Here is a 72,089-nt window from a genome sequence, read left to right as displayed (position 1 = left end):
ACTAAAATTTGATGAAGCATAGATTCAAAAGGGACAAAAGATAGAAAGAGTCAACATTTGTATCATGAACACAGCATTGGATTATAGTAATGGTAGGGGACAAGAACAACAATTTAAGATACAATCCGAGAGGATTGGTGTGGCCTTAGTACCAAATGAAAGTCATGAAATCTTGAAATGGTTGTTTTCTCATACATGTATTCCTAATATTATAAAGTCTCAAAGTGAAGGAGAAATGTTAATAGTCAATGGTGTTGGTAGTTTTAAAGTTGAGTGGCATATGAGTACTGACTTGAAAACTATCAAATGTATACTTGGAGTAAGTAATGGGGCCAATGAAAAATATCCTTGTATTTATTGCATGGAGAGTTTGGGATCCAAAGAATGGAGTACTTTGCGGCTAGCAATAAGAGTCCCGACTAGGGACTCCATAGATTTGAGCAAGTTCAAAAATGTGAATGGCTTATGGGATCCTATTCTTTCAATCTCTTTAAGGAATGTTCATATTTGTACATTGAACGCAGAGATTAGAATAATTGATAAGTTGCTAAGGTTGCATCTTGACTATGCATATTCAATAAAACTAGTATCTTTGTCAGATGACTGCATTGATAAATGTGAGGCTTTGCTCTTAAAAATGGGTTTTCATGGAGTTCAAGTTCACATGAGAAAGGATCCAATAGCCTCAGGGAAAACAAGAGATGTCTTAGTAGACGTCTCTATGGGGGGTGCAAAAGCTAGATGATTTCTAGAAAATCATAGAGGTAAACAAATGAGTGCATTGTGGCAGTGGTGGAGAGAGTTGTATGAAATCACAACAAATGTGGCTAGTACACCACAACTGGCATTCCTACGAATGGAGGTTTGGAGACATCTTGACATATTTTTAAAAGTAATCTGGGAACAAAAGATAACATATAATTATTCGAAAAAGTACAAACGTTCAATTTGTAAATCTTGTTCAGGCAATCAAGGAAGCTTGGGGAGAAAAGGATATTACTTTCTACTTGGTAAGATAGACATAAATTTGAGTCTTGGTGCTTTGAAAACAAGGTTTAATGATTCAAACTGTTTTTTGCTTTTATGGGTTGTCACAACATATTCTTCTTGTTCACGAGCCTTATTTTGTGGAAGACCAAGGGCCCCTAGCAACTTACAATAGCCAAGGTATGGAGAAATCTCACTACCAAGCACGCATGTGTTTCTTTCAGAGCACTAGATGTGGAGGAGGAGTAATTAAAACCAATTCCCTTGAAGAGTTATTCAATTGGTTTTTTTGAAGACAACTTCAAATATTGAAGAACACAACAAATTGTGATGGAATCTAGAATACCCATACTATTTTCAAAATAATTAATACATGGCTAGCTTTCAAGAGCCTTTACATCCTCATCCTCCTCAGGCAATTTTCCTCTATAACGTAAAAACTTTCTTCTCTTGTATCTAGCAATGGACTTGATATCTTTTTTATTTGCTGCTAAAATATAAGATGAGAATGCTAGGAAGTATCTAGCCCTGGAGGCGGAGAAGCCAGACCATGACCAAATATTCAGATGGCTGCTGTCTTTTCTAGGAACATGACTTTATGCGCATTGTACTACAAATGAAAAAAGTAAAAATATGTATGTGGTTTCACAAAAACAAAAGAAAGTGTTACCGTTTGATTTTCATCACTCTCAAGTTTTCTTGGATTCCATAAACTAATTGATGTCTCCTTGATATCCTTGAGTTCCTTAACATATTCTGACTCCTCCCTTCCGAAATTGGAGATTCCAAGCTTCTCTTGAAATTGGTCAAACTCATTGTTAGCAGCTTGTAACTCTCTCTCAGCATCTCTTACCTTGCTTAAACATAAGGAAAATACATCTGATGCATCTATAAACTTATCACCTGACATTTGTGTATCTAATTTCAGTAAGTCCCCCTTGGATTCATTCTCAACATCCAATATGCCTTTTGCATGTGTAATGCCTTTGCAATAATTGCCAAGCAATAATCCTCCCTCAAATTGAAAAGGATTTGTAAATCAGGCAATAATATGTACTCTTTGTCTTTAATTGAGAAAGTTGGCAAGGATGGAATAATGAGGTTGGAAGAGGCATCGGATACTTCATCAACCTCTGCATTGCTCTCTTCAATTATTGTCTCTGCTTTAAGTTGAGCAACATCTAGATATTTTGCAATTGATGCTTCCATCTGTGGGTCTACTTGCTCCTCAGCATCCACATCATTTGCTAACTCTTTCAGAAGGCAACAACTGGACAATTTTGAGGTTTCCTTAATCTTTTCATTAGATTTGATGGGGTACTTCACAAGAGCAAATACAATAAATGCAATAGACTTAAGCATAAGCTTACATTTTTTTTGGGTGTAAAGAGCATAACTCAGATGCATAGAAACTACCAAGAGAATGATAAACACATTTCTTGGTGAAGGAAGACTTCTCAATGGCTGACCTCCCAATAGGAGTGTGAACATAATTCTTGGAATCCAATTGAACAATAGGATATGCCAACTCTTCAACCTCTGTTGAGACTTCCCTTGCAAAAGTCCTTTGACTAGTTCACAACCTGATCAAGATCCCACTCTGGATTGAAAATCTCCCTAGCTGTTGCAAAGAAGGACAAGTCAATATTGTTTTCAATAAGGAAATCCAAAAGTCTCTCTGAGGCTTTGACCTATGTAATCTGAGTGAGGCCTGGGGTCCTCATAGAAGATTTTCCCTTTTTTAAAGCCTTCTTTGTAGTCACAACACTTGTCACTGACACATGAGATGTAGCTAAAACTTCTGAGGCAACTGACTCCTTGGATAATGTGGATTTTAGCCTTTTTTTTCCTTTCCCAACTATGGAGGGTGACATGGGTGGGTTCTCACTTGAAATTTTGAACTAGCATAATTACGGAGCTGATACAATGCGAAGGGATTCTAGCAGGAGTTGGAATGTATTCCTATCATGCCGTTGTATCAGACCAACCTCGAAACGGTGCGATCGTCACATGTGAAAAAACATGGCACCATGATATCGCGCCGTATCAGAAGCTACCGCACATAAGCACAAAGGAGCACAAACATGTCAAAGGACATTGCTACTCTTGGAGAGGACCAGGTGGACAAGTAGAGGCGACAAGAGAAGACTATGATGGCAGGAAGATGACATGAACGAGAGGCGGATACGGCAACAAGGATGACAAGAGAAGATGGGAAGATAGGGAGTTGGATGACGATGGTAGAAAATCACGAAAAGAGTGCGAAGTGAGAGCTTGATTCATTATATAGGCCGCGTGGAATAACATGAACGAGAGGTGGATATGGCAACAAGGATGACAAGAGAAGACAGGAAGATAGGGAGTTGGACGACGATGGTAGAAAATCACAAAAAGAGCGCGAAGTGAGAGCTCGATTCATTATATAGGCCGCGTGGAATAGTCTCGAACCATTGGGAAGCCCTAACTAGAAAACGAATAGCAAAATGACATGTGTCAAAAACTCCTACGCATATATAAGGGTCCCCATCTTGCGTGAAGATCGTTTCACACTTTCCATCTTCCCCGCTGTACATCCAACACTCTTGCCAATTCCATATGTTGTTCGTGCCAGACATCCGACATGCTCACAATTTTTTACCTCTCTGACAGAGCTTATATAGCACGAATACTAGCCTTGCAAAATCCTCTAGTGCAACCACTCGCACCGTATCGGCTCAACAAGCTCACATACGACGCGATTGATGCACAATGGAGTTCTTCTCGTTCCCCCTATCACTTGATATAGGTAATTCTTCTGATATGGCGCGATTTTGGGATTTGTGCAGTATGAGGAGCATCATGTCATCGCATCGTATTAGCATACTTTTGATACGAAGAGATTATGCTATTTCTTCATCAACATCATGATCTTATCGCGCCGTTACGAGGCATGGGTTTCAATCCAAAAATTTCTTGTTCTTGCATTTTTCTAATACAATGCGATAGTTTTAGTTAGGGATTAGGGTTCTCATCTCATCGCGTCGTATTGTGAAATCTATGCAAGGTACTCTTGACCCTTGGCCTCCTGCACAAATGATGGCTAGGACAAAGCAAACTATAAGGAAGATTTACCTGAAGAAACCTTCAAGGGAAGGTGAAGAGGAAACAATCAATGAGACACATGAATATATTGATTGCCCTGCTACCCCTGTTGGTGTTGGAGGTGAAGGTGAATCCTCAGAGATCTCCAAGTCAACTAGTGAGGTTCAACCTTCAAGTTCCCTTCTTAATCTTGCCCAAGAAACCCCTTTAAAGAGAAAGAGAAAGTCTATATGGTTCTACATGCAAAGATGTTTTAGAGAGATCAGGAAAGCTCAAAAGACCACTGGCCATCTCATTCCTAAGGATCCTTTTTTCAGAGTGGTCAAGGAGATATCTGACAGGTTGACTTCAATTGCTTCTGTGGAGGGCCTCAATAAGAAATGGTAGTTGTCTACCCTACTCTGCTTACAGGAGGTAGTGGAAATTGATTTTTTAAACGATGCGTACATTGCAATTGCACATCGAATTACATTGATGAATAAGGACTTTAGTATGGTTAGTAGACTTAGGTATATGTTTGACAAAGTTTTTAAGCCTCTGCCAACTACTGATCAAAAGGCATTTGAAATCCTCAATATTCCACCCAAGGTGTCTAGAAAATGGAAGGATCCACCAGCGCCCAAGGTTGAGGATGTTACTCACTTATATCGTACAAGGGTTGCAAGTGAGCGGGAGGCTGTCTTGGAGGAGAAGAGGAAAGAGATAATAGAGAACAAAGATGTGATCTGGCAAAGAAAAATCATGAGTCTATTGGCCTTGTGAACTATGAGAGGATGGGCAAAGTGTACATCCAAATGGTAGTAAATGTTTTTATTAATCTTGAAAAAGAAGAGTACATCAGCAAATCTCCTGAAGATAAGGCCCTATTTGAGAAAAAGGATTGTCAACTAACAGATTCTGTAGTTTTATGTTGTTTGAGGTAAGGTCTTTTGCTTCTCTTTGTTTATATTGAAAAATTTCAAGGGTCCTTACATTGCATTCATTCTCTTATTTATTCTTTACTTTGTATATACAGGTCATATATTGCTTCTCGTAGCAATGATATTGTTAAGAGTATATATGTTGTTGATCCACTTCTTTCTGTGGGTTTGTTTTCAAAATCCAGTTCAAATATTACAATATTTTAAAAGCACTTTTATAGTGTCACAAACCATCATATATTTTTTCCATATGTTGAAAGGTACATCCCTTCAACGTTCTATCTCTTGATGATTTGTCTTTAGGGTTTTTGCTCAGTAGTGTTTTGGTTCCCAAAGAGCACTGAAGCCTAATCTATATTGACATTCTCGCAAGAAAGGTCATCTTTATGAATTCTCTTTCAGGAATTCATTGCCAATCAAAGATGTATTGTCAATTGACACTCTTTATTTTGACTTTTATTGGTTGAATTTTATACTATTTGCTAATAAGTTAATATTTACAGTGCTGTAAATTTGTTACTATCCACTTGTACACCAACTTTGAAAACATTGTTGATCCTCAAAGGCCTTTCAAGTTTCTCCTTTAAGAGGTCCCATTGTAGAATGACATATATAATTGTGGATGGAGAGTGATTTCAAATGCTTCGAGGAGAATAGATTCAAAGTTATTGAATGTAGAGGGGGTGAATGTAAGTCTCCTATGTCTTGTCTTTTTTATTTTGAAAGTCTCTTCTAATTCAAATAGCTTATATACTTTGTTGTAGTGCAGAGACTACCCTGATTCATATATGTGGTGGATAAGCGAGAGGTGTATCGAACTAATTTTGGATAGGGCAATTACTCCAGTGGACCCTGACTCCCCTCTCCCACCTAAAACTTCCAAGGAACAGACAATAATGAAGGGAAAAGGCAAGAAAAAGACAACCACCCAAAAGAAGAAGTCCTTGGGGTCGAAAAGGAAGGGGTCCAAAAAGAAGGGGATGCTTGAGCTTTCTCCATCAAAATTTAATCCATCTTCTCTAAAGCCCCAGGAGAAAAGAGTGCCCGAGAAAATCAAGTTCTTTGAGTAACCAAAGAAAACACCTACTAAGAAGAAACTAGTGATGATGAATGAAAGTGATGAAGATGGAGCAACTATTCCAAAGAAGGAGAAATTTCTTGAGGGTGGAGAAGTTGAAGATCATAGAGAAGCTCAGCCTAAGGGTGGAGAAGTTGTAGACCAAGAAGCCAAAGAACAGTCTAAGGGTGGAGAAGCTGAAGATCAAAGAGAAGCTAAAGAATAGCCCATTTTTATATTTGTACATCAGTAAATTCCCCTTGTATATTTGTAGTACAATATTCTAACTCATGATGTAATGAAATCTTGTTTTGGTCTTACCCATGTAAGATGATTTTTTTGTTCATAGAATCACAGAGAATTGTAAAGTTCATGCCAAGTATTTCTTGTAAAATTGTACTCCAATTTTGTAACCCATGATATAATGAAATCATTTTGTTCCACGACAGATGATTTTTTATTTATAGAATCACTGCAAAGTTTATACCAAGAGCTCCTTTATAATACTTATCAGTATGTATAATTCCATGTTTCTGGCAACAATAACTGTGAGAAAAAGAAAAATTCGAAATTATTTATACGTGCATATTCATGGTCCAAAAGTCACAATTCTAGGAGGCAAACAACTCATACATGATAAAGAGCACTCATCTCTTTTTCCAATTATAGCACCATTTACCTTGAACTTATATCCAGGAGTAACATTGTCTAGAAACTCCAAGGTATCTCTTACATCCTTAAGACTCCACTTTGAAGTAATGTTCATCTCCTTTACTTCTTGTGCAGTAACTTGCACTGTAAGTTTCAATGTCTTACAATCAATCTCTGAATCTAAAGGAACCCAGGCACCCATTCTAAGTTTGTATATTATGTAATCAAAACCTATGACAAGGGATTGTTGAGAGATATTATAGGATAAACCCAATGACTGAGAGCATACATTGCACCTTATAAAGTGACCTTTGTGGTTAGATTCCTTGGCTTTCCAAGATAGACTATTTTTTTTTCCAAATCTTCCTATATAAAGTTTGTGTTTAGCCATGAAGCCTTCATCCTTTGTAGACATGTTGTTTTGAAGCAAGCTACAAAAATATGCAAGGGTAAAAACCACGATATATGTACTCTTCTCGAGATCTTTCCAAGAGTTATAGCCTTTTGAATATCTTGAGAAATTTTGAGTTTAAACTCTCCATTGTTGCTTCATCAGGCATCTCCCAATCCAAAGACGAGAGACTTGGTAACTGCAAATCTTCAAGGTATCCATACACACCATTCTTGAGGGAACCACATATATTGCGCATAATACACAAAAATTCTACTTTCATTAAAAAAACTCGTGGTTTGATCAACATAAATAATATCTAAAAATTCTTTATGAATGACATGGAATGTTCTGCTGAGGCTCTCTATAGGTTGCCACTCAAAACTTGTCGATGGAAATATATCTACAACCAATAATCCACTATTTAGCATTTTCTTCAAACAAAACAATATATTCACATATATTTTGCAACTCAAGCTTACAATGTGCTTACTAAGAAAAACATTCCCGTGGAGCCAAGTACATATCTCTAGCCATGTAAACATGTTGCACCAAAGCAAACCAGCCTTGAGGTGTAGTTTTGAAAGAAATGATGCGTCCCTTCAAGTGATATTTGATATCCTCCCATTTCTTTCTTTTCACCTTATGAGAGCCCTTGCAAGATGGTAGCATTGTAACACAATCATTTATAGTAAATGTTTTGGGCTCCCATTCTCCATTCGTGGACGCCTTGTGGACGCCATGTAAAAGACAACGAGCATGTAGACAATGTGCAAAGTTTATAAAGTATTATTAATATTTAATATTTATTTTGATTTATTAATAACTTAATAATTTATTTTAAATTATTGAAAATTATTTTTTATTTTAAATGCCATGTAGTCTGTTAATACATCATGGATTTTATCCCAATTTATGATAAATGTTAACTCATTTTTCACTTTTTTACTTATATATATATATATATATATATATATATATATATATATATATATATATATATATATATATATATATATATATATATATATATATATATATGAAAAAAGAGGTATCTTATGGCTTAATGGGGGCCTCTGAGGGGGGCTGCACAAAGATGGTGCTCCCCCCTCAACACTTTCTTCCACGGGGTCTTATAAAGGCCCCCAAGAGTTGGGATCTATAGCCATAATTGCACTTGATGCATGTGAGCAATCATGGCCGCTACTCTTTCAAAAAGTAATTCTGGACCAAAAAGTAAATTTAGCCCGTGCTTTTTGATAAAGTAAACCTAGTCGAAAAAGTAAACCCAACCCACCAAAAAGTGATGACTGGAAAATTATTATCGAAAACTCACTTGCCAAAAGTAATTACTACAAAATACTTTAAATCTTGCAAAATTCATCATGTATACAATGGATAATGTAATGGTTGAAGGTTTGCCTCATTTAAGAGAGGTTATAAGTTCAAACCCTCCAAATTTTTTATATATTTAAGCTTCTCTCTTTGCTTGTTTTTTGTTTCTCCTTAGAACTTTTGTTACTCCCTAGAAGTTATTTTCTTAGAATTTCTCCTTATTGTACATTGTAGTGGACACCCATCACTATTGCTTCATTATTTATTCTTTCAATGACTTTTAAAGAAGGGAAGGCAAGTACTGCACTTGGTTCAATGAGAGTGAGAAATGAGAGGGAGTTGTGCCTCAACCCCTTTGCCCATAACAAATAGTCTCACACTACCCCCTGATAGTCAATCCTAAAACTTGACCCTAGGGATGGTCATATTGTCAGCACTTACCTAAATTTTTGGGAAAAGCCACCTGGCTAGCCATGTCCACCAAGCCATATGACGGTTTCATTGGGAAGACCATCCATCCCTTTTCTCAAAGCAGCATAGCTTAGTTATTTAAATAAGCATGCTACTCGTGTTGTGTAACACATAGAAACAACTTCATTATTTAATCCTTACACAAGGTTCATTGACAATTCCTTATATATAAACACCAAAGAAATTATTTGGAAAACAATTAATTTATTATTATATTTACAATTGCTTCAAAGAGGTAATCAATACCAAGAAATTGAGTTGCCAACCCACCCTGTTCATCCCATGCCTTCCAACACTAAAGCACATTGGGTTTGTATAGGTTTCTTTCCCTATCTTAGGACCAGAATCAATATTATAATCTCTTACTAGAGCCTTGATGGTTCTCGCTTGTTGTAGGGAGAATCTTCATATAGAAATGACCAAATATACCTAAGCGATGATTGGCTGCCTTCTTAGATAATCTATATACAACTCCTAGTGAAGAGTATTTGAGGTGGCCTTGGGGATGACATTACATCTCAATCTCATTTGGCTATTAGAAGCATGGACGTTATTATAATATTTTTTGACAAAAATTTATGTGACCACAATTATTCCTTTCGAAACAAGGATTAGGTCAACTCTCTTAAAATTTTAAAAAATCTAGAAATTGTTTAGTGGAACTTTTTTACAATTTTCATTCACTCAATAAGAATTTAACCCATAAATCCACATGTTCAAAGTTACCATAGATGGTGACGGCTAGGACCAAGTCCCTAAATGGCTACTAAACTACCCTTCCTATGATCAAGGGTTAGGTACATTTCACCACTGGCATGCTGCTTTGTCCTTTTGCCCAAGTAGCATTAAAGCTTTCAACTCAAGAATAGAATCTACTCCCTTGCTTTTGGCAAAAGATCACCATTCTCACTGCCGATCTTGCCCACCTTATGCTTTTGCCACCTTCTCCTATTTTCTCTTCACATGCCCCTCCTAGGTGCTTTTTAAAAGCTTTTTATTGATAACACTCTAATACTTGTTCTCATACAGACACAAACAACACATGCACATGTGCATAAATGTATGTTTATGCACTTATATCCCTTCATATTGCTATATCATTCACAAGTAATAGTCCTCCGATTCATGGACATACACATTTACCTTCACATAAATGTGTGTGTGTGTGCGTGTGCGTGTGTGCGTGTGCGTGTGCGTGTGCGTGTGCGTGTGTTGTGTGTGTGTGTGTTGTGTGTGTGTGTGTTACAAGCATCCTACCATTTTGCGCACGCACACACACACACACACACACACACACACACACACACACACACACACACACACACACACACACACACACACACACACACACACACACACACACACACACACACACACACACACACACACACACACACACACACACACACACACACACACACACACACACACACACACACACACACACACACACACACACACACACACACACACACACACACACACACACACACACACACACACACACACACACACACACACACACACACACACACACACACACACACACACACACACACACACACACACACACACACACACACACACACACACACACACACACACACACACACACACAACATGAGGCCATAATACATGCCAATATCTCTCCTTGCATCTTGTTTTTGTCATGTGGAAAGTAGCTTGATTGTCTCTTTATGGCCCATTGCTAAGGCACTTGCTTGAGACCCTCTGTGCATTTACAAGGAAGAGAATTCATGTAGTTGATGAACCATGTGTACTTGACCACATCATGCTTTGTAGAAAGTGCGTATTTGAGAGAATGTAGTGCATGTCAAGATACTCGATGCTTTCACATGGGATATGTATGCATAGGAGAGGTTGTGCCTATCTTATTCTATAGTGCCGAAGCACCATGAAAATGTACACAAATAAGTTCATTAATTGAGCTTAGGTCATTTAGACTTCAAGCATCATCTCGCAACAAAAAGAAAATAAATATGCTTGATTTCCCACACTTGCAATTCTTGATGAAAGAGTTGAGAATTTTATAAGAATCCTAACTTAAGTTTTTGTACTTCTTCACATCCCTTGACTCACCGACCTCCTTGGCCTCTTGCTCCAAAATACATAACTTGTGACATATATCCCAATGTGATGTGCAAAGAGAGGGTGCAATCACTTTTGATTATATAAATATGTTTGTTGAGTATAGCCTTAGTGGGCCTCATGCCATGTAATGCATGAAAAAGTACAAATTTGTGCATCAACCCAATGGTGTGGAAGTAGTCAATCAGTTGGAATATAAGAAGCCATGGTGTAACGCTTATTAGAAACAAGGTTTAGTGTCATGATTGTGACCCCCTTTTCCTAGTGATGTGCATGAGTTTAAGGTCCAAAAGAAACATACCTCCTCTCTTTGTTGCTTGACTGTTTGCCTTCAACTCCTTTTATCCACTATATAGACACTCAATCTCAACCACAAGAAAAATATATATATTAGGAAATTCAAAGCAAAAATAATGTTTGAACTCATAGCCTATTAGAAGCTCACGTCTTATTGATATCATCATAGTAAAAAAGAAACAACCACACAAATATACAAGGCCCATCACGTGGTTGCCTAATGTAAACTAGGGTTATTTTTTGTTTTATTCAGAATCTACCATACATTTAGCCTACCCTATACTCTACAAGCATTTATGCTTAGCAAAGGTTTTTATAATGAGATGCCATATACAGTTACCACTCCTCCTCTGCAGTCCATCTTTCTTGGTTTATATTATTTTCTTCCTTTTCTTCTTTTGCATCCTCTGAATTGATTGTCACTAGCCTAGAAATACATCTTCTAAGCTTTTTATATTGTCTGAAACTTCTTCTCCCAAACTCATGCTTGGACCAAAGTGATCTAATCTTTCTTTGACCTATTGGAACACTCTTTGGGTTCTTATGTCCATATTAATGGATCTATTTTAGTTATCATTTGCAGACAATATAGTAACTAGGAAACCTCAAGAGGTGCCTTAGTTTAAGTATAATGTCATAAGATCCTGTGTATTATCTAGAGATGTTAGGACTACTAGAGCCTTGACCTTAGATCTAATTCTATTCCATTTTTTGAAACCACATGCCCATGTAATCTTGTTCTATATTGACCTAGTTTGCATTTTTTTAGATTCAATTGATATCCACTTTCATCGATTGGTTCAATAACGTACCCAATTTTTCACAATAATCTTTCCTTGAATTGGACTTAGATGTCATCTATGAATCCCCCTACACACCTTCCTAAGTATGGATCTAGCACCTTATTTTCCCTTCTTTGGTATTGACATGGATCATTGTAAGTGAAAAAGGTAATACTTGGTAGTAGAAACAACCCCATGGTGTTACAGAGGTTATTTTCCATTGATCCTCCAAAGCTATTAGTAATTGAAAGTTTCAAGAATAGCCATTGCATATGCTATACCTTTCACATCCAACTATTGAATCCAAAGCTTCATCAATAAAAGGCTAGGGATAATGGTCTCTTTTTGTGGATGCATTTAAAGACTTTTAATTCACACAAATTTTCCATCCTTCTATCTTCTTAGGGACAATAATAATAGTACTCACCCACTTTGAGTGCTCTACTACATATATGAATTCAACTTGTAGAAGCCTTTCCACTTCCTCCTTAAGCACCATCATCTACTGGGTTGTAAGCAGTTTTAGCCTTTAAAAAATGGGCATTACATCCTCTTTCAATTCACTTTTCAACCCTCTCCTTTCACAAAAATATTAGAATATTTCCCCAACATTTTTGAATATTGGTTAACCTCATGTTTAATTAGATCTTCTCCTAGCACATTACTTTAGAGTTTCTTCTTTGAAGTGACTGGTTTTTGCTTCAATAGTTCTTCAAGTTCTTTCATTCAACTCTCTTATTCTTCTTTAATCTCTATATGATTGTTTCTTCTTCATCCATTACCTCTAATTTTGAAGCTTCTTTCCCCTGGATTCTCCATCTTCACTACTAGTCTCATTCCCTTCTTAGTTTCCCTCTCCTTCAGAGGATGCACCATCTTTTAATTAAAAAAGTAGACCTCCATCATCTTTCTTGGAATATATATTCACCTTCCACTTCTTCTAAAACACATCCCAATTTTTCTTCCACTTACAATACACACTTTTGTTTCATTCTAAAATTTTCTTTAAGAGAGACCTCAACTTTGCTAAATTGAGCATCTTCTCTCATTTTGATGATTCTCCTTCCTTGTCCTTCACTAATGTTCTTTGATTTAGTTTCCAAAACAAGGAATGAAACATCAAAGTTTGAATATAATTTGGTCTTAGAGCTTTCATCTTCTTTCTCTTCATCTCTTCATCTTTCTAAATCCTCTTCTTCTTCCTTTATGTCATCACAAAGTATTTGTTTTGTTGACATCATATCAAACTTTCTTGGTACTCCTCGTTTATCAAACTTCCTTGATACTCCTCATCTATCATAAACTGTCAACACCACTTTTCCCCAATCCTATATTGCTCCAACCTTTAAGTCTTGCCTAGAATTAAGGGAAATGCTATTAAACTGATGGGCATTACATGGAAAATTTTCCCAATAGGAATCCCATAAACACTAACCTCAATGTTTTGAATGATCCTGAGAGGCACTTCACTTCATCATGGTTTGCCAAGCTAATGCAAAAATTGGATCCAGCCAATATATGAAGAGTGAATTGTTCTAGCAAGCTTGAACAATAACACTCACATGTGAACCTTGATCACTATAAGCTTGTACATTTTGATTCTTGTACTACCAAGCATCTACTATAGGTCATATATCAAGAAGTTCTTCCATAGTCAAAACTTGAACATTCCTTTCTTCTTTTCTTTGGCTTTAGGATTTACCACCCTCTTCCATGGACTCCTCAATTTTGGATAGGATTCCATGAGTTGTGGGAAAAATTTTAGACAAAAGTTCTATAAGCTCTTCATCCCATCAAATCTTGTTGTAAATCACAGTCCTCTTCACCCTCCCCTAGGGTTATATAAGCCACATGATAATGTTTTCAAGGAACTTGAGTCTTGAACTCATTTTTCTTCATTTCTCCTTCATATTTTCTTTTCTTACTCAATGTCATTGTTCACATTAATCTTTTGTTGTTCTCTATTCTTATTATTTTTGGGATCATCTATAATAATTTCTCTCCTTCTCTTTGTAGGTGATGCGATTTCTGCATTGTTGTTAGCCAACCAATATACAATTAAGAACACTCTTTCTATTTTCCTTAGCTAATGGAACTTGAGAAGTTGAAGGCTCATGGATTTCAATTCCATAATAAACTTATCTCTTTGGTAAGTTTTGCAAAAGAGGGTGATATCTTCTCCTACTTCTCAAGGATTCAAGTAAGTAGGGCTAATGTGTCCCATTTCTCCATATGTCTAGCAACTTAAAGGCCATCTATAATAGCCCCTTCCCCCTTCTCTTCCTCTATTCAATCCTTGTCCATTTAGATTTATAGGGCCACCTAACCCTCTTCCCTAAGGTCTTCTCTTCACCACTGTAAGACTCATATCATGCATTCTTCTAGCTAGTTGATCCTCCATTTTTTATGGCAATCTAGTCCCTTATCTTTGAAATTTCTACTATTTACTTCTAGGGGTTGCTCTCTTACCTCTAGCATAGGTATTTTTACTTTCAAAATTTCCATATATTCCCTCTTTCTCATTTTTTTCATATTTCTTTTCTTTTCTATAACTATAGCTACATATTATTCATAAAACTTTGTTTCTTTGTTAAGAAGTTTGTATTTGAATATTTGCATCTTAGCCACAAGATCTCTTATTTGATACACTAGACATCATAGTTTCAACATATCAAGGATCCATTGAGGATCTTTATCCTTTGCTACATGGAAGTAATTGGCTATGCTTTCTTCTCCAGAATGTAATACTCTAGTGCTAGTAATAGTTACAATGCTCTGGAAGTAAGGGCATAAGAAAGATAACATACACTTGGCTTTTCATATAAAATCCTAAAAACTCCTAGCAAAAAGTCTAAAGGTTCTAATAATAGCTACAATCTCTTTAGCTCAAGATAAGGGTTTTTTACATCTTCCAAACTACCTTTATGCCTTGCAACCCATGGAATAATTCTTGCAAGAACCATTTGTGATTCTTTGGACATGTTTATGTTTTCTTGAATTTTTCTCACCTATAATAAATGGAGCTAAGAGGAGAGGAGAATGAGCTGAAGAGAGAGAAAGAGAGAAGGAAGAAGAAGAAGAAAGACTAGAACAGGAGAGAGAAAGAAAAGAAAGAGGGGGCAAAGGAGGAGGAAGCCATGGAAGCTGATGATGAAGGCGAAGAGTATGTTCTTGATAATTATTAGTAACTAGATGCCCTAAACTAGGACTCTTACACCTTATATACCCGGTCAGTGTGACTGGGTGTCAAACCCCTAGTTCTCATGTATCTTGCTCATTACAATCCATAACAACCCTAAATGTTTTTGCCCTAAAAAACAAAAGAAAAATGGATGGGCTAAGAAGTGGGGTGTAGAGTACTACTCTGATCCACATTACAATGAAAATGGGTGGGTGAAGACTATGGGCAGCATGTTGTCCATTATAGGAGTGTTGAGGTAAATTTGCAATAACTTTTGATGGGCTTCTCCAAATGGGGCATGATGCATGTCAAAATGGAGCTTATGAGGTGTACTTTTTCAGTCCATGTAGGAAGCACAATTGCTGAGATTTGGGTAGGTACAAAACTTTTCTAAAACAATGTGTAGTTTGCACATAGAGTGTGGTAAAAAAGGGGGCATAACGTGCCAGTCTTCAACTCGTTGGGCATCTTGAGGTGAGGAAATTCATTGATAATAATGGATAGGTGCCAGGAGGCTACTTCCAAGGATGGACCTTGCCATTTAATGAAATATTCCTTGATGGATTAAGATCCTACATGTTTATCTTGTTACCCAATGATTGGCTCAAGGATGTACTGAATGATACCTTCTTTGTCTATGGGGGGGAAGTTCTTCCACATAGTCCATTAAGGTGCCAATAAAGGGCTTCATTTGGTTGACATAAAACACACTCTAAATCTTGGTGGTGGGGGGAGGCTCTAATCGGTAGGCCAAGTCACCAACTCTCTTGAGGATCAGATAGGGGCCATAGAAACGGTGGGCTAGCTTGTTACTACTACCTTCTTTGAGAGTGGAGTAATGGGACATAGGCACTTTCAAGAGGACTAGCTCCCCCTCTTTGAATTCCAAATGCCTTATATTTTCATCAGCATAGAGCTCCATGTGAGTTTGTGCCTTTTGATATTCACCTTGCATTGCTAAAGTAGGGCCAGCATCATGTGATCCAACTCAGCTTTCCTCTGGGGGTAGATCTTATCATTGAGTAGTAAGACTATAGAAAGGGGAACCTTATACCTATATAATGCCTTAAAAGAGGAAACCCCAATGCTATACTGGGTGGATTTGTTATATGAAAATTCAACCAAGCGAAGCCATTTATCCCAACTGTGTTGTATATCATGGCAAAAGTGGCATAGGTACATCTCAAGACATTTATTTACCCTTTCAATCATGCCATCTATCTAGGGGTGGTATGCAATGGACTGAGCAAACTTGGTGCCCATAGATATGAAAATTGCTTGCCAAAAGTTGCTCACAAGCTTGGCATCTTGTCTATACATTATGACTTGTTGTAATCCATGCAATTTGAAGGCATACTCCATAAAATGAGTGGCCACCTGAGAGGCAATGTATTGGGCCTTAGTAGGGATAAAGTGGGTAGCCTTGGTGAGGCGATCAACTACCACATATATATTGTTCCATCCTTTCTTTGTAATGGGGAGGTCCCTGATGAAGTCCATGGTGATATGTATCCATTTCCCTTTAAGAATAAGCAAGGGCTACAAGAGGCCAGCATGCCTAAGTGTGTTGTCCTTGTTATGTTGGTATGTAGCACATTTGGTCACAAAATCTTTGATATCCCTCCATAAGCCTTTCTAGTGAAAGCTCTAGTCAATCCTATCTTATGTTTTGAAAACACCCAAGTGACCAGTAGTGGGGCAAGAATGTATCTCTTCCATGATCTTCTGTGTGAAAGGAGAAGTTGGGGATGGCAATCTTGCCATGGGACCAAATAAGGCCATGTTTGGGCTAATATTGGGAGTTTTCAGCCATTACCCCATGCTATAATTTTTGGAATATTGGTTAAATGCCTCATCCAAAAAAAATCTTCTTGAAGGTCATCAATCCAATCATTATGAAACTCAAAAATGGAGGATTGTCTACATCCCCACATCCGAGAGAGTGAATCAACCATGATGTTATCTTTGCCCTGAGTGTGAGAAATATCAAAATCATAGTTTTGTAATGTCGCCGCTCATGTCCTTTTCTAGGAATAAAAGTAGACTAAGTCAGAAAGTATTGGAGTACTCTATGGTCACTCTTTACTCAAATGCAGTTGCCATACAAATTGTGGTGCCATTTCTTAATAGCATGGAGGATGGCCAATATCTCTTGGTCATATACATTCATTTGCATCTTCTTGTCATCAAGCTTATGGCTCTCAAAAGTAATCATACCATGCTCTTGTAGCAATACCATACCAATACCTCTACAACCACTAATATCACACTCAATGGTAAACTCCTTAGAGAAATCAGGGCATATTAAGGATGGGGGCTAAAGTAAGCATTTTCTTCAACTATTTAAAGCTATGATTAGCAGAGTAGCATCCCAAAATAATGATTCCATTTTTAATCCATCAATCAAAGGTGCTTCAATGGTGGCATAATGCTTAATGAAGCATTGATGAAATGAAGAGAGACCAAGAAAACGATGTAATGAAGTAGGGGTGGATGGAGTGGGCTAGTCCTTAACACATTACACCTTCTTGGAATCAACGTATATGCCAATTTTGCTAGCAATGTGTCCCAATTACTCCACTAATGTCTACATAAAGATATACTTACTTTCCTTAGCAAAGAGTTAATCCTCTCTCAAGATATCAAATACCCTTCTAACATATGCCAAGTTCTCCTCTTGTGGCTTGTTATAAATGCAAATGTTATCAAAGAAAACAAGCACAAACTTGAACAAGAAGGGGTGAATAATTTTATTTATCATGCTTTGAAATGTAACCGAGGCGTTAGTTAACCCAAAAGACATTAGTAAAAAACGATAAAGCCCATGATCAGTCCTAAAAGTTGTTTTGATCTCATCATCCTCTCTCATATAGATATGATGGTAGCTAGAATGTTGATCAATCTTAATGAAGAAACGTGCCTCTTTCAACTCATCCAACAATTCATCAATCCATGGGATGGGATAGTGGTTCTTCATGGTGGTTTTGTTCAAGTCTCTGTAGTCAATACACATGTGAAAAGAGCCATCTTTCTTCTTGACTAATAGGATGTGGGATGCATAAGGGAAAGAAGTCTGTTCAATGAAACTCTCTCAAGTAACTCCTTGACTTACTTTGCAACCTCTTCACATTCACACTTGGAGAGTCTATGAGGTGGCTTGTTCATTGGCTTGGAATGGGGCTCTAAATCAAGTGGGTGGTCCACTTGCCTCTTACGGGAAAGGGCTATAGGAATCTGAAATAAATCACTATACTCCTCAAGTAAAGGCTGCAAGGTTGAATCCTTAGATACTTTGGAGGGTTGACGCGAATTTTCCTTATTCAAGTGCAAGACAAAGATCTATGAGCATTTCTTAATTTCCCATTTGAGTTGCTTTTTTGTAATGAGCTGAAAATCAGCATTATCATGAACTCTCTCTAAGTAGATAAGTTATACATGCATCATAAAAACCATGTAGAGTCGAGAAAAGTTCATAGTAATTTTTCCCAATTGCTTCAGCCAAGCACAACCCAAGACAACATCAATGGGACCCATGTCTACTAGTTCAATTAGGTCAACCAATACCACATAATTCTCAATCAAGAATAGGGGAACTATGGAACATACATGTGTGTTCATTTCTTCCTCACCATTTGCTACATGAACTTTTAGGGGGTGCTATAATTCTGTAGGGGTGCATTTCAATTGGTCAATGGTGGTAGCTGAACAAAGTTGTAAGTATTACCACTATGTACAATGATAAATATATGCTTTCCATGAATGCTACCTTGAATGCGTAGGGTGCTAGGGATCCTAGAACTCATCCAAGAATCCAAGGAGATGGAGCAAAGGGAGATGGTAGTTAGGTGGGATGTCAAATCAAGAGCATAGAATGGACAACTACCTAGGTCAACAAAGGAAAACCCATCCTTGAGGTCATAGAACTACTCGTGGTCCACATCCTAAGTATGCTCCTCATTTTCAATAGGTAAGTTATCCTCATCATTGTGCCAATCTTCCATTACATACATGCTATGAACTTTGACCTTGGTTGTCTTCTAAGGGCACTTGGAGGCATGATTGGTAGTGTACTTTTCCCATAATTTAAAACATAGGTATTTTTCATTTAATTCCTTCACAACATTTAGGAAAAAGAACCATTGGCCACTTGAGCCATTGGAGGGTGATGCAATGAAGTATCTATTTTCAGCATATTTACTCTCAGCATTAGAGCCAAGTGATGTCCCAAAAGTGCAATGTTTTCTTTCAACATGAAAGGCAGGTAAAGTGGGTATTTTGGGCTTGCTATTAGGCATAGAATTACCTCTAAAACCACCCCCATATGGGGCTAACCTCAATGCAGTGCAGGGCTATCAATAACCTTGCTGAAAACTCTCATTTTTATGGTACTTCCTTGCATATCTTTTAGCCAATTCAATTGCATCAAATAGTTGTTGAGATATCGAGCTCCACTCGTGATACGCCAGGATGACCATTGTGTATTTATGTCACCGACTTGTCAGTTGTTGCAGACGCGGTTGGTACACCGCCCATGAATAATAGCTACATGATAGCTATCCTTATCTACTTTAGTTCGTGGCTCAGTTAGTATGCCACCTTAGTTAGTTGAGTTTGGTTTGAGACCCATATATAGGGTTCTTCTATTTCTTTGTACTTGAGTTCTTTTGGCTTACACAACTAAGAAGAGGAAAACTGTTTTCAGCCTCCACCTCTGTGTGTATTTCCCCATTGTGCAAGCAAGAAAGCTTCAAGTGAGACTCCTTCCTTCTCTCCCACAATCTTGACATGGTATCAGAGCCTTGTTTGTGGTAAGGAGCTCAAGAAAGCAAGCCAAGCTCGCGGTGTTCTGGTTAGAGGAGCAGTGTTGCTTTCATTTTCTGTTTTGGGAGTAGATCTCTGCAGATAGCACAGCCGGAAAGTGCAGGAGTGCATTGTCTCAGGTTGAGACGCCCTTTGCAGTGAAGCAAGAGGGCAGTATATGCGGTGAAGCGACCTTGTTTTTTTGATTTGAGGCCATTTCGGGGCCTGTTTTGGAGGCGGAAGTTTTCTGCACGCACTCAGGAAAAGGCCTAGTTTTATGCTGTGCAGCCACTGTTCTACAGGTCGGTGAAAAGTTACTGTAGAAATTGCATCGTATGCTTGTGCGCAAAGACATTGGGAGTTACAGAATCATCCCTGTTGCCTGTTGATGCAAAATTGTCACTAGGAAGTGACTGTGTGGTCAAATACCACTTTCGTCAGTTTTGCAGATTTGCCTTTGTGAGGCTGAAGCTGTGTTCTTTGCAGTGATATAATTTTTTGTAGTGTTCTGTAATGGCGTCTGATTCTCTCTCACAGATTGTCACTGAAAAGCTTGTCAAGAACAACTTCCAAGCATGGAAGTTTAGAATGACGAATTTCCTTATGGGAAAAGGATATTGGGAATTTGTTGCAAGAAATGAAGAAGAACCAGTTCTTCCTGATGTTCCCAATCAATAGCAAATGCAGGCATTTAAAGCATGGCATGAGAGAGCCAGGAAAGTTATGTATTGGCTGTCTATCAGCATTTCAGACTCTATGATTGTGCATATTCAAGATGCAAGTACGCCAAAGGAGGCATGGGATACTTTGTCAAAAATGTATAGCACAAATACGCAAGCCAGGAAAATGTAGCTCAAGCAAGAGTTGCATAATGTGCAAAGAGAAAATATGAGCATCAATGACTACCACATGAAGGTGAAGAAGATTGCAGATGCACTTGCTTCCATTGGGTCGCCAGTGGAAGATGATGATTTAGTTTCTGTGACCTTGAATGGTCTAGGAAATGATTATGCACAGTTTTGAACATCCATTTCCGTCCGTGAAAGATTTCTTGATTTTGAGGAGTTGATTGCTCTTCTAATTTCTGAGGAGCAGAGAAATGGTGGTGCATCTTCTTCAGGAGGAACTTCAAAAGAAGCTGTCTTCTACTCAAATGCTGGAAGAGGTAGAGGCAGAGGTAGAGGAGGTCGATATGGAGGCCGTGGTAGAAATCAGAATATGCAACAAACTCAAGAAAACCAGTCCTATGGAGGAGAACGTGGTAACTCTAAAGGCAGGGGGAGCCAAAGAGGTCGTGGTGGATGGCAAAGAGGCCAAAATGTAAACAGTAATGTTGAATGCTACTACTGTGGTAAAATGGGTCATATGGCTAAAGACTGCTATAAAAATCAGAATGACATCATGAATGGAAAACTGCAACAAGGGAATTATGCATCTTCTAGTAGACAGGGTGATGACAGAAATGAGCACTTGTTTATGGTGCAGCACATGAACAATTCTGTGACAAGTGCAGAAGAAAGCAATGATGTATGGTATGTTGACTCAGGTGCATCAAACCACATGACAGGTCATGCAGAATGGATGGAGGATGCAAGAAAAATGGAAAAACTAGGATTTGTGGAGACTAGTGATGATACTACACATCCTATTGTGCAGATTGGAAAAATTCCTTTGTCTATGTAGGATGGGAAAAAGAAATATCTGTCCGATGTATTTCATGTCCCGAATATCACCAAGAATCTGTTTTTTGTTGGTCAAATGGTTGAGCAGGGCTTGCAGGTCAGATTTAATCCTCATGGATGCTTTGTTGAGGATATGAAAAATAAAGGTCACTTGATAGCAAAAGGAAAGAAGAAGGGCAGAATGTTTACATTGGATGCAGACATGCCTGAATTGAGTGCAGCAATGTTTGCACATGGGACCGGTGTAGTTGCAGATATTGATATCTGGCATAAACACATTGGTCATGTTAATGTACAGCGACTTAAATCAATGCAGACCCAAAATATTGTTGCAGGTTTGCCTAAATTCAAGGTTGTAGAAATGCATAAGGTATGTGAAGCCTGTCAGTTTGGAAAACAGGCAAGGAAACCATTTCCTAGACATGTTCAAGAGAGTGAGAAGCCATTGGAATTAATCCACTCGGATGTGTGGACTACTAAAGCTGCACCTCTTGGAGGCTGTCATTATTTTGTGACTTTTATTGATGACTATAGCAGAAAAGTTTGGGTGTATTTTATGAAAAAGAAAAGTGAAGTTTTTGGGCATTTCAAAACTCTTAAAGCTACGGTTAAAAAAGAAACAGGCCTGTAGATAAAATGCCTAAGGTCAGATGGAGGGGGAGAGTACCTCTCAAATGAGTTTGCAAAGTTCTTGCAGGAGCATGGCATAAAGCAGCAATATTCATGCAGTCATACCCCACAACAAAATGGAATTGCAGAAAGGAAAAACAGGCATATTGGAGAGGTATCTCGTGCCATGCTCAATGAAAAAGACTTGCCAGATTTTTATTGGGTTGAAGCAGTTGCTACAGCAGTCTATATAATGAACAGGACTCCCACTGCAGCAATACATGGGATGACTCCAGAGGAGAGGTATACTGGTAGGAAACCAGATATTTCTCATTTGAAAATTTTTGGTTGCATTGCCTATGTACATGTGCCAGATGAGCTGAGATGCAAGTTGGATCCAAAAGCTGAGAAGTGCATCTTTATTGGTTACTCTCTGCAGCAAAAAGGGTATAGATGCTATAACCCTTCTACTCGTAAGTTTACAGTGAGCAGAGATGTTGTTTTTGATGAGATGAGCAGCTGGTATAAACCAGTAAATGTGATTGATGATGTAGATGCACAAAATGGTAATGCTGCACAGAATTCACAGCAGCAGTCACAAAATATTAGTGGGCCTGGAGCGTCCTCTAGCAGTGGTTCACATTCTTCGCCATGGACAGGCAGATTGAGATCAGGAGAATCTTCTCAAAGCAATGCAGATAGTGGTATGCAGGTATCACATAAAGGAAAAGAGAAGGTTGATCAGCCCATGTTTGATGTGAATGCAGGTCACTCTTATGTGGATGGTGAATCCAGTGGCTCAGAACAGAGCATTGATGATGAGTTGGGTATTCCTTCTATTGTTACACTTGGAGTAAGGAAGACCAGGGATGTTTTGAGAGCACCTGGGAGTGAACCTACTTTGCGCAGGTCTACGAGAGCTAGGTATCTTGTGGATAGGCTGAAATATGATGGATTTACAGCCATTCACTATGCATATATGGTCAAAGTGATACAGGAACCAGAACCCACTTCTTTTGAGCAAGCCATGGGAAAAGAAAAATGGGAGAAAGCCATGGATGAAGAAATGGATGCCTTGGAAGCAAATGCTACATGGGAATTGGTACCTTTGCCTAAAGGTAAAAATGCAATTGGCTGTAAGTGGGTGTATAAGGTGAAGCACAATGCAGATGGTTCTGTGAACAGATATAAGGCAAGATTAGTAGTCAAGGGGTATGCACAAACAAATGGCATTGACTATGAAGAAACATTCAGTCCGGTTGCAAGGATGGCAACCGTAAGAGCAGTCATTGCTATGGCTCCATCAAAGGGATGGTCTTTACATCAGATGGATGTAAAGAATGCCTTCTTGCATGGTGATTTGCAAGAAGAGGTCTATATGGAGCAGCCACCAGGTTATGTGCATACTGTTCATTCTGAGTTTGTTTGCACGTTGAAGAAAGCCTTGTATGGCTTGAAGCAAGCACCTAGAGCACGGTCTGACAAGATAGGACATTATCTTGTCACTATTGGCTTTCAGATTTCCAAGGCAGATTTCTCACTTTATGTGAGAAAAACAGAGAAAGGTATTATGCTACTTGTCATTTATGTTGATGATTTGATTATGACAGGTGACAGTGATGAAGATATCCTTCATGTGAAAATGCTATTGAAGCAGAAGTTTGAGATGAAGGATTTGGGAGAGCTGCATTATTTCTTGGGCATTGAGATGATTAGATCACCAAGTGGGATACAGCTCTTGCAGAGGCAGTATGGATTGGACATGCTATCCAAATATGGGATGACAGGCTGTAAGCCTATTTCAGTTCCTTTGGAGCAGAATGTGAAGCTGAGCACAGATGCAGCTGAGCTTCTAGAAGACCCTACTATGTACAGACGCATAGTAGGAAGCTTGATTTATATGACTATTACCAGGCCAGATTTGAGCTATGTTGTTGGATTGGTAAGTCAGTTTATGCAGGCTCCAAGGAAACCGCATTTGGATGCGGCTAGATGCATAATCAGGTATGTGAAGTCCACATTGCAGTATGGACTATTTTATGTGACTGGGACTCAGATATAGCTGCATGGATACACTGATGCTGATTGGGTTGGTAGTATTTCTGATAGACGATCTACCAGTGGATATGTGTTCTCTTTTGGGAGTGTTGCAGTCACTTGGAGCAGCAAGAAACAACCTACAGTTGCCTTGTCAAGCACAAAGGCTGAGTACAGGGGCGCAGCAATGGCTGCATGTGAGGTAGCTTGGTTGCATAAGCTACTTTATGATATGCATCAGTCTACAGATGGGCCAGTTGTCATTTATTGTGACAACATGAGCAGTATACACTTGGCAAATAACCCAGTCTATCATGCTAGAACAAAGCACATTGAGGTGCATCATCACTATGTGCGGGAGAGGGTTTTACTAGGTCTTATTGATCTAGTTTATGTCAGCACAGAGGATCAGGTAGCTGACATATTCACGAAGGCATTGGGTGCAGAGAAGCTGCGCAAGTTCAGAGACCTGCTTGGTGTGTAGGAATTGGGATTGAGCTCGAGGGGGAGTGTTGAGATATCGAGCTCCACTCATGATACGCCAGGGTGACCGTTGTGTATTTATGTCACCGACTTGTCAGTTGTTGCAGATGCGGTTGGTACACCGCCCATGAATAATAGCTACATGATAGCTATCCTTATCTACTCTAGTTCGTGGCTCAGTTAGTATGCCACCTTAGTTAGTTGAGTTTGGTTTGAGACCCATATATAGGGTTCTTCTATTTCTTTGTACTTGAGTTCTTTTGGCTTACAGAACTAAGAAGAGGAAAACTGTTTTCAGCCTCCACCTCTGTGTGTATTCCCCCATTGTGTAAGCAAGAAAGCTTCAAGTGAGACTCCTTCCTTCTCTCCCACAATCTTGACAATAGTATAGTAGGCTTTTGAGCCATGACATCTGCCAAGAGGCTTGGTTCCAACCCATAGTGAAGTTTGGCATCATTACTAATGCACTCTACATACATGGTGAGGTTCATAAATTGATTTGTATACTCTCATACAATGAGATTATGTTAGTCAAGAGTGTATTGTCATCTTGCCAACTGCTCTTTTTCCATGGGGATACAAATACTTGAATCATATGCATTTTAAAGTATTCTCAATAAATGAACTAATGATTCTCTTGATTGATATAGCGACACCATGTGATGGAAAATCCTTCCAATTCAAGAGAAGCAAATATAATTTTCTAATCATTCGTGTGAGGGTAAATATTGAAGTAGTACTCTAATTTGGATGTCCATTCTTCTTCCAAGTCTAATGGGTAGGGATATTGCCCATTGTGTTTAGTGATAAGTATCTTATCACACAGATCATGAGGGCCTTTCTGTGCATGGAAACCTTGTTGTCCATAGATACCATGATGGCCATACATACCTTGTTGTCCACACATACCACGTTATGTATTTATCCCATGCTGCCCATTATTGTTATGCTAGCCATTAATACCATATTATCCATGTGGTGGGGTTGAGAAGTTCTAGTGGGGCTTTGAGGGAGAGTAGGGGAGCTTCCACTAATGCTAGGTGAGGGCCTCACTGGAGGGTTAACTAGTTGTGGGTGATGGGGGAGCTCAGCAGAGGCTCATTGTGGGCATGACAGGGTTCATTGACTTCATAGGTAGAAGGGGAAACACCCTTGGATCCAAGAACTCCCTATGGACCATGTAGTGGCTCCAGTGGTGGAGGCTGTCGAGACTTGTGCTTCGATTCATTCACCTTTTCTTAGGATAAAGTGGTAGCTAATTGAGCTACAAAAATGGTGAGTTTCTCTAGGGTTTGTTGAGTCCTAGATTTTGAGAGAGTCATTTTCTCAATTTCTTCATCAAATTTTGACATCATTTGGTGATGGTTGGCAACCATGTCATTATCCCTCTTTATGTGATGAAGCTCATGCTAACATAAAGTGTGGTTGAGTAGGCTGTAGGGATCCATATTGGGTAGTTCCTCATGCATATCACCATGATAATCTTATGACAAGCTAGGTTCGTCATTTAGTGAGGTCCTACAGTCCCTAATCTCCCTCTAGACCTCTTCATGGGCCTTACTTTTTCCTTTTTGGTCAGCCATTTAGATGCAATCCACAAGACCCACCACTGTCAGTAAATAGGGTGTAAATGTTTGGTCAGAAACTCCAATCTATGAGATTTTTGATTCAAATTAAAGGGGAGAAAGCACTCATGAGCTAAATATTTGTGATAGAAAATGATCAGGGAATTCTACAATTGGATTTTTGTGTCTGTCATGCTGTGGTCTACACCTTGTCCATAGTGACCTCAATGCACAAAAATAACTATAACTTTTAGACTGTAGCTCCGTTTTTGGGGAGATTTTTTATTCAAAATAAACAAAGCCATCTTTGAGAGGAGCTATAGGTTTCACTCCCAAGTGTATATAGAATTTTTTGCAATTGGATCTTTGTGCCTATCCTTAATTGACTATGACTAAAAACATTGTCTGTCCCTTTATCCAAATGCACTATATGGATGGCTCATAGGCTAAGGGACTTGAGCATAATCATAAACAACATCTTGGTCATACTAGGCATAATCCCAAGTACATTTACATGTCCATCAGCTTAATGTCATACATTTCTTTTGACTATATATATCAACACACTATTAGTGAATTTGGGAATTTCTTTGAAGTTTAGGACTCATGGTCAAACTTTTCTCTTTGATATAACTCTCACACCTTTGCTCCAAATTTATTGTTCAATAGCTTAGTAGATTCAATTTTTCATAAGGTTTCCAATGATATATCATATGGTAGCTTTGGGAAACTTAAATATGTCTTTTTGGAGTCTCAATATTATAAATAATGAAGAATGGGACTTGAAAGATTCCCAAATTCACTAAAATTGTGTTCATCTCAAGTGTCATACATGGGTACCATAAGCACTGAAAGGGTGTCAAAGGAGAACATTGGACTATTTTATGAGATGCAAGGATGAACATGAGCTTGGGTAGGGCTCATCTTGGCAGTCCAATGACTCACTGGCCGCTACTTACCCTTTTTACAAAGGCTTATTATTCACGGGATTAATCCGAAGCATAGAAGATTAGTGAAAGGTAATGTCAACAAAAGCAATTGATTTAGGGGTTAATTATGATGCATTGGGAAGAAAATGAGGCATTGATTTCAGTGGATACATGTATATAATGAAAGCTTGAACTCATAGATCATATGCAATTGTAATCTCTCCAAAAAAATGAATTAAGCTTGACAATTAAATTGAGATGAGAGATTAAGATTGGATTGACATACCTCTTTAGTGTTTGGGAAAGATAGATGAAGTATGATCCACCACGATGCCAATTTCTCCATCAAGCAAGCGGACCGATTTATTAGAGCACTCCAATGGATGAAGCCTTCAAGCATTCAAATGCTTCCACTGATGATGGGGGCTCCTGAGCTTGTACCCAAGCTTAACCGTCAGTAATGGAAAGCTTCAAAGAGAGCTTTCATGGCTGCCCACAAGAATTCCCTACATGTTGAGCTCCATGTCTTCAATACAAGTAAGAGAGGAAAAAGGGGCTGAAGGATCTCTTGAGGGATAAGCTCAAATGTTGGAGGAGGTAGGTCCAAGGCGGCTTGCTCAAGAGCTTTAGCCAATTGCCCAAGGAGCAGGAAAGCTAGGGAAGAGGTTGATTACTATTGCAGAGTGGTAGGAGGAGAGCAGGGGCAAATTGTGGGATGTTGCACTCGCCTAGTGGTCATATTTGGCCTTTTCTAGCCTTTGGGACTACTCAATATGCTACCTAGAGATGTGGGGGATCAAGCCCAAGTGGTGGTTGACGTCCTCAAGGGAGCTAGAGCAAGATCTTGGGGATTATAGGGGCTAATAGCCATGGTAGCTTGTAGGAGAAGAGAGAGAATGAGGGTTGAGGCAAAAGGTAATTGAGACTTTTCCCTCTTTGAACTCCTGAGTCTCTAACATTGCTAATGGAACCCCTAAAAATTGTATAAAAGGAGTGAGGACCTACTAAGTTAGCCATTTTACCTCTAGATATGTCTAAGTCTTCAGCCATAGCTTCTACTTGCTCCAAAAAGTTGAAACTAAATGTGATCCTTCAGGTTGTACCTATATTTGTGACATGAGTAACCAGGGTTTGAAATTTGAGAAGAGACTAGATGGAGAAATAGGAAAGAAGAAAATGACCAAAGCTCGATGCTTTGATACCACTTGTAATGAATGGAGTTGAGAGGAGAGAGAAGAATGAGCTAAAGAGAGAACGACAAAGAAGGACTAGAAGAGGAGAGAGAAATACACGAAGGAGGTGAGAAAGAAGAAGGAAGCCATGGAAGCTAAAATGAAGGTAAAGAGTATGTTCTTGTTAATAATTGGATGCCCTAAACTAGGACTCTTACACCTTATATACCCTGGTTAGTGTGATTGGGTGTTTTACCCCTAGTTCTCCTGTATTCTGCTTGTTACATCAACAAAGATCCTAATATATTATAACTAAGTCAAGCTAAGAATCTTTCATTGCTTCTTCTTATAACAACCTTTGGTTTATGGGATGCTCTCATTCTTGATAAAGACCCCTAAGGTTTTCTCTATTCTATTGTCTCAAATCCTAAGCATTCTTGCACAAGCCTTCCTCTAGTGGAAAATATTTATCTTAGTTTACAAGTTGTCCTTGTTTTATTTTCTCTCGAAAGGAACTTTAGAAAGATCTTATTTAAGATATTCATTGCAAATACATCCTTAAGCAACAAAGTTATTTTGAGTCTTCTTTAAAAAAGTACCTTTCTAATTTCCAACCACCAAATGTTATTTAAGAAAAGTTGTCCCTCAAAATTTTCAAAGACAAAACTCTTCAAAACCCTGGAGAACTTCTTACTATAATTCTCTCCAAAGAATCTTGTTTTCCTTGCAAACCTATCTTTTAGGTCCAATAGAAAGTTTCTCTCAGAGAGAACTTGAACTTTGCATTAGGTCACTTTCTCAATCAGTGATTGTTTTTTAAGCATGTTATTTCCATTCTTCTTCTTCTTGAATACACTTATACATCCATTGTGCAATCTCACCCCAAAACTTAAATCAAATTCTAGTCTCTAATGTAAGAAAATCCTAGCACTGTAAATAGGGTTGCTATAAAAACCTTTTTAACTAACCTAATTACATTGTTTACATACCCACACCAAGATAAGTTAATGATTTCCATCTTGATAGGTTGCTATATAAACCTTTTTAAAACTAAAACTACTTACATTGTTTCAATACCCAAACAAATACAAGTTAATGATTTCCATCTTTATCTACCTCAAGGAACTCATGAGTATTTTTTAGAGTCAAGGTTCTATTTAGTAACTTGTTGAATGTAGAGGCATGGTGGTTCATTCGTTCATAATCCATAAGGTTCACTATAATGGTCAATATAGTCAAGTCGATCCAAAATTCAAAAACAACCCTTTCCTAGAAGGATCCTTATATAATCTTTCTAACACACATCCACAATGCCAAATGAAACATTCCTTGATCCACAAACATTCATTATCCATAAGGACAAAGTGTAGCTTTTGGTCCCAAGCAATAATTAGACCTTCAGAGTATTCTCTTTGAAGTGTTTTGCTCTTTATCTCTAGAAGAAACTTACCCATTCACTCCACTTGTCTCTAGATTGGTCTTCTTTTTACTATGTTTGAAAACATCTCTCCTTTCATTGATCAAATTTTGAGTTCCAAGATTTTTTTGTTGTAAAGGGTTCCATTTCTTCTCCTAAATACATATTATTTCTAATTTGTTTATCTGTAATTAATATACCCAAAAATAAAAAACTCTATGGTTTTAAAGAGAAAAAACTCTTTTATCCTTCTAAGGAACTCTAGCTTTTTTACCAAATTTTTTGAGATATTTGCAATCACACCTAATGTAGCCTCTTTGTATGAGGCAGTTCTAGGCTTAGTACATGCAAGCTGACTGAATCCCATATGCACAGAAAGGAAAATTGAATCACATCCAACAACTATAAAGCATTGTACTTGACTACCACTTTTCATATGGAGTGAATACAATGTCATGGTGCTTTGTACTTTCAGTTAAGTGTCTTGTCATTATCAGTCATACACAAGATTTTGTTTATGAGTCCAAGTCTCAATCTTGGAACCTAATTCACTTGTGTAACAAATAGTGTCTTTGTCTCTATCATCATGAGTTCATTCTTCTTCTTCCATCCACCATAGCTACATTGTCATGTCCTAGATCCCGCGTATTTCCACAAAAATCTCTTTATACATAACTTATGTGTGTAAAAGAAGCCTATTCAAAGTTTTTGAGAGAGAAGATGGATACAATAATTAAAGAAGAAATTAACAATAAATGAAATTTCAAAGTGCATCAATCAATATATAGTCGAATACAAATAGGCAAGCTTAAGTTGGAAAATGGAAGAAATTATAACATGGGCTAGTTACAAAAGATTAAGGTAATTCCATAATAAAAACAAGTGAAAGCTTGCTTGCCTTAAATCAATTGAACATGCTTTTGTTAGAGGAAACTCCACTCATAGTAAATGAGAATCTAAGATCTTGTTTGAGGGTGAATTTTCTCCCCTAACTAAATAGTAGCTTCATTTCTTTAAGTCAAGCACATTAACTATAGTATAGTCTTTTTTGACTACCACACCAACTATCAAATCAGTCACGAGTTTAAAGAAAATATATATTCTAATTTTTCTTCCATATTATAATGCTCAAATGCTAGATCTAGATCCCTTTGTAATGATTAAAAGCATATGGCTAGTTAGGAAACTACAAAGCGCATAAGAAACTATTTTGTTTCATAGCACACAAAAAAGGAAGTAACAAATTCTTTTAGTTTATTTTGTGACTATGAAAAATTGACATTTTCCCTTCACCATTTGTTTGTGTTTTTTTTTTTGTGCCCAAAGCTACCTCATATTGCTAAATTGTAGTCTTTCTTGACTTGAGCAATATTACACTCAATGATCTTGACATAGTGGTAATTGTATTAGAGGGGGTAGAGTCTAGAATCCAAGTGGCATATCTAGCAAGAGGGTAGTCCCTCTTGAGTCTTAGGTTGGTACCAAATGCAATGTTTTCTATGGGCTCGAGTCATAGGTCTAATCAAGGGTTTCCACAATTACTAGCTCTTGGGTTGGGAAATGTAATCCAATCTCAATGACTATGATATACATGAACAATGGGTAGGCTCCCAATGTGAACAAAGGAACCATATAGTTAGCAACCCCTCTTTAAATAGTTAAACCCAATGTGGGGGTAGTAGTTGAGGTTGTTGGCTACTATGAGTCATCTACATTTAATTGTGATGGAGGGAAATATTTGAATAATACTTAGCGTCACATTGACCTGAGTATATAAGGTGTGAAGGACACTTATATAGGTATCCAGAAAGCTCTTTTAATGTACTTTCACTTGTTGTAAGTTTCACATCTCTTTATGTAATTTATAATTTGCAAGAGCTCAAAATAGAGAGTTGGTAGAAAGTAAACTATAGTGAAAGAGGGCTCTGAACTTGCATCATTTGCATCCAAGATCATTTTGTGAAGATATGTGGATTATTCAAAGATGATTGCTGACCTACATAAAGATTTTTTCAAGACTTTTTTCATTCACTTGGATCAAAGGGAGACATGACATCAATACCATCGATTAGATCATCACCAAAGAAGGCATAGTCAACCAAAGTTAAAATAAGCAATGTCTCATGCAATAAATCTTCAATGATCTACATATTGTCACTCATTGTCTCATCCTTTGCATAATAAAAAATCATCATATCATCTGAGACATATGAAGTTGAAATTATCACTAGATTCTCACAGTCATTCTTCTCATGAAGCTCTAATAGGCTGCTCTTATCATAGCTTGATGTATTCAAGGTTGATTGAGGTTTAGCCAACTCATTTTTCCCTTGGTCCTCCTTTTCGTCATTAGTAAACTCTAGTACAAATATTAATTTAGCATTCTTTGCCCTATAGTTGTATTTGTGACTAGTAGATATAGCCTTAACACACTTGTAGCATGAGCCTTGAGCATGTGTTTCCTGTATCTTATCACTATTGAGGTATCTAACTCAAGTAACATTCAATACAAATTTTCCCGCATAATTTTCATAGTTGAATGGTTTAGCGCAATAGGTTTCACATGTTGTAATCCATGGTGCTCATGCCATCCAAGAGAATATGCATTATCAACATAACTTGGCTACCCATAAGAAATTGATTCAATACAATGAAGATGAATGATTTATTCAAGATTTTTTGACTGGGTTTGATCTTGGAAGCATATTATTCCCAATTAGTAACTATCCAAAAGTATGCTTCAACCATGGATATTGCCCAACAAGTGGCCACGTTTTTCCAATGGTTAAATCTTCCCTTGGATGCTTAAGTGGAATCTATGCAATACAAGGATCTTCACGATGCTCTCAGCAAAGCTTTGCTTGACTCAAATATAGATCCACATATTCAAGATAACTATCTCTCAATGTACTCTAAGGAAGACTTTGATGATCCAAATGAGCATGGAAAGAAGTGCCACAAGTATGGAAAGTTAGGGCACATCCTGAGGAGATTCCCTACTCATCAATGTTTCCATTCAATTAGTTTACTCATTATACCCTTTAAAGATGAGTAGAAACCATAGAAATAAATTTATAAGATGCAACTTATTGCAAAGCCCCAAGAAGGCTTCTTGGTTCTAATTTTGCATATCAATACTATAGTAGAGGTACTAATTATCATAGACAACCCCCACTTGGCCAACATTTACATCAAGCAAGCCACGTAGATAGTAGAAATCAATCCTTTAGGAATACCAAGGCCCCCCATCTAGTAATGCCCCTCTCCACTTCATTAAGAAACTAGTTAAGAAGGATAAATACATTAATCCTTTTTTTTGCTATGGTGAGGAAGGTCACCCTATCCTCATGGATTATACACCAATTTTGATCATAATGTTAGAACAAGGCCACATGTGAGGAGTGTCATCCACAAGGGACCTTGTTGCTTGTTCAACTTATGGGTAGCTAGGACACGTATCCTCGAGATGCCCCCAAAATTTAGAGCAAGCTAAGGGAAATGAAATGGATCATTGTTACCCAAAATGTGGAATCATGCGTATGTATTCTGAATCTCCACAATGCAAGGCAAACAATAGCAAGGCCATTGTGCCTTTAGGACCCTTAAGCCTATTTGTAGTGGAGATGATTAATGTGATGAAGATGGTATTCCTATTCTAGTGCACCATATCACTCGCACAAAAGCAAAGTTGGGATCTCAACATCAAAGGCTCTATGACAATGTGCAGTTCAAAATTGGAAAGAAGAGTGCAAACAAGAGAGTCTAGGTGAACTCAAGATTAAAAGCAAAGGCCTTTTCTCAATTCTACAAATTGCTTCAATCTTTAGCACAGAATGCATCACAACAGTACTACAAATCACAAAAGAGACTATTTCCAAGGCCCACACCTATCCTAACACAATATAGTAGCTAGCTACCATCTACAAAGTCAAGGACCATGCCTATCCTGACCTGGTAAACTAGCTAATTTCCATTGATAAAGTTAAGGAATGGGTGAAAGAAACACAAGATGAGTTGTACAAAGAATAGGGCAATGAGATGATTAGCCTCTTGAGCCTATCCCACACATCAAATGAATCAATTCCAAGAGAGGCATGATGACCACATGAGATCACAAAACTAAGTCACCAATCAGTCCACAACCTATGGAATATGAGGTTTTCCTTGTTCTTCCTAATGCAAGTAGACCACAATATATCAACAAGAATATTAAAAATTATATAATTGCACCACTTGCATCAATCCAAGTCACCATTCCACTCAAACTCCTACTTAAAGGTAGTCCAATGATTTGGTAAGGATTAAAAGTGTGGGTAAAAGGCACGAATCCTGACTGATCTCACCCCATTTCAAAATTTAGCCTTAGTGAACCTTCAACGTTGAGTGCCTTAGGGGTCAACACATTCTAGAAAGGAGGTGAGAAATATGCCCTAGTTCCCATGAAAACCCTTGGAGACACCACTCATTGATGCATTATAGACATAAGAGCTACTGTCAGTATCATTAACAATAGCATATGCCAAGGCTAGGCCAGTTTGCCCATTGAACCAATGCACTTCAACCTAATTGTAGCTAATGGATTCAAAGCTCGACCATGGGGGGTGCTAAGAAATTGGCTAGTCAAAATTGCAAGAGTGATGTTTAAGGTTAACTTCATTGTTATGAAAGGAGTTGACTACAACTTATTGCTTAGTTACCTTGTATATGCAATGCATGTCTCATTGAAGACTAGTGCAACGGTTTAGTCTTCTTAGTTAATTGGAAGGAGGCAGTATAAATTGAGTTGAAATCCTAGAAAACAACCCCTATTGACTAAGAATTATCTTGGCATTATTAAAAGGTGAGTCTGACCACTCCACCATTGGCTAGATATATTCCCTCCTCTAAGGATAAGAAAGATTGTATGCACATCCTTGCAACCCCAGAATTTTCATTTACTTAGCAGTTGGAATATCGATTTTCCCATGAATTCATAAGTTAGAAATATGTAATAGGTACTGTAGCTCTTATCCTTGAACCTTCCACTTTAGTGACTCTCTTCGATAGCCCCTGACTCAACACCCATCACATTCCATGGCTATCCAACCCCAATGGACAAGCTTGAGTTGCATAAAATCCTTAGCTAGTGGAGGCCATGTTTCGCAATCGACCCTTTGTTTCTATAATCTAAGTATCTTTGAAGAACTCTTGAATAACCCCACATGGCAATGGACAAGTTTGCACCAAGTCTTGTTTGACTTCCATAATAACCTCTTTGTTTCAGTGATGCAAGAGTAAGGCATAGATGTTGAGGAGATGAGTGATTGCAAGGACTAGCTATCAATTTAGGATGATGAAGATTGTGATTCACATTCAGTGGAATATGATATTGATGGCTACACCATCAAGCAAATATTCTTGGATCCAAAACCCTCACAAGCTAAGAGTTTTCTCAATGATAGTGAAGTTGTTAGAGTCACATATGAATTGGACTGGCTTGAGTATCTCAAGATTCTTAATCACCAACATACGAGGGATCAAAGCAATGATCTATGTCATGACCCAAAGGTATTCTTAACCAAGAATTACTAAGACAATATAAGAGGACACTACAACAAGCTTGGACTCTAATATAAAAGGAGATCATGATTTTGACCCAGAAATTCCCCAACCATCTCAATCTCTCAAGTCAAAGACTAAAGTTCCAATCCACTTGAAGGGAAAACCCTTGAAACAAGATGCACACAATTTTGAGTCAAAATCTCAAAGTCAGAAGAAACCACATGATCTACCAACTTGCTTCACAAAGTTTAAGAAAAGCAATTGAGTAGTTATATTGCTTGGGACAAAATACAAGGGCACATCCTATCACCAAGCTAGGGGAATTTCCTAAGTTGATATACATTTCTAAGGACCTAAATGAAGAGGATGAAGCATGACTTGTAGAATTGTTGAAGAAATATCGAGATGTATTTGCATGGAACTATTTTGACCTTAAGGGTGTACCATTGCAAGCTTGGGGGGTGCACTTATAACATGCATTCAAAGTGTATCAAGAAATTATATGTATAATGTGCATTCAAAGGGTATTAAGAAATACTCTTTCTTTACATGTTATAAGGCCATAAAATGATCCCTTTTACTTTTTAAACTTACAACTTTTTCCAATTTGTAATTTAAAAATTCCTTATTTAAATATAGTTCTATAATTTTGTAAAATAAAATACCATTTCTTTTGAATTCATGTGGTAACTTATATATTCTATATAAGGTTCACCCCTCAAGATTGCAAGTCTTTGCGCACACACACACACACACACACACACACACACACACACACACACACACACACACACACACACACACACACACACACACACACACACACACACACACACACACACACACACACACACACACACACACACACACACACACACACACACACACACACACACACACACACACACACACACACACACACACACACACACACATGATTCCACTCATGCTTGATGCCAAGCCTGCCCTATCCCATGAAACCTCTCTATGCTCATAATGTTAGGGAATAGCTTTAGAAACTATAAAAGTAGGATTCATTTATGGAATTGAGTATGTAGACTCGGTATCATCAATTATCATGGTCATGGTACTCAAGAAGAAAAGAAAAATCTGAGTATGCAACAATTACAAGAAACTGAATGTTGCAACCTTGAAAGACCATTATCCTCTACCCTATATAGATCATATGATTGAGTGAGCGCTAGGAAAGGAATCTTACAAGTTCTTAGATAGATTTTCAGGCTATAATCAAGTACAAGTCCATCTAGATGATTGATGAAAAACTACTTTTATCACTTCAAGGGGAGTCTTTGCATACATTGTCATGCCGTTAGGGCTAACTAATGCACCTAAAACTTACCAAAGACTCATATGCACTATCTTTAAGAAGATGCTTAGGAAGTGGCTTGAGGTATTCATAGATGACCTATGTGTCCACCTTGCTTGGGAGGAGCACCTTGAGAAACTTTGACTCATCTTTGAGAGATGTTGGTAGGATCACTTGTCCTTGAATTTTTTTAAATGCAAATTTTGGATAAAGCATGGGTTCGTCTTGGATCATGTTGTATCCAAACATGAAATTGCCACTGATATAGCCAAAATCAAGGTCATAATGAATCTCTCTTTGCCCATCAACCCAAAAGATACGATGTTTTCTTGGCCAATACCAACTTGATGAATATAACATGTGTATTTTGATAAGTTTTGCTAGTTGGCAACTCACTGAGATCAAAATGAATTATTCAACCAGAGAATGCAAAGGCTTACAAGTAGTTTATGATGTAAAGAAGCTCTAAAGAAGTCTCACTATTATCTTCTTACTATGCCTTTCACCTTCTTTGTGGACAATCAAGCGTTGGTTTATCTTATGAACAAGCCCCATGCTACTGGACATATCACTAATTGTCTTCTCTTATTATTAGAATTTGATTTTTTTGTTGTTGTGTACAAGGGAAAATAGTACTTCATTGTGGATCACTTATCATGAGTGACTAGTGGCAAAAGGCCATAGGAGTTAATGAGCAACTTCTAGATGCTCACCTGTTCTAGATTCATCAGGAAGCTTAGCTCTTCAAGGATGATTTGATGCCTCAATGGGCAAAGAACATTGTCTGTTTCCTTAAGAATGATCTACTAGAACCACCAATCAAGAAAGCACCACTCACATACCTCTTGATTAAAACCTGACCACACCAATTGATCTCTGGTAAATTATATTGTCAAGGGTAGGATAACCTTCTTGGAAGCTGCATATGTGATTATGAGATTGAGGCTATGATGGGACCTAAACCGGGCCGGCACTGGCTCATGCACTAGCCGGGCCTCTATCACGCACTCAACAACCCCATGGCCTCACGGCCAGGAGTGTGGATGACACATACATCATCCTCCTAAACATCTTGCATTTGTATCACGTCTCGTAGTCCAAATCTAACCCAATTAACACTCCTCAGAGGGAGTCCCAGCACATTGCCAAAATAGCATGAAGTACAAACATAGGAGGTCCTCCCGGCTGACTGTCGCTACCTCACTGCGACTCTCCTACACCTTGGGGATTGGCCCCTCAATGCATCGCTAAACATATATAACACAATATCGCACATATCTCCACTCAAGATACCAATTATTCGTATCCAGGAATGTACCATACCTCACTTTCTTTCCCTTAGGACCCAATGCCTAGCCTACAGCTTGGGATATCCTGTCTCTCACTCAATGTTGGTCATGTTCCTCTAGAAAGCAATTGCCATGCATCCAGGAGATATTGTCTGATACCTTTTATCATTTTATACCTCATGCAAATTGTAAATGCCCACGTGCTCAAACAATTAAGAAAAGCAGCATTTGTATTTAGTGCAAAAGCATTCTTTCAATGAATTTGACTATTGCTCGTATGTGGCGTTGCATGAACCTAGCACCAAGAAACCCCCGTGCTACTAGGTTCTTAATTTTTAATTATCGACCAACCTAAATGGTATGCATAAAACTAGCAAGCTTTCCATCATTTCATTCAGCATTTAAACACCTTTTATACACTCTACCCCCTCACCCATTTAGGTTGTGCATTATTGATCGATTTAGGGTTCATTTTCCACATTTTTATTGTATGGAAAAGCCATAAAAACTCACCAGAACATAAAGGTAGGGCTGAACTAAGGCTAAACCTCATACTTCAGACCCCTCATACATCCACAAACATGGTCCTTATTTTTCCTTAATTTTCGACACTCAAAATCTATTTTTCCACATTTTTCCTATTTTTCTTGTATTTTTTGCAATATTAAATAACTAAAAATTCAAAATGAGTTGTGGACTGTGGCCCTTAGGTTCATTTGCAGCAAAAACACAAATTTAGTTGGTGTGTCTTACTATATTTTCCATTTATGTCTCAAAAACACCCAATTTTTCCATATTTCACGTGTTTTACGGGTTTTACACCATTAATTTCAATCACAACACATGATTTTCTGATTTTCTAATTTCAAATAGTTGGAAGACATTGCAAACAACATTATAATGCATAATCATCCCATGGGAACAAGTATTCATGAAGCAAATTGCATAAAACATCAATTTCCTTTGTAAAAATGAGATTACAGTTCTTCGCAGGTTGCGGGTTTTTATTTGTCATATCTCGGGACTGATTTCCAGCCACCATTAATGCTCATGACAGTCCACAATCAGCAATCTTCATTCCTCTTGAACCACGGAGCAATCTGGTCTTCATTGGACAAGCATCCATCATCCATTCTTCTTCTTCTTCTTCACCACATGAATCTACCTTTAGAAGAGAGAGAGGGAGGAGAGAGAAAGACTGAAATTAGAATTCTTCATAGAGACCGCCATTTGACAGGCAAAGCACGGCGAAAGGATCAGCATCTAGGGGGGATTGAAGGCCCAATGTCAATTGGCATGGTTGTTCACAGCCTGCATGTTGCCTCCCACCAAGATATGGTGCAATTTTCGAGCGTCTTCTGTTGGTGCCTCCTCACGTTTCATGCCTCCTCCAAAATGCCACGATTCCATTTTGGCATAAAATGCCCAAGGCCCCCCCAAAGGTCACTTACCATTTGGGCCAATTCATGTCCACCTTTTCAAATCTTGCCCACTTTGTGGCCATTTCCCCATCCGGACTCCGAATTGAGCTCTAAAAAATCATGGGGGTCCCCGGCTTGACATCCCGCATTGGCCAGTAACTCTTGTCAACCCGCACGCCAGTCTGAAAAATTATGAAAAATCAACAAGTGTCACTCGGGCGCCTTTAAAGCACTTTGATGTTTAAGCCGCCGCCTTCGACGTTGAATATTTTTCCCTTGATATTCGTAATTTTTAGCTATTTTTAAGCACTTCTCGGCACCAAAATTCCGCTCTTAGGCTATGTTATAAGAGGCACAAAGTGGCATTATTGGAGGACAATTTGATGCAATTGTAATAGGCCAAAAAAGTGCTTCACTCATAGTTATGGTGGCTCACACTATTTAGAGATATAGCCCAATTTGTCAAGCATTGTGATGAGTGCCAATGGACCAAGTTACCTATTAAAAAGGTTAAAATGGAATCCATACTAATGATTGCATGCCAATCCTTTAAGAAGTGAGGCATAGACTTCATGGGACCTATTAGTGCAACTGCTCAATATTCACAAGCTTGATACATTATTGCGGCTATGGATTACAATAATGAATTGGTAGAAGCTATGGCATCTTAATTTCTTTGGAAGCAATTCATTTCACACTTTGGATGCCTCATCAAGATCATCAGTGATCCACCTCCTATTTGTAGATGTGTGTGTGACAATAATCTGGTTTTCAAGTGGTTCATGAATAAAGTGATAGATTACTTCTATATGATTGGCTTTTACATGAATGCAATTGGCTTTAAGCACTACTGCCATAGAGTGGAGTGCAGTCATACTCAAGTCAATACAAGTAAACATAGACAACATACTCTATAGTCAATGTCTGTTGTGTAGAGCTCAACATAGTCATAACAATGAAAATAGATGTCAAATGTACTCAACAATTAGAAACAATTCCAAATGTATATTACTATATGAAATCAATACAATTATCTCAATAGAGATGGAATTGATGGTAATACGATACTCATGAAAAATCAATAAGAAAACATAGAACCTTCATGAACTCAAGGGTACCAATGAATTACAAAGACAATGGTAGTACTGTACCAGATGTTGTGACTAAGGACAATACAAGTGATAGCTTTGCTACTTAGTAGCTCTCACAAAACCTTCATGAACTCAAGGCAATTGATGATTTACAAAGACAATGGTAGTACTAGTACCAAATGTTGTGACTAAGGACAATACAAGTGATAGTTGTGCTACTACTAGGTAGCACTCAAGATACTTGATTGGAAGGACATACAAAACATCTAATAGTTGAGCATGGGCACCCTTTAACCTTTGAATCCTAATTTCCCTTGGATACTTGATCCTTTTCTCTTCTTCTTTGATGTGTTTTGTAACCTTTGGTCTCCTCCCTCCCTTTCTTATATAGCCTATTGTTTACCTACTATTGTGACATTCTCTATGCTCATGTTTCATGCCATATAGTCTTTATTGAAAATAGATAGGAGGGGAGAGAGATGAAGCACCCAAGAGCACATACACACAAAAAAAACGGAAACTTGAGAACACAAAGAGATAGGGCTGAAATATTCTTCTTCTTCTTTCTTCTTCTTCACATAAAAAGAATTAAGTTTGCGACATGATAAAATACTAATATGAAAGTACCACAATGTATGTGCACAAGTTCACTAAGTGTGAATTTTCTAGGAAAGAAGAGGTGGCACAATAAATGTATCATAACCAAGGATGGACTACAGGGGTATAGTCCAACTATAGAATCACTAGTGTATCCTCATGTTAGTCACCTAACATGCCAGTAAATAAAATCATATCATATCACCAAGACACGTAGTGGATGCTAGCTCATGTAAAGCTCTACATCTCAACACTCTTCGTTGAGTTCAGCATGAGCTCGTGAACTCCAAGCATAGTCCTGTAGCATTGAAGCTTCTCAGCTCCCAAGGCCTTAGTGAAAATGTCAGTAGCTTGATCCTCTATGTTGACATAAATCAAGTCAATATCACCTACTAGAACTTGCTCCCAAATAAAATGGTAATGGATCTCTATGTGTCCATGCATGATACAATGTGTTCCTAGCCAATTGTATTCTATTAAGGTTAAAATAGTAGATGATAATCTTCTTATCCATTTGCATCCCCAAATCACCAAGTAGTTGTCGTAACCAAGCTACTTCACATACTGCAATTATAGCACCTTTGTAATCTACCTTTGTACTAGATAAGGAAATGGCTATTTCTTGATGATCCAAGGAATAATAGAACTCACAAAGAAAAACATAAAGCCATTGATAGGTCTCCTATTTGAAATACTACTAGCCCAATCTGCATCTATGTAAGCATGTAACTCTAATGATATACATGCATTGTAGAATAAGGCATAGTCAAATGTGGACTTAACATAGTGCAATGTGTGCCACACTACTGCATCCAAATGTGGCTTCTGTGGAAGTTTCATAAACCAACTCTCCAAACCAATCATGTATTTTAGGTATGGCTACCCATAATCTTTTGATACATAGTGACATCCTCAATCAAGTCATCCTCATGTGCACTAAGCTTAGCATTAACATCCAAAGGTATATAAATAGGCTTGGAATCAACTATACCATACTTCTTTAACATATCCAATATATACTATCTGTGTGTTGACAACTATATATCCTCTAAAGTCTGAATTATCCATGAGGACTCCACCTATAATAAATCATCTATATAAGGTGCATTCAAAGGATATTAAGAAATACTCTTTCTTGACATGGTATAAGGCCTTAAAATGACCCCTTTTACTTTACAAAACTTACATTTTTTTTTCAAATTGTAATTAAAAAATCCCTTTTGTAAATATAATCCTCTAAATTTTACTAAATATCATACTCTTTCTTTTGAACTCACATGGTATCTTACACATTTTATAAGGTGAACCTTGGAAAATTATCTCTATGCCACGAAAATAGTACAGCTCTCCTAAATCCTTTATCTCAAATTCAACCTTCAGAAATTGTCAATTTCTATCTCACTATCACCCACAATGATCAAATCATCCACATATATAGTAATGACCACAATACTTGCATCACTCTCATATACAAAGAGTGAGTGATCAGTTGTCAATACCTAAAATGGGCCCGACACAAGCTCTAAGGCACTAGCTGGGCCTCTATTACTCACCTAAAACCACCCACACAACCTTGTGGCCCCAAGAGTGTCTATGAACTTTGCATTTGTTTGATTTTTTAGTCTAATGAATGCTTCTTTCCCCACTCCTCGGAGGGAGTCCCTAAACATGCCAATGTTATACACCACGTGGCACACACACAAGGAGCACCCCTTGGTTGATCAGTGCGGCTCCACTACAGCTCTCCTACATCTCAGGGATTGGCCCCAAGATGCGTTGTGAACATAAGACACATTCGAAACAAAGTCCACTCTTCCAATTAAATGATCCAAGGGATGATAGATAAACCTCACCATATAACCCCCAAGAAACTGAATATCTAGCCCTCCAGCTTGGGATACCTCACTCTCTCAGCATCGGTCATCACTCATATAAACACATGCTATGCATCCAAGATATGATACCATATGGTGCATCAATGCAAGTGTGAATATGACTATCATACTCAAACAAATGTTCCTTGAAAATCAACAATGTGAAAGTGCGAAGACAATTCTTTTCATGATTTCCTGCTACTACAATTGTGCTTCGTTGCTTAGGGCTAGTACTACCGAGCTTCCTCATGCTACTAGTCCCTTTTTAATTTTAAACAACCAGGAACTCTATATGATGTGCATCACAAAACATCAGAGTTTAACGCACTTTGTCACACAACAACCCCCTACTCCCTACCGTTTAAAATTTTGCATGCGTTGATAGGTGTAAGGCATGGTTTTTTACATATTTTTCTTTATTAAAAGCGATAAAAACTCACTCTAACAAAGAGATAGGGCTGAACTAAGGCTAAACCTCATGCTTCAGCTCTATCATACATCCACACACATAAATCTTATTTTTATGATGCAAAAAATCTAGTTTTTTGTATTTTTTATTTTTTCTATCTATTTATAGAAAATTATAGATAATTACTTGTTTTCTAGTTTAGACAGATTACTCTTATAGAAAATTATTTTATTAACATGTTTCATTCCATAGGAATGGCAAATGCACACCAAAACCCAAAAGTCACATATTATCTCTCAAACCGCCTAGTCTCAGATTTTGTGTGTTTTACATAAAATTATTGTATGACTATTTTTTCATGATTCTTTCAACATGATTGATCAAATAGAGGAGTGGCAATCAAATCCAAGCATTGCTTACCATTTCAAACAACAATTTGTCATAAAATGATAAAATTTACATATTTCTCATAAAATCGCTCATTATGATGCGCGTTTTTCGATGTTGGAGGCCCATTGACGCTCTTCCATGGCTGCTAATGATCCATCCAACTCTAATTCACATCTCTTTTCTACTCTTGCTTTATTGTTTGACCAAAAACGTATGTCTCAACCCATCCCCCTCTCTTTTAGATTGATCCATGAGAACAAACCACAAGAGGAGAGAGGAGAGAGAAAGACTGAAATCAGATCTTCTTGTATAATGCATCATTTTTTATCATCTATGTGGGCTGATGAAGGGCAAATAAATGATGGAGATTACTACCAAGAGGATTTCTTAGATGATTGGAGATTCAAAAAAAGCGCCCCCCCCTCCCCCACCCTCCCCAACGTTTAACCCCTAAAAGAACTGGTTCAACTCGGAGGTTTCACACTTTGACCAAAGTAGTTTTTTCACTTTCGAGGGGGCAAACACACTCGAAATTGAGATCCATCTGGACGGCTGGCTTTGTGACATCGAAATCTATAAACCCACCCACATCACACACTTTCTAGCTCCTAGATCATATAGCTGCTTCATAACGCAAAACCTTGCAGGGATTAAATGGGGGGTCAAATGGACTCCATTCGACAAATTGAGACTTGCGTTGGGTTTCTAGCATCAAACTCCATCTAGAAAAACTCCAACTCATCAATATACAATCATTTCATTTTGCATGAAAATTTGGCCTTTGACGGCCTCCCGTGTGCTTTTTTGCTTCAAAAATTGCCTCTAAAATCCGCTCTCATTGGGGGGTTTGTTTTAGCAATACACTGTTGAATGGTAGTAAAGTGTTTTATTCCATAAGGCAAAGAGGATCGTTTCTATAGGGTTCTAATGTTTGATTTCATAAGGCCAAGAGGGCCAATTTGTTGATTGCAAACTGTTATGTTCCTTTAGGCCAAGAGGGCCATGTGTCTGTTTGGTGCAGGTACATTTAATGGTTTTTTGTTTTAGTAACTGTATTGGAAAAGTTTGATGAAGTGTGCCTAGAGGGATTCTTTACTACGGAATAACTTCTTGTGGCCATTCCAGGCGGTGTCGTCACCTTTCCAAGTTTTTCCCTTAAGCTGATAATATTATACGTGTATGTGGGGGTTTATTTTCTTTTCAGGGACCGGCAATCAAGGTATGAAGTCCTAGGGTTAGGTTAGGTATATTTGGGGGAGATTTGAGCAGTTGTCTACCTCCTATCAAGACATTGTCAAGAATAAAAGGCCTATTTCAAAAGGTAGTCCTAGCGACCCTATTTTGCTAGCATGCTAGACAGTTGTTTTAGGAGTCCCTGCTAGTGTAAGGTAGTTAGAGAAGCTTGCTAAAATAGAAAAGAAGAGAAAGTTTTTACTCTATCTAAATATTAAATTGCACAAGTGTGTAAAAAGGGGTTCCAACCCCTCACCTAGAAAAGAAAAGGATGAAAAATCCTAAAACTAGTTGATTATCGCCTTGTGAAGGCCTAGTAGGTTCCTAGGGATAAGTTAGCGATGCCTTGTATTCCTAGGGGTAGCAACTAGCCAAAATAAAGAAATAAGGAAGGTTGGAGTGAAAAAAAAAAGTGAGTGGAAAATAAAAGGATTAAGTGTCGCCTCATGAGAGCTTGGTGTTCTTGGGTACCAAGTTAGGACCTGAGGCCAATGCCTTGTTTTCCTTGGGTCACTCTACACTTAGCTCCCTCCCATGTCCTAACATAACTCTATTAAAGCACAATATTGACCAAGGATAAGGGCTCCTCATGCCCTACACTAAGTGCATCAGGTTATTGGCTAACCCCCTACATAAACATCAAGAAGTGTCTGACGAATATAACGATTCATAATCCTATGCGTCCATAACAAAGTAGGAAGGTGCTCACTTACTACTTGACTCATAACCCAAACTAACCATCGGCGGCCAAGATAGGACATGTCAGTAAGAAGAAAAGTAGTCTAGGGCTAATGTTAGGAGGTAATTGTAAAGACTCCTCTGGACCACAATTGAAAAAGACATCTTCAACGAAAGCATAATTAGCCAGGGAATTCGCAAAGCGATTCCACTATCGGCGAGGAACTAGTTGACAAGTCATTATCTCAAAGATGTGCAACATATCCAAGGTTTCGCGATGATACATATGTAGAATGGGATCTCACACACTATAGGCCCATTTAACTGATTTCTTTACTAACTGTGAGTCACCTTTAACCAATAATTGATGGATACCACCACGTCGGGCTACATTTAGCCCCATAATCAAGGCCTTATATTCTGCCATATTATTAGTAAAAGAGGGTCCTATAAATAGACTCCCATCTTCATGACATCCCTACGTTGAGGGTCTTTAATGACCACACCAATGCTCGCATGTTTAGCAGGCCCTCTAGAAGCTTTGTTAAAATACAAAGTATAAACCCAGTCTTCAATGATAGGCCACGCCATACTAATGAGTTCACTCATACTTTTGATAATCAAAATCAAGGAGAGAGAGAGAGAGGATGTATAACATGTACAATCCTTCCTTCCTCACACTAAACTTGATAGGAATGCTAGTCAGAATTTGTTGACAATGATGGTAGTAGACCTCAATCTCCCATGTAAAAGATCTGTCTTGCCACTTGTTAACCCTCAAATGAACAAGGTGGAACATCAGGAAACTCTAAAGCAAAGGACAAGGCCAATGCAAAAACACGCTAAGAAAAATATGGAAACATAAGAAGTGCATAAAAGTCCTAAATCAAGGAGAAAGATGCACAAGAAAAAGTGCAAGTCAATATTTTTGTAAAAAAGTGCAGGGTGCACCATGATTTATTTTAAGACTGACGGACTCCCACCCGTGCAAATTGTAAAAGTAGATGGGTGGTAGGAAAGAAGCTAGGAAGATAGGAGGACAATGGAAACAAAGGGCCTAGGCCATGTAAAAAGGGGATGACCGCCCAAATGGGATTTAGAGCTTTGTATCAAAATATGAATGAGAGCTCATTGTTTTGTGTATGGCAAAGTGGACTCTTTTTTTTCCCTCCTTCTCTTCTCTTTGCTTGCTTGTGTATGCTTGAGGGAGGGAGTGTGAGAGTGTGAGGAAGTGAGTGTGTGAGGGTGAGGGATCAAGGAGGTGAAGCTCTCCACCATCTCCTCTCTTCTTCTTCTTTCCTCTTCTCTTCTCTTCTCTTGTCTCACATGTGGCTATGGAGGATGGATCTTAGAGGTGGAGGTTTGAGGATGCTTGAGCTTGCATCAAGAATCGTGGAGCTATTGGAGTGTTTGAGAGAGTAAGCAACTCAATCAGGCATAAAGGTAAGCTCGCTACACTCATAAAGAGGGATAGTGCATCGGCTATGTGAGAGGTAGCCATTAGTGCTCGCTTGAAACGCTTGAACAATAAGCGGTTAGTGGGTCTTGGTGGTAGATCTCGTGCTCACCTCTACATTTTGGTTCCATTGATGGGACATACGGATTCAAGCTTGAGTGCTTGCGTGCTTCAAGTCGAGCATCGAAGAACCGGAGCTTGAGGTAGATAGGAGATTTAGGCATGTTAATCGTCGAAAACAAGTAAGTATTTTTGGGCTTGGATGTGTGGATGAGTAGGCTAAATAAGCATGAATGCTATCTTGTAAATTTTTTATTGGATTAGGTAGGATAGGATTAAAATAGTGTGATCACACAATAGGGTTTTGTTGTTGTATAATAGGCTAAAACAAGGAAAAGAAGGGCAAAAAATGAAACCTTGGGTTAAATATTGGTAAGAGGAGCAAGATTAAGGTGAATGTAGACCTTGGCAGGGCAATAAGAGGCCAGGAGTGGCAATGAAGACCTCATTTCACATTAGAGAGAGAGAGACCTTTTGATCACAGAGGAGCTTACGCACATTGATTCCAATGTTTTCAATTGATTCAGGTGCTTAGGGATCTTCTTTATACGCCAATGATATGATCTAGAAGGGGCCGTGAGACGAGTGCTAGGAGAAAATCGGCCAAGAGTCCTCGTGTTGCGCTATCGAGTTGCAGGTACGACCAACGTTTCTTGATTTGATTCCCAGATTCAGAATAGTCTCAGTGGACCGTCCGATCGAAAGAATCGGACCATCCAACTGCTAGGAGTTCGGACCACTAGACTGTCCAATCGAACACAGTTGGCAGTTTAACCAACTCCTTTTATCCCAACCAAACCAATAGTCCGGTCGGTCCATCCAATCGAATGAACTTCTCCAACCGGACCACCTTCCAGGGTCTGCAGTCAGACCGTTCGACTCTGAGAGTTGGACCACTAGACCATCCAATTCTAGGAATCGGACTAGTTGGGTAGAAGACAGAAGAACTAAGAGTAGGACCACCTCCAGGGCAGGACCTATTGGGACACATTCCCAAATACCTCAAGAAACCCACCCTGGCTCGCCAATACTAGGAACTAGAAGAAACCATGACTATGCCACTTAGAGGTAGATTCTAGGAGCTTGGTCGCATAGTCGACTAGGCTTCTAGCCCAAGGATTGACCTCTTGACTGTGACCCAGACTTGATAGAGCATAAAGGGAGCAGCATAGTTCCCATACTATCCTTAAGAGCAACCAGAGATTGTGCGCAGAGTTGTACTAGGTTGTAAACATGAAAGGCGGATAGCTAGAATTGCATATCATTTCATCGATGTGCCCCACACAGTAATTTCTTCCACAAAAGTGCACTAGAAAAGAACAAAAAGCCTGATTTTGCATTGTGCACAATGGAACACCTAGCATTGAGTGTACATAAGTTGAGGACTATTTTCAATAGCAAGGAATGCAGTCAGACTTAATAACTCAAGGAACGCACCAATAGGAGGAGACCCCATAACATAGTCGGATGCTTTGGAGCTCCATCAATAGGACCTTTGAAAATGGCAATGGGACCAAAAGAACATCAAGATTGAGGGCAAAGTGCTACCATAGCTGCTAGGAATGATTGACAACCTCATGGAGTAGGAAGCAGGGACGATGTCAGGAACAACCATAGACCAGGAAGAGGACCAACTGGACTTGGGTGAATTCCCAGTCATAGTCCAAGACATGGTTAACGAATACGACATGCTAACCAGGACAATAGTCCAGGATAAGCCAGTAGAGAAGGTGGTGGCAAGCCTGGAGGAAGAGAGGAAAGCAGTTAGGAGAGCATTGCAAGGCATAGTTGCCTAAAATCGTAAGCAGAGAACTAGGAAGCTGCAACAAGACATAGATGTGCACGAGGCTCGATGCGTGCTAGCCTTAGCTGGCAAAAACAAGGCAAGACCAACCACGAAGGAAGAGAAAGCACTAGAGGCAGACCTCACACTGAGCAAGCTTGTGACCAAGCGCCTCATCAACAACATGGCTGCTGAACAGAGTGCGGAAGCATTAGTGAACTCGCTACTCTCAGGCCTAGGAATTACTCAGGGAGCAAAGAGCCAATCGAAAATCCCTACAATAGCTAAGCAGCTGGACAAGTACCTACCTAGCAGCGACCTGTAGAGTTTTATTGAGCAGTTTGAGCAAGTTTGCAAGGCCAACAGTCTCACGGACCTGGCACAACGCTCCCAAGCTTTTGGACTCTGCTTAGGTGATAAGGGTAGGACATGGTACGCTAGCTTAGACACGGTAGAGCGGGCAAACTTTTCTCGACTAAAATATCTCTTCATTTAAGAGCTTCTCGAAAGCGAGATACTCTAATAACCTCATAGTCTGACTAATAAATGTCAATCAAAGGGACAAGGAGGACATTAGAGAATATGTCACTCGTGTGTAGCCTCTTCAAGAGAATCCCCATGAATGAGTAACCAAACGAAAGAGCAATCTCCACCATGTTCATGAATGGAATTCGCTATGAGGAGTTGTCCAAGGATTTGGCAAGTAACTCTAGCCTGTAGCGAGACGTGTTGGCAAGGGTCTTTGATGAAGTAATTAGAGTGGATGACCAGCTTGTTGAGATATCGAGCTCCACTCGTGATACGCCAGGGTGACCGTTGTATATTTATGTCACCGACTTGTCAGTTGCAGACGCGGTTGGTACACCGCCCATGAATAATAGCTACATGATAGCTATCCTTATCTACTCTAGTTCGTGGCTCAGTTAGTATGCCACCTTAGTTAGTTGAGTTTGGTTTGAGACCCATATATAGGGTTCTTCTATTTCTTTGTACTAGAGTTCTTTTTGGCTTACACAACTAAGAAGAGGAAAACTGTTTTCAGCCTCCACCCTTGTGTGTCTTCCCCCATTGTGCAAGCAAGAAAGCTTCAAGTGAGACTCCTTCCTTCTCTCCCACAATCTTGACATGGTATCAGAGCCTTGTTCGTGGTAAGGAGCTCAAGAAAGCAAGCCAAGCTCGCGGTGGTTTGGTAAGAGGAGCAGTGTTGCTTTCATTTTCTGTTTTGGGAGCAGATCTCTGCAGGTAGCACAGCCGGAAAGTGCAGGAGTGCATTGTCTCAGGTTGAGACGCCCTTCGCGGTGAAGCAAGAGGGCAGTATATGATGCGAGAAGGAGCTTTAGCTCTCGGCGACCTTGTTTTTTTGATTTGAGGCCATTTCGGGGCCTGTTTTGCAGACGGAAGTTTTCTGCACGCACTCAAGAAAAGGCTCAGTTTTATACTGTGCAGCCACTGTTCTACAGGTCGGTGAAAAGTTACTGTAGAAATTGCATCGTATGCTTGTGCGCAGAGACATTGGGAGTTTCAGAATCATCCTTGGTTCCTGTTTATGCAAAATCGTCACTAGGAAGTGACTGTGTGGTCAAATACCACTTTCGCCAGTTTTGCAGATTTGCCCTTGTGAGGGTGAAGCTGTGTTTTTTGCAGTGACAGAATTTCTTGCAGTATTCTGTAATGGCGTCTGATTCTCTTTCACAGATTGTCACTGAAAAGCTTGACAAGAACAACTTCCAGGCATGGAAGTTTAGAATGACGAATTTCCTTATGGGAAAAGGATATTGGGAATTTGTTGCAGGAAATGAAGAAGAACCAGTTCTTCCTGATGTTCCCAATCAACAGCAAATGCAGGCATTTAAAACATGGCATGAGAGAGCCAGGAAAGTTATGTATTGGCTGTCTATCAGTATTTCAGACTCTATGATTGTGCATATTCAGGATGCAAGTACGCCAAAGGAGGCATGGGATACTTTGTCAAAAATGTATAGCACAAATACGCAAGCCAGGAAAATGCAGCTCAAGCAAGAGTTGCATAATGTGCAAAGAGAAAGTATGAGCATCAACGACTACCACATGAAGGTGAAGAAGATTGCAGATGCACTTGCTTCCATTGGGTCGCCAGTGGAAGATGATGATTTAGTTTCCGTGACCTTGAATGGTCTAGGAAAGGATTATGCACAGTTTCGGACATCCATTTCAGTTCGTGAAAGATTTCCTGATTTTGAGGAGTTGATTGCTCTTCTAATTTCTGAGGAACAGAGAAATGGTGGTGCATCTTCTTCAGGAGGAACTTCAAAAGAAGCTGTCTTCTACTCAAATGCTGGAAGAGGTAGAGGCAGAGGTAGAGGAGGCCGATTTGGAGGCCGTGGCAGAAATCAGAGTATGCAGCAAACTCAAGAAAACCAGTCCTATGGAGGAGGACGTGGTAACTCTAGAGGCAGGGGGAGCCAAAGAGGTCGTGGTGGATGGCAAAGAGGCCAAAATGCAAACAGTAATGTTGAATGCTACTACTGTGGTAAAATGGGTCATATGGCTAAAGACTGCTATAAAAAGCAGAATGACATCATGAATGGAAAACTGCAACAAGGGAATTATGCATCTTCTAGTAGACAGGGTGATGACAGAAATGAGCATTTGTTCATGGTGCAGCACATGAACAATTCTATGACAAGTGCAGAAGAAAGCAATGATGTATGGTATGTTGACTCAGGTGCATCAAACCACATGACAGGTCATGCAGAATGGATGGAGGATGCAAGGAAAATGGAAAAACCAGGATTTGTGGAGACTGGTGATGATACTGCACATCCTATTGTGCAGATTGGAAAAATTCCCTTGTCTATGCAGGGTGGGAAAAAGAAATACCTGTCCGATGTATTTCATGTCCCGAATATCACCAAGAATCTGGTTTCAGTTGGTCAAATGGTTGAACAGGGCTTGTAGGTCAGATTTAATCCTCATGGATGCTTTGTTGAGGATATGAAAAATAAAGGTCGCTTGATAGCAAAAGGAAAGAAGAAGGGCAGAATGTTTACATTGGATGCAGACATGCCTGAATTGAGTGCAGCAATGTTTGCACATGGGACCGGTGTAGTTGCAGATATTGATATCTGGCATAAACGCATTGGTCATGTTAATGTACAGCGACTTAAATCAATGCAGACCCAAAATATTGTTGCAGGTTTGCCTAAATTCAAGGTTGTAGAAATGCATAAGGTATGTGAAGCCTGTCAGTTTGGAAAACAGGCAAGGAAACCATTTCCTAGACATGTTCAAGAGAGTGAGAAGCCATTGGAATTAATCCACTCGGATGTGTGGACTACTAAAGCTGCACCTCTTGGAGGCTGTCATTATTTTGTCAGTTTTATTGATGACTATAGCAGAAAAGTTTGGGTGTATTTTATGAAAAAGAAAAGTGAAGTTTTTGGGCATTTCAAAACTCTTAAAGCTATGGTTAAAAAAGAAACAGGCCTGTAGATAAAATGCCTAAGGTCAGATGGAGGGGGAGAGTACCTCTCAAATGAGTTTGCAAAGTTCTTGCAGGAGCATGGCATAAAGCAGCAATATTCATGCAGTTATACCCCACAACAAAATGGAATTGCAGAAAGGAAAAACAGGCATATTGGAGAGGTATCTCGTGCCATGCTCAATGAAAAAGACTTGCCAGATTTTTATTGGGCTGAAGCAGTTGCTACAGCAGTCTACATAATGAACAGGACTCCCACTGCAGCAATACATGGAATGACTCCAGAGGAGAGGTATACTGGTAGGAAACCAGATATTTCTCATTTGAAAATTTTTGGTTGCATTGCCTATGTACATGTGCCAGATGAGCTGAGATCCAAGTTGGATCCAAAAGCTGAGAAGTGCATCTTTATTGGTTACTCTCTGCAGCAAAAAGGGTATAGATGCTATAACCCTTCTACTCGTAAGTTTACAGTGAGCAGAGATGTTGTTTTTGATGAGATGAGTAGCTGGTATAAACCAGTAAATGTGATTGATGATGAAGATGCACAAAATGGTAATGCTACACAGAATTCACAGCAGCAGTCACAAAATATTAGTGGACCTGGAGCGTCCTCTAGCAGTGGTTCACATTCTTTGCCATGGACAGGCAGATTGAGATCAGGAGAATCTTCTCAAAGCAATGCAGATAGTGGTATGCAGGTATCACGAAAAGGAAAAGAGAAGGTTGATCAGCCCATGTTTGATGTGAATGCAGGTCACTCTTATGTGGATGGTGAATCCAGTGGCTCAGAACAGAGCATTGATGATGAGTTGGGTATTCCTTCTATTGTTACACCTGGAGTAAGGAAGACCAGGGATGTTTTGAGAGCACCTGGGAGTGAACCTACTTTGCGCAGGTCTACAAGAGCTAGGTATCCTGTGGATAGGCTGAAATATGATGGATTTACAGCCATTCACTATGCATATATGGTCAAAGTGATACAGGAACCAGAACCCACATCTTTTGAGCAAGCCATGGGAAAAGAAAAATGGGAGAAAGCCATGGATGAAGAAATGGATGCCTTGGAAGCAAATGCTACATGGGAGTTAGTACCTTTGCCTAAAGGTAAGAATGCAATTGGCTGTAAGTGGGTTTATAAGGTGAAGCACAATGCTGATGGTTCTGTGAACAGATACAAGGCAAGATTAGTAGTCAAGGGGTATGCACAAACATATGGCATTGACTATGAAGAAACATTTAGTCCGGTTGCAAGGATGGCAACCGTAAGAGCAGTCATTGCTATGGCTGCATCAAAGGGATGGTCTTTACATCAGATGGATGTAAAGAATGCCTTCTTGCATGGTGATTTGCAAGAAGAGGTCTATATGGAGCAGCCACCAGGTTATGTGCATGCTGTTCATCCTGAGTTTGTTTGCAGGTTGAAGAAAGCCTTGTATGGCTTGAAGCAAGCACCTAGAGCATGGTCTGACAAGATAGGACAGTATCTTGTCACTATTGGCTTTCAGATTTCCAAGGCAGATTTCTCACTTTATGTGAGAAAAACAGAGAAATGTATTATGCTGCTTGTCATTTATGTTGATGATTTGATTATGACAGGTGACAGTGATGAAGATATCCTTCATGTGAAAATGCTATTGAAGCAGAAGTTTGAGATGAAGGATTTGGGAGAGCTGCGTTATTTCTTGGGCATTGAGGTGATTAGATCACCAAGTGGGATACAGCTCTTGCAGAGGCAGTATGGATTGGACATGCTGTCCAAATATGGGATGACAGGCTGTAAGCCTATTTCAGTTCCTTTGGAGCAAAATGTGAAGCTGAGCACAGATGCAGGTGAGCTTCTAGAAGACCCTACTATGTACAGACGCATAGTAGGAAGTTTGATTTATATGACTATTACCAGGCCAGATTTGAGCTATGCTGTTGGATTGGTAAGTTAGTTTATGCAGGCTCCAAGGAAACCGCATTTGGATGCGGCTAGACGCATACTTAGGTATGTGAAGTCCACATTGCAGTATGGACTATTTTATGAGACTGGGGTTCAGATAGAGTTGCATGGATACACTGATGCTGATTGGGCTGGTAGTATTTCTGATAGACGATCTACCAGTGGATATGTGTTCTCTTTTGGGAGTGCTGCAGTCACTTGGAGCAGCAAGAAACAACCTACAGTTGCCTTGTCGAGCACAGAGGCTGAGTACAGGGGTGCAGCAATGGCTGCATGTGAGGTAGCTTGGTTGCATAAGCTACTTTATGATATGCATCAGTCTACAGATGGACCAGTTGTCATTTATTGTGACAACATGAGTAGTATACACTTGGCAAATAACCCAGTCTATCATGCTAGAACAAAGCACATTGAGGTGCATTATCACTATGTGCGAGAGAGGGTTTTACTAGGTCTTATTGATCTAGTTTATGTCAGCACAGAGGATCAGGTAGCTGACATATTCACGAAGGCATTGGGCGCAGAGAAGCTGCGCAAGTTCAGAGACCTGCTTGGTGTGCAGGAATTGGGATTGAGCTCGAGGGGGAGTGTTGAGATATCGAGCTCCACTCGTGATACGCCAGGGTGACCGTTGTATATTTATGTCACCGACTTGTCAGTTGCAGACGCGGTTGGTACACCGCCCATGAATAATAGCTACATGATAGCTATCCTTATCTACTCTAGTTCGTGGCTCAGTTAGTATGCCACCTTAGTTAGTTGAGTTTGGTTTGAGACCCATATATAGGGTTCTTCTATTTCTTTGTACTAGAGTTCTTTTTGGCTTACACAACTAAGAAGAGGAAAACTGTTTTCAGCCTCCACCCTTGTGTGTCTTCCCCCATTGTGCAAGCAAGAAAGCTTCAAGTGAGACTCCTTCCTTCTCTCCCACAATCTTGACACAGCTGAGAAAGAGGAGCTCTCAAAATTCAAGCCGTGAGAACTCTAGTCAGAGGACCTCAGAGGGGACCACCACCTCCAGCAAGGAATCAACTCCTAGCATGTAGGACAAGGGAAAGAGTACATATCAAGGCCAGGAGCTAGCTGAGGTGAGGATGGAGTTAGCATGACTGCAGGAATTGGAGAGGAAACCAACGCGACCACACATCCAATGCATGCATTATAGCAACAACCACCTCCCAGTCGAGTGCCAGGATCCTAAGTCTAGGTCTTGCGCAAACTGTGGTAGATTTAGCCATGATGCCATGCACTGTAGGTTGCCTGATTCCCCTATGTCCAGCAATACAAACCACCATACCTGGGGAACAGGCCGCCAAATTTCCTTGGAAGAGGAGCCCAACTGGCACTTCCAACACCAAATGATGCAAAGCCCATTATCCCTAAGATAGAGATCAGCCCGACAAGCATATTCCAGCCAGCAGGACCCTATGTGACCCATCCACGAGTGACGCTCCAGTCCATTACGTGGAGGAGCCTAACGAAGACAAAGCCTACATAAGCCCTTACATCTTGTACGACGAAGAGGGAAATCCAGCCTTGTGATGGACTATGGACTGGTACCAGTGATGGAATTAGGTGGAGGTAGGGGAAGGGGATTCACAGGGTTGACCCAAGATCCAATCTGGTGTTGGACTTGCGATCACTCGGGCCACATATAATCACGCTATCTAGAGACTATCTAGAGAGAGAATAGCTGAATAAGGAAAAAGATGACCTCAGATGTGTCAAGTGCGGCATCACTCACCTCTTTGCTGATTACCCTAGACAGAAGCCATCCCCTCCCTTGGGGCTGTTTGGAGTCGAGACATTTGACAGTGAGGACACACCCATCCCACTGCATGTCATGACTAGAGCATAGACAAAGCAGGCGGGAATATCACTACTAGGGCCCAACAATGTAGATGCAGTCTCAATAGGAAAAAAGAGCTAACGAAGAAGGAGGAAAAAGACTGATGCAAAGGTCACTCTTAAGACTGAGGGTGTAACAACGCTAGTGATCAGCAAGAAGATCACGAATGCAAAGGTAGAAACTACCGCTCCAAAGATGGCACAGAAAGGGAGTGTCAAGGTAGGGGAGTATCCCCATCCTAGGTGCCAACTTGAGGCAATAGCCCCAAAGTCAAGGAGTGGGTAAAAGAAGCCTAGGAGCACATTAAGGATGCTGAACCTATCTTAGAGGACGAGATCGAGGACCTTTTTAGTGTAACCATGCCAGTCTCACCTGCATGACCAAGCTCGAGATATGCACCCATGCCACAAGCGGTGCCACCTAAGCCAAGTTTAGATGCCACGGACCAGATGATCAGTCAAGACACCATGGCCAAGGAGCACAAACCTAAGAGAGAGGCAAACAACTAGCAACCTCCTCGTGACATTAGTGACCACCCCAGTGACCCTAAGTTTAAGAAACCTCCTCAGACAGCACCCCGCGCTACGACAAGAATTGAAACACTAGGTGGAAGAATTGGTGGAGCATGCTGCCTTGCACTGACTTGCAAGATCATGATGCAGTCACATAGATGCCCAGCTTTACACTGCACTTAGTGCCGAAGTCACTACACATTAATGCCTTTTGGGAAGGCACTGAAATGCATGCATTCTTACCTATCCTAGCCCTGAGAGATGTCACACGGAAAGGAATCGTAGATATCGGAGGCGGGAGTGAGTGTGTTGAGCCATACTGTGCTCCAAGCTTGGGAAAACCTGCCCATCAAAACCGCTAGGTTCAACATCACTCTAGCTAACGGAATGAAAGTAAGGCCATTTGGAGTCTAAAAAAATTGGCCAGTGAAGATTATGGGTGTCCAGTTCTATGAGAAATTCATTGTCATGAAGGGAATGGACTACGACATTCTGCTAGGACAACCGTGGATGAGGAACGCTCAAGTCACTGAAGACTGGGGCAATGGTCTAATGTTCCTAGGGAACCGAACGGAAGTGGTAAAGGTTGAGATGGACACTTGGAAGACAACCCCCTATCGACTTGGATGCCGTCTCTGCCATGCTCAGGGGTGATACACCAATAAGGAAATCTCCTAGACCCCAGACCAAATACATCCCTTGTCCTAATGAAGATAGAGATTGGATGCACATACTAGCAACCATCGACCTCCCATTCTCAGATAAGGAGGAGATGAGTGAATAGGCTGCAAAAACCAAGTGTCTCAAGGAGGGAGCCCGTAGTGCCACCCTGTATGATGGCCAGGAGCTCAAGCAGCCGACCTAGACCTATATCTTCCCATGTTCCTAGCAACAAGCTAAAACTACACAAGACCCTCAAGTATCTAGCAGGCAAGTTGACTGACAATCCTACTGCTAATCTCAAGCCCCTCAAAGACCTTCTGAATACTCCTAAGTGGGGATGGACTAAGGTGCATGACCTGAACTTAATGTACAATTGGGACTTAGTTACCGAACAGCTCAAGGGCGACCCCAAGCCCCAAAAAGGGAGTACTCACAGGATCGAGAGGGGAGTCATGCGGATGGAATGCGATCGTTCCTGGCTGGAGCATGTGGGAGCGATTGATTACGAACAAGCAGGGATAACCCAATCATCGACAACATCCTTGCTTAGGATAGACGCACCCACCGACTACCAGGGGAAGCTTCTTCCTCTAGCAAGGATTGTGAGTTTAATCTTGAATCGGAGGTGAGCACAGAGAGCGACCTGGAGATACCCTAACCCCCTAGGACCAAATGCACCAAGGGGATCTACTAGTCCACCTAAGGCTCTGGCAATTGAAGGAAAAAAGGAGAGAACATGCAAAGAAAGAGGAGGCAAAACAACAGAAGAAACCACAAGACCTACCGAGATGCTTTATGAAGTTTAAGAAGGCTGACAAAGTAGTGGTCTTGTTGGGAGCAAAGGGAAAATGACGGACAAGTGAGGCAATTGAGGGACATGCCAAGGTCAAGGAAGTCAACTTGGTAGAGGAAGGTGAGAAGCCTCGACCAGCGTTTATAGCTGATACCCTAACCAAGGAGGAATAGGCCAATCTCATTACGCTCTTCCAAGAGTATGTGGATGTGTTCTTCTGGTCCTTAAATGAGCTCAAAGGCATGGATCCTAGAGTGGTGATGCTTAACATACCAACGGCCCCTAATGTGGTGCTAGTGAAACAATGACCATACCCTATGAATCCAAAACATGCCCAAGCCATCAAGGAGAAAATTGATAAGTTAATGAGGGCAGGATTCTTCTATGAAATAGAGCACATGGACTGGGTATCACCAATTGTGATAGTCATGAAGAAGAATGGGAAGATACAGGTGTGCATGAATTATAAGAAGGTTAATGCCACGACAAAAAGGGATCATTATCCATTACCATACACAGAGCACATGCTTGAAGGGGTAGTAGGCAAAGAGGCCTACAGCTTTTGGACGGCTTCTCAGGATACAACCAGGTGCAAGTACACCCCGACGATAGGCACAAGACCACATTTCCTATTGAGTGGGGTGTTTTTGCTTACATCATAATTTCCTTTGGGTTAATGAACGCATCTTCAACCTTTCAATGGCTAATGTGCGCCATCTTCAAAGATATTCTTAGATGAGAGCTAGAAGTATTTGTAGATGACCTATGTGTGCATTTTAGTTGGGCAGAACACTTGAAGAAGCTATGAGCAGAGTCTTTGAACTTTGCAGACTTTACAACCTATCATTGAACCCATTGAAATTCCAGTTCTGGGCCAAGTATGGATGCATCTTAAGGCATGTGGTGTCCAAGAATGGCATAGCCACTGACTCTTCGTCAAGGTCATTGTTGACTTGCCACCACCAAAAGACTATAAAGGAGTTTAGTGCTTCTTGGGTCACACAGGATCGGTGCTTTGTGTTGAATTACGCATTGATTGTAAGACCATTGTATAATCTTTTGATCGTATTTGAGTGGACTGATGAGTGCCAATGATCATATGAGGAGTTGAAGAAGGCTCTTATAACTGCACCCATCTTACACACCCCAAACCGGTACATCACCTTCCATGTGCATATAGACGCGTCTAAATGTGCTATTGGAGCTATTATGTGCCAGCCAGGGGAGCATAATTTGGATTACCCCATGATTTTTGCTAGCAGACAACTCATCGACATGGAGATGAACTACTCCACCACAGAAAGGGAAGGGTTGGCCATGGCGTTTACTATAAAGAAGTTTTGACAATACCTCGTGGCCACACCTTTCATCTTCTTTGTAGACCATCAAGCATTGCTCTATCTTGTAAATAAGCCATGTGCTATCGAACGCATTGCTAGATAGCTACTCCTTCTAGAATTTTATTTCTCTGTGGTCATACGCAAGGGCAAGAGTACTACATGGCTGAACACATGTCCCAAATACCTACAGGAGAAGTTGTTGGGCAAGGCATAGCTGACGATTTGCTAGACACTCACCTTTTTAGCTTGTCTAGTAAGAAAGATTTTTTCAAAGCCGATCTAATGCCGTACTAGGTGGATGATATAGTCCAAGTGCTAGAGCATGATCTGCCCGATAGACCTATCGAGAAGGCCAGGCTTCAGCGATTTGTTCTAAGAATCCAACCTTACCAGTTGATGGTCGATCAACTCCATAGGCTAGAGCAAGATGGGTTGCTACGGCGGTGTGTGTGTGTGAGCACGAAATGCATGATGTATTGATCCAAGCGCATGGAGGGATTGTTGGAGGGCACTTCAACGAGGATATGGCAGCCTGTAAGGTGATGCAATCTCAGTTGTCATGGCCCATCCTATTCGGTGATGCTAATAAGTTTGTAAAACATTGCAACGAGTACCAAAGGACTAAAGTCCTTGTCCGAAAGGATAAGATGGAGTTAACCCCTATCATTGCATGGCAACCCTTTGAGAAATGGGGAGTCGACTTCATCGGACCCATCAACCCCACAGCATAGTATTCACAAGCTAGATACATCATAGTAAAAACTGACTATCTTACAAAATGGGCCGAGGCACGAGCCACCAAGAATAATGACGCTAGGACCACGGCAAAGTTCTTATGAGAGCAAGTCATCTCATGATTTGGTTGCCCTATTGAACTCGTAAGAAACCAAGGCATGCACTTCATCAACGAGGTGATTGTCCACATGCTCTCGACCTTCTTAGTCATCCACAGGAAATCCTCACCCTACTACCCTCAAGCTAATGGCCAAGCAGAATCCACGAATAAGATCTTAGTCAGTGTCCTTACGAAGGTGGTTTCTACCTCGCGAAGTGGCTGGGATCAAAAACTCATTGCAGCATTATGAGCTTATCGAACAGCTTATAAAATAGCTGTGGGACAAACGCCCTTTAGGATGACTTATGGGACTAAGGCAATTTTACCATTAGAATTCCTTATCTCCCTAGCCTGAGGATAGCAGTGCAAGAGAGATGGGAGGGGAGGGAAGCTTGGACCAACTGCCTCATGGAATTGGAACAACTCACTGAGACTCGGCTCCTAGCTACCCACATCCTAATTTGTGAGACAGCACGACGAAAGATGTGGTTCGACAAGCATGTCAAACAACACAACTTTGAGCAGGGAGAGCTTGTTCTGCTCTACTCGGTAAAGGACCACAAGCAAAAAATGAAATTTTGAGGGTTGGGACCTTTCCGAGTGTGCACCATTAGTAGGACGGGCAATGTGGAACTTGAAACCCTTGAAGGTGAGGGCATAGGCTTCTTTAATGGCAGTCACATAAAGAAGTACTATCCTCCCACACACCCATTGCATGAGCCCTCTATACTAGAAGCCCCTGTCAATGTCCATGTAGCCACCATCACCGACGGATGTGACGTCATAATTAAAAATTAAAAAAATGAGCAATCACGCACGACACGAGAGGCACGACAGGCATGACAGGCACAAATGGATGGAAAATTTCATAAAACCCAAACCGGGTGCCAAAATGAAATACTGTAAAAAGGAAAACTATGCCGAAAGTTGAGGGAAAGACAACCAAAAAGTGCAAAGGGGTGTTCAGGGACAATTTAGGGCATTCACATGGAAAAAACACAAAAATCTTTGAGGATGAGGATGAAGAGATAGTAGCACCAGCATACCTATGCATCACGACCACCACTTGGCACATCCATACTTTTGATGTCTTGATTGACGAGGGAGCTGACCGTAACATCCTGACTCACACGCATTGGACCCTCATTGTTCAGCCACAATTACAACCCACCAACTCTAAACTTAGCCCATTCGTGGCAGGTCATATGCACTCCTAGGGAAATGCAAGATCGCAGTCTCTATTGAGTCTGAGAGCCTATCCGTCATCTTCTACGTATTACCAAACACAAAGGGTGCAGGTTAAGAATCGTTATTAGGATGCACCTTTAAGAAACAGGCGTAGTGTACTGCAGATTATGATATGCAATGTACACACCTAGCCATTGGCAATGTTTAAATTGTGACAGCTTTCAGCAAGGGCAGCGAAGCTCCACCCAAGCCCGCCATGTCATTGATAGAACTACCTAGGACCAAGCCTAGGGAGGAGGGTCGTGAGCCACCACAACCCACCCAGACTACAAAACCGTCGCCAACTAAGGCCATCCCCAAAGTCCCCGATCCCGCGCTTAAATGGGTGCGCACAACTCACAACTATCATTCAAACACTAAATAACCAATCGGACACTATTGACATAGGCACAGAGTCAAGCCACGGTGGATTCCCAAAGATCTGTTGCAAGCTCAAGGATACTACAAAGGCAACACCTAGGTATGGTTGCCCAAGAAGAAACATGCTAGAAGCATGGTCCAACCATGCCCATCATGTGCCCCCCATCTCCAGGAAGCCATGCTCCTAGAAATGTAGTGAACACCCAGAAAATCCGAGTGGCCAAGGCTACAAAACCCGTGATGGCTATGGTAAAAAAACCCCAACCAACCTATTGAACCACACAGATGCGTGACACCTCAGAATCATCTAAGGTTGGAGAGCTTGGCACCCTAGTGGCTACACATGAGGTGGGAAAAGCACCATCGGTGCCCCTAACGCCACCCTCAATACCCCAAAGTAGCACTGGTCCCACCGACTAGGTTAAGGAACTACCTGTAGACGCACCACTATCACATCATTCCCCCCTTGAAATGTTAGGGTCTAGCTTCCTTCCACCTCAACCACCAGCAGGCCTTAGGCCTTCCTACGAGCGATGTTCATTTCTATCAATTGCCAAGGACCTGGCTGAGAATACAGGAGATGACTTGGTAACTTGCATCAAGCTCTTGGATACCACCTTCACCACATTCTCTAGGAACTCGACTTTGTGGGTCCTATTACTCTGTCATCCACTATTCAAAAGCGATATATTATCGTGGTGACTGACTACTTTACAAAGTGGTCACAAGCACGAGTGACGAGGAAGGATGATGCAAAAGAGACCACGAATTTCCTATTAGAGTAGATTATATGCCGATTTGGTCTGCCAAAAGAATTAGTATCAGACCCTGGAACTCATTTCCTAAACAAGGTGATTGAAATCTTAACTAAAGCATGGGAAATTAAGCATAACAAGACGACTCCTTATAACCCACATACAAACATGCAAGTTGAAAGTACTAATAAGCAACTTGTGGGTATTTTATCAAAAATAGTGTTTGAGAAGAAACACGACTCGGATAAAAAATTGTATGTGGTGGTGTGAGCGTATAACACAACATTTAAACGGTCCACTGGCCACACCCCATTCAAATTAGTTTATGGGGAGGAGTGTGTCCTACCCTTAGAGATTGAGTTGTTGACCATAAGGTTCGTAATAAATCATTCTTTGGGTGATGAGGATATCCTCTTCGAGTATTTTACGACTCTGACCCACTTGGATGAGCTCAAATTGCAGAGCTTGTTGCACTAGGAAGTGGCTAAGCATCAGATGAAGTAGATCCATGATTTAAAAGCAAAGAAGCATATCTTTAAGAAGGGGTAGTTAGTTCTTTATTATGATGCATGGAGAGAACTGTTTCTAGGAAACTTGAGCCCAAATGGGATGGTCCCTAAAAGATTGTAAGAATGAATCCACGCCATTATTGGCTGATCTTGAGGGAGTAGAGTTTAAAAAAAGGTTAATCTTAATAAGATTAAACCTTATTATCTCTAAATGTACTAACAAAATAAATGTCTTGTAGGTCAATATTGGGTTGGTCAAGAACCTGCAAGAGATGAAAGTGGTTGATGGGGCGACTGATTCCTTATTTGGAACACTCATACTTGGAGCAGAGATATCATTAGGGGAAGCTTATCTGGTGGAGTAAAGGATATAAAGTGTTTGAGCAAGAGGACGAACCATTCATTTGGGAAATCAAAGTCTTCTATCATCACTGCTTATGAATTTTGACAAGCATCCCTATTATATTCAATGAAGAGGGTGTGATTCATTCCTTATCCTGCACTTGGGAAGAATATGAATTTATAAAACAGTAACATCCCCTAAAGCCTCAAAGGAGTTGATCGATAATGGTGAAATCTCAAAAGAGCATGCATTCATCAGACATCCTACCGCAAGCCCCAAAGACCTGCGTCAACCGTTGAGATTGAGGAACTTACTCACCTTGCTGACTCTAACTCCTTGTTCCTACAAAAATGGGGTAACCTACATCTCCAATGGGAGAAACGGGGCTACCAAATAATGACTTATGTTAAGCAGTGACGTGCCATCGAAACAACAAAGTATGACCCAACTTAGGTAGCACCAACCTTGTTTAGGGTCTTGGCCACAACTCGATCCAAACACCTAGACAAATAGGTCTTGGCCCATCCTTACATTGATTGTATCCTTACAGAAGAAGAGCTACATGTGGCTAGCCGCATCAACTCGGGTGACTTTCTAATCGATGTCCTAGCTTACATTACCCAAGTATGCATTAGCCCTTGTAATATCGATGCTCATGCCTAGTTGGAATACAACCCTGATTTCTATAATTGGATGATGCCCAAGTAAATAGAACCCTACGGTGCTCAAATTTCTTGCCTGTCCCATGCCCAATCCTAGGAAGGATTCTTCTCATTCCCAAGGGGGGAGGGGGTGAAGGTGAAGAAAGGTGAAATCAAGGAAAAGTGTAATAAGATCTTGGAAATGAATAGAACTGTTCAAGGGGAAATTCTTTTTTTTTTTCTTAAAGCATGTTCTTCTTGCCATAAAAGCATGATCAATTCATGTTTATTTTCTAGCAAGAGAATGTCTTGGGAATACTAATGGTGAACCATGATATATGACAGGAACCTAAAATGGCAGGGCAAGATAAAGGCAGCAAGCTTCCGTTCAAGGAGGAAGAGCAAGCTAAGTATGGCTTGATGGTAGAAACGAGGGGCTACAGCTAGTTCACATTCAACACGCCGTGAACCTAGAGGACGTCATCATGGAAGAGCCACCCATAAAACAACTTGTGGACCAATGCAGCCTGTAAATGTACGTAGAAAAGGTTGGGCAGGTGGTCAGCTACGAAAAATGAACAGATTTTCTGAGGAGCTTCAATGCCGAAAGGAATTGTGGGATGGTGACAATCAAGAAAGGGGAAGAAGCCCACCAAGTAGAGGTGGAATTGAGCCTTGAGGTGGTGGAGAAGGCCCTATGCTTAACTAGCAGGACCAAGTGACGCCCAAAGAGGGACGTGTACAACATGCTAGGGATGAACAAGGCTATCACACACACACACCATGAACAGGTTTAGTCAAGCGAAAGGATTATAAGTGATAAGGAAGAGCAGGAGATGTAGTCTGGCCAAGGAGAGTCGAAGGCACAGACGAAGGAAACCCCATCAAAGCTACAGAAGGAGAAAAAAGAAACGATGACAAGGGAGGAATGGGCCGAGTTGAGGAAGGCCCAAAAAGAGTTCAAGAGGGCCGAAGATGAGAAAAAGAGAAGAGCCAAGAGAGAGGCAGAAGAGCTAAAAAGAAAGGAAGATGAAGACATGGTGGAGGCCATGCACAGGTCTATAGAGGAGGCCTACGGTTCCAGAGGAATGGCCACCTTGAGCCCATGGCACAAAGGCAAACCAAGCGGCAGCGCTGAAGTAGCCCCAGTCATTGTGGGAAAGGGCAAGGCCATGTTGCACCCCCTCCCTTCAACTCTCACGCCTCAAACCGCTACCTCCACCTCCACCACAAGGAGCTAGCGTCTACCATGACACCACTCAGTTCATGTCCATGATGCAGTTCCTGGTCACAAAGGCACAAGAGATGGCGCCATGGGCAAGAGACAAAAGGTTGTCTGCGGTAGACACCGAGTCCAAGCAGGACCCAAAGCTGCAAAAGTTGGAAGCATCCACCACAACAATACCAATGATGCCCCCAGCTACGGACTATGATGCCTATGTGGCTGAAACTAAAGAGGGCCAAGGAAGAGAAGAAGGCCGCTGTTGTGGAGCTAGAGGCCGAAAGAGAGGTTGCCGTAGCCCTACGACTAGAGATGACATGACAAGCCTCTGAGCATCAAAAAGAAATTTGATGCTTGAAAGAGCAACTCAGTGCCCAAGAAAAGAAGGCTCAAGAAAATGAAGATTGCCTAAGGCAAAGACTAGAGGATGAAGCCCAAGACTTGGTGGCAAAGTAGTGTGACCACAAGTGGCTCATCCAGCAATATGCTGAGCTTCAACAGCGAATGGCACGGGTGGAAGCAATGCATGCAAAACTCTAGGGAAGCCCGCAAGAAGGAGACCATGCACCAAAAGTGTTAGAATATCAAGCTCTCGCTACTCTTCAATCAGTATATCTTTATGTGTGTGACCGACATTAGGTAGATACAGTTGTACATGTGTGTGACTTTCAATAAGTCGGTGTAATCAGTGACTTAACTATAGTTATTCTTGGTTAGTCATACCTATGTGTGTAAGTCTCTTTCAGTTAGTATGATGGAAGAATAATGGAAGAAGAACAACAATGAGCTTAGAATCATCTTCCGCTCCACTATGTCTCTCTCCCTCTCTTCCAATAGGGTATCAGAGCTTGAACGTCTCAAGCTTGAAGGCTTGGCAGTGGCCATTTGACATCGAGACATCAGATTTGAAGAAAACATCATCAAAGGAGACTGTGCCTGCATCCCGTTTTTTTGCAAAAGCTATATCTTGCTACAAAAATGGTTTTTGGAGAAACGGCCTGCAATTCCTAACCATTTTGACGTGGTCTACAACTTTGTAGAAGAATTTTTTTTTAAATTCACAGATTTTGAGATATTCAGCACAGACATGTGTTGACTGGTTGTTTATTGCAATAAACAACAGGTGATTCCAGGGCACTGGTGGCTTTCATCCTAACAATATTTATGCCCTTATTATCATGCATTTGGGCATGATATTGGAGTGTTAAATGCTTAGTTTTGGAGCTTATTTGCAGGCTGGAAACAGTGAACTAGTTGTTGTCTTGAATTTGAAGACAATATACCTACAGGGTTGAAGTATCTATGATGCTTATTTACTGCTGGAAAATGCTTGGATCATACCACTTGAGTGATAGATGCTTTTTGGGATATTGTGAGTGTTGAAAGTCCAAATTTTGGACTAATTTGTTGCTGGTTATACCAAGGTATTGACTGGTTATTGTCTGCAGGAAGGATACCTATCATCTTCACTTGGCATACATGCAATACATCTTGACCGATTGGACATATATCAACTCTTGCATAGAGTGGCAACTAAATGAGATGTTTTGGGGTTGTTTTTAGGTCTGAATACTCTTGTTTTAACAAAGAAAATACTACTAGTTATAGAAGTGGACTGGCTGTATTTGGTACTGCTACTTGCATACATTACAAACATTGATACTTGTATGGATATAGCTTATTGCTAGGATGTTTTGCCACTACCATAGAATGTTTTGAACTAATTTGAGCTTGGTTTATGCTTAGTTGACTGTGTTTTTTCATTGTTGGAATACAGTTTATAGTAAGTAGGTTGTTAGGAAAACTGTCCTGAATTGGAAGAAAGTGTCCTAAATAGTAGAAAATTGGTCCTAAATTGTAGGAAAAGGAGTCAGGTACTTACATGTTGTATACATCACTGAATACCTAAGCTGCAACTATGGAAAATGCTCAAAGCACTAGTAATATAACTCAAATTGTGGGAGAAAAGCTGGACAACAAAAATTTTGCTTTATGGAAGTTCCGTATGAAGAATTTTTTGGTTGACAGAGGTTATTGGGACTTATGTACAGGTGATGAGGCCTGAAATGCATGAAAGAAATCCGACAAATGATCAAAAAAGGCCTCATAAGCTATGGACTGAGAGAGCATGCAATGTGTTACATTGGTTTTCCTTATGTATATTAGATGTTATGGTTATACAGATTACTGGATGCGGTTCCCCAAAGGATGCATGGGACATACTCATGAAGAATAATGGAAATGTAACACATGCAAGAAAGATTTAGCTAAAGCAATAGTTCAATAACATGTCTAGGAATGGCAGAAGCATTCAGGCCTACACTACAGAGATCAAGAACATAGTGGATCAGCTTGCCACCATTGGATCTTCAAAGTCTGAGGATGATATGATTGCAATGACATTGAATGGACTTGACAAAGAGTATAAAGCATTTGATACGTCTATTTCTGTGAGAGCTGAATCCCCTGATTGGGATGAGCTAATTGCTTTGCTCCTGCTTGAGGAAGTTAAGCTTGGGCTGAATACAAGATTTAGTATGTCTCAAAGCAAAGACATTGTTCTTTACTCTAGCTAGCGTGGTAGAGGTGGCAAAGGGCATGGCTCTTTTTGAGGTCCAGGAGACACCCGAAATGCTTATGGACAGCATCAGCAAAATGCTGGCATGGCACAAATACACAAGGCCACCGTGGATTTGGTGGCTTTAGAGGCAGGGGGAGATCACCCCATGGTAGAGGTGGTGGATCTGGTTCATGGCAGTCAAATGATCAATCAAACATAGATAAGGACTATCATTACTACGGCAGATATGGACACATTGCAAAGGATTGTTACAAGAAGCAAGGAAATATGAAGGCAAAGGGCAAACAGCATGTGCACTATGCATCTTCTAGCGGTGCTCATGATGATCAAGTTAATAGATTTTTTGCCATGCAGCATGTGTCTAAGAATGCATCTAGGTAGAACAAAGATGAGCGATGGTACATTGATTCAAGGGCTTCAACAAATCAGGCATCATATGAGATTTGAGTCTTAAAAAAACCATTGGAGCATTCATGGATTGAGAACCATGCATTTTGGTTTTTCTACTCTATGGTTGTGATTGACGTTTATGGGCCTTAGTTTTTGGAGCATGAGTTTGAGGGTCATACATGCCATTTGAGAGTTTAGGCAGCCACACTAAGGTGTTACCTTCATAGTAATCTTGTGCTCGTAATAAGGCTTTTGAGACCCACTGCAGCCTAGTCACCTATGAATCATAGGATTGCCAACTCCTTTGTTTAGGTCTAGAGTGTGTGGCATGGAAACTATGAGTTCCAAATGATTGGCGTCATAAAGCTACCATGAGCTTGTTGTCCCAGTCAATATGCAAAGTACAGACTACCTTTGTTAGGACATTCACCAAGATCTTGTTCATGGTTTCAGCTTGAGCATTGGCCTAAGGGTAATATGGTAAGGACTCCCTATGGATTATTAAGAAGGTGGATAACAAGTGAACAATCACCTCATTTATGAAGTTTGTGCCTTAGTCCCACTGACCAACTCTATGGGAAAACTGAACCGTGAGATTACTTACTCCCAAAGGAACTTGGCCATGGTCCTAGCATCATTTCTATGAGTTTCTTGAGCTTTTACCTACTTGGTGAGATAGTCTATGGTAACAATGATGTACTTGGCTTGTGAGTTTTTCCATAGGGATAATTGGATCAATGAAGTCAATTTCCCATTTCTTAAATGGTTGGCATCCAATTACCAGGGTCAACTCTATTTTTTTCCTTACGAATAGGGACTTTGGTCCATTGGCGCTCATCATAGTGCTTCACAAACTTAGCTGCATCATGGAATAGCATTGGCCATCACAATTGAGACTGGAGCATCTTATGTGCTATGGTGTCTCCATTGAAATGTCCTCAATCAATCCTACCATGTGCTTTCATGAGTACGTTGTGTATCTCATGTTCGCAGACACATCTCTTGAAGAGTCCATCTTATCCTAATCGATACAATTGACTAGCAATCAACTAATAGGATTGTATCTTTAAGGTCATTCTCCTTAACCTAGATTTTTCTGTGGGTCATATAGGCAAGACATTCTCTAGGATGTGGACTATGTCATCTGCCTAGTAATGTGTAAGGCCTACTTCTAAACAAATCTCCTTTGCAAGACATTTTAAAGAGATGTGCATCTAGTAGGTCATCAATGTCTTGTCTAGCCACTTCACTTGTGGGTATGTGGGACATGTGATTTGCCATATAGTGCCGTTTGCCTTTGCGTATGACCATAGAGAAGTTGAATTCCAAAATCTAAAGTAACCATTGAGCAATGCATCATGTTGCACATGGTTTGTTCACAAGATAAAGCCATACTTGATGTTCCACAAAGAAGGTAAAGGGTATCACTAGAAGATATTGTCTAGATTTCTTGAAGGCAAACACCATGGCTAACCCTTCCCTCTCTATTGTGGAATAGTTCATTTCCATATCAGTGAGTTATTTGCTAGCAAAGCTCACTAGATAGTTGAGGTTATGCTCACCAGGTTGGCACAATACTATCTACATTTCAAATTTTGATGCATCAATGTGGACATGGAAGGTAATGAACAATTCTCAAACTCTTCAAATAGGGACTAAAGTTAGATCCAAATCTACAATCACCTTGACTTTTGAGGAATCTATGTCTATCCCATTCCTCAACACAATGTGCTCTAAAATGCACCCATGCTTCACCCAAAACTAGCACTTTAAGGGGTTCAGTGAGAGACCATATTGCCGACATAGTTCAAAGACTATTCACAGCTTTTCTAAGTGCTCTTCCCAATTGGTGTGGATGCAAGTGATGGGACCCGAAATGGGCCCACACTGGCTATGGCACTAGCCGGACCTCATGCTCATAACAAACAAACACACTCTCACAGCCTCACGAACCAGGAGCATCAATCTAATGCTAAAGGACAAACTGCCCTAAAGCCTAATCTATGTGTTTATAGTTCTATAGTTTTGTAGTCCAACGTTTCCTTTTCTATAAACTCCCCAGAGGGAGAACCCATACACATTGGCCATAAATACCATGATAATCACATACATGGGAGGCAACCTCTCGGTGAAAACACCGCAGCCCCACTGCAGCTCTCCTACATCGTAGGGATTAGCCCCTTGATACGCTGCTCAACATATAAAACAAACAAACAAACTCCACTCTTCATTTCGAAAGTACTCCAAGAGATACCATGTGTCCTCACCAAATAATCCCCCAAAAACCGAACGTCTATCCTACGGCTTAGGATGCCTTTCCACACTCAACGTGGGTCATTATCATTGAAAACAGGTGCTATGCATCCAGGTTTTTTTATTCCGATACCATGGTTTCATGCACATGCAATGCACATGCAAAGGTGAATGATCCTAAAGTTCTCAAACATCATTTTCAAATCAGCAATGTGCTTTGTGCACAACCAGGCTTTCAATGCTTATTCACTAACGCACTGCAGCGATGAAAGGATAGCACCGAGATAACACTCCTGCTACTATCCTCTTAATTAACATACACGGACTCTATGTCATGATGTGCATCAGAAAATCAGCAACAATCAGCACGCAAATCACACCATTCAAACCTCCAACCCCCTACATTTAGGTATTGCTTTCGTTGCGTAGGTGTGGAGGTTCATTTTGTCATGTTTTGATGTATAAAAAGCAATAAATCACAAACTTTGACAAAGAGATAGGTAAAACTGAGGCTAAACCTCATGCTTTACCACTATCACACATCCACAAACAATCCTTATATTTTTTCTTATTTTTCCAAGATGTATTTTTATTTTTTCTCTTATTTTCTCCATTTTCTTGATTTATTATAAAATATACTATTTTTTGGTTTTTATTATTCCAATCACTTCAGCATACTAACATTCAATTTATCTTCCACATTCCCCCCATGGGAACATCTTTCCCCCCCGAAACGGAAAAACTACCATTTTACCACTTAAAAACCGCATTTTGGGTTTACGGGAATTAAATAAAGCATGTAAATCATTGTAAAACCAAGATTTTCTTATACACAGCAATTACTCATAATGCAACCAGCCCACAAACAAATTTTCATCCAATAAGAACATAATTATCATCATAAATAATAAAAAATCCTTCACTTTCTTCATAAAAATGGTCATACCATGTTTTTACATAACCCAAGATGCCTTGAATGAATGCATAACCAACAAACGAAGCCTCCATTGCTCTCAATCCAATGCTGTACTTCAATCTTCAGCATCTCCATCAATTTCCATCACCATTTCTTTCATTCTCCTTCCCCGGTTCCTTCATCAAGATGGCACACATGAACAGCCCCATAGAGAAGAGAGAGAGGGAGGAGAGAGAAAGACTAGAATCTATTCTCTTCATCCACACAACCATTCCTCGCGCGAAGGGCGGTGATATAGCCACAAAGAGGTAGAAGCTCAGCACCATTGTCCATTGCATAGCTTCTTCACAGCCAGGAAATCATCCT

Source organism: Lygodium microphyllum, chromosome 8, assembly GCF_053477565.2.
Source record: "Lygodium microphyllum isolate KBCC chromosome 8, Lygodium_microphyllum_v1.1.10, whole genome shotgun sequence".
NCBI classification, from domain to species: Eukaryota; Viridiplantae; Streptophyta; class Polypodiopsida; order Schizaeales; family Lygodiaceae; genus Lygodium; species Lygodium microphyllum.
Note: the sequence above shows the minus strand (reverse complement) of the source record.